We start from the raw sequence: 72,089 nt of genomic DNA, 5'->3' as shown, positions 1-72,089 counted from the left end.
ATCTTTTCCTTTAGACTATCAACACTGCAGAAAGAACAAGTGAAAGAAAAAAAGCAGGAAGGCAGTGATTCGTCTTCTCTCTCATCTTTGTATCTCTTTGAAGAACTCAAAAAGAGCATATAATGAGTGCTTAGTGTATTTGACTTGAACACAGATGTAGTTATTCTGGCTATAAAAAGTCATAATACATTGTCTATGAAAATTAAGCACAAACAATCAGTCTAACAGCAATTTCTGATTTCTACGCAGGAAAAAAATCACAAACAATAAATTATTAACGCAGACATTTGAAAAATGATACTGTAATTCTATTCTTATTTATTATTTCATATGTATACTAAGTATTTTACAATGTGGATAGCATTACACTAATGGTGTAACAAAGATAAAGAAAATAAGATACTTGATCCTATTAATAAGCATCTTATGAACTCTGGTTTTAAATTTCTTTATTTCTTCAATAATTTACTATGTGTTTACCACTTGGAGAGCACTTTGCTAATGTTACTGGGAATGCAGAAATAGATAAAAATAGACCCAATCACAGAGGAGCTTATAATCTATTGGTGGAGACATCCATGTTAATAACTGTAAACCAAAGTAGAATTAAATATATACGATATACATGCAATTAATTGCTATAGGAAGGCAGAGGAAAAAAAATGATTTAATCTTAACTTCCTCTTACTATTTATCCAGCAAGGGTTTACTACCAGTATGGGAGCTACAGATTTGCCTATCTTTCAGGACACAACCAACCTACTTCAACAAGTTGGAACCCAATAGAAGGGTTCGAAATCTATTGTCAGCCTTGTCTCCTGGTATGAAGAATATGCTAGGAGAATAGACCTAATTCAGTGAAAAGCCATCTTGGCTTTCAAAGTAAAAAATGTAAGAGGTAAGGCAGCAGACAAAAAGTAGTAGACCTACACTAAGCACAAGATAATGGCATGTCCTAAAGAAATCCAGAACCAGCTGGAAAATCCAGAACAGGGTCACAAAATCAAAGCTGAGGTTAAGGAGCCAGGCTTCAATTCCTGGATAAAATAATGCAACTTGCTGTCTGTCCATACCTTAGGAAAATTGGGCTATGGATGCCTAGACTCAGGCACAGAGCCTAGGCAGAACCAGCAGTTGCTAGAACTGAAGCCCATAGCAGCCGACAGCACTGGCTAGGTGTGGAGGCCCAGGTTAAGGCCAGATTTCTCCCTCGATTTAAAGTCAGGATCAGTTTTAGAGACGAGCGGGATTGAATTTGCGTCAGGTGGGCCAGAAGACCCAGCTCTGATGAAAAGACAGATATAAGAAGCATGAATAAAAAGGGACCTTTAAAGAGAGAGATAAAAACAACACAATCCCCATTGTCAGCGACTGTCCAATTTCCAAATTTTCAAGCTATATTTGTTATAAATGTGTCCCCAATCAGTTTGGAAAGGTTACCCGAAGTCAAATAAAGCACAACTAAACAAGTCATTTTAGGTTCAACTTGATTTAGAAATAAATGAGTCAGCACTTTAAAGAACAAAGGGAACATTCTGTAAAGTTACAGTCTACTCAGAAAACTCAAGCATTCCAAATGTTTCCCACTGGGCAAAGTAAACACAGAATCTCACCAAAGTTAACTGAAGGGCAGTGTGGTATATACAGAAAACTTGTTTATGAGCAATATACATTATAACCCAACCGTTTATGACCTGATGCACCTGTGAGGTGAACTTCTTTGATTCAAGGAGATGGAAGCCAAGAAACTGCTCCTATTGGAAATGAACAGAGTTGTGTAACAGTATCAGACCAGTTTCACTGAGAACTTCTTGGTATGTCTATCTTTGGTATCAATCTTTCTTTGGTAAGAATGTACCCACTTTGTAATTCAAAGTATTAAAACAATATATTCAAATTAATTCACAGGTAAACAAAGGCATGTGATAGTGTAGTTAAAATGCTGGAGGCCCTGGAAACAGGAACACAATTCGCTTCAGCAAACATTTATTAAACAACGACAATGTTCTAGGTCCTCCTGTCCATCCAGCTCCTCGCCACATTCCCAATCCCTCTCAACATCTCTCATTTCCATTTCCACTACCCCAACTTTGTTAAGGTCAGCATTGTTTCTCCCTGGGATAATTGCTACCGTAATTGCTGAGTTCTTGCCCTTCTCCAAGTATGTTCCACATCAGGACTCAATCTAAACCAATTCCTTCCCTGTAAAAAACCCTTTAATGTTTTTCCTTGTTTCGGGATAAACACCAAATGGCTCTTAAGACCTGTGTGATGTGTCCCCACTTATCTCTCCTGCTTCACTCTCCACCTCTCCCCTCAAGCCTCCTGTGCTCTAGCCATGCAGATATATCTGCAGTTCACTGAGCAGGCTACACTACTAAGTGCCTCCGTGCCTTTGCATATGCTCTTAGCAACATGTCTGTCTCCTTCAAGACTCAACCAGATATCTGCCTCATATAAAAATTCCTTGGTCCTATAGCTAGTAGTTACACAGTATCACCCTAAGACCAAAGCAAAAAGGACCCTGCACTTTGGAGGGCCTCATACGTCAGAAACACAAAAATAAATTTATAAAAGAATATAAGGACACCTCCTTCTCTCAGGATCTGGTGTTCAGCACTGGCAGAGCAAGACTCATAACCCTAAACATTTATTCCATCACTAACATGATTTAGGCTCCAAAGAAATGCATCTCCATATCTCTAGCCGTATGTCCTTGAAACAAAAGGCAACTGCAGCTGGACCACATAAAGATTTGTGGGTCATGCCACTGCCAATTTTGGAGACAGACCCTGCTGCAGAGTGTGGGGAGAATTTGAGCAGTGATAGTGTTTAGGCAAGAGAAGGCCAACAATAATCATGCTTTTCAAATAGCATATGTGCAATAGATTCTTGCAAAACAACTGCTATTCCCAGTAGAGCCAAATACCCACTTTCTTGTTTGTCTTTGTGATCAAATTTATGGTTCCAGAGCTACTCACAAATTAGCAAGGATTCATAACAGCTACACATGGCCGCTGAGGAACATTCTGCAACCTTTAACAATTGACATTACTCTTACATTTGTATATAAATAGATGTAACATGTGTGATTCACCAATCCAATTAGCAACCACATGGACATTGGTTACTAGAATTGGGAATCATTTTATTTGTATAAGAACATTTAGCACACTTTAGGATGGACCTAAAGGGTATTTTGCTAAGTGAAATAAGTCAGACAGAGAAAGACAAATACCATATGATTTCACTTTAAGTGGAATCTAAAAAACAAAACAAATGAATAAACAAACAAAAAGTAGAATCAGGGGCATCTGGGTGGCTCAGTCGTTGGGCATCTGCCTTCGGCTCAGGTCATGATCCCGGGGTCCTGGGATCGAGCCCTGCATTGGGCTCCCCGCTCCGCGGGAGGCCTACTTCTCCCTCCCCCACTCCCCCTGCTTGTGTTCCCTCTCCTGCTATATCTCACTGTCAAATAAATAAAATCTTAAAAAAAAAAAAAAGTAGAATCAGACCTGTAAGTACAGAGGACAAACTGATGGTTGCTAGAGGGGAGGGAGTTGGGGGGATGGGCAAAATGGGTGAAGGGGAGTGGGAGATTCAGGCTTCTAGTTTTGGAATAAGTAAGTCATGGAAATAAAAAGTACAGCACAGGGAATATGGTCAATGGCATTATAATAGGGTTGCATGGTGACAGATGGTAGCTACGCTTCTGGTGAGCATCGCGTAACATGTAAAGTTGTTGAATCACTATGTTGTATACCTGAAACTAACGTAACATTGTGTGTCAAATATATTCAAATAAAAAATATACATTTAATACAGTTTAATTAAATATTCAAAAAATGAATTATAAATTTCAGCTTTAGTTCATTTTTTAAATTTTTTAATGTTTTATTTTATATTTTATTTTAATAGACAACTGAATATTTTACATAAAGGGAAATTTCTGAAAAAATATAAAAATGATTTAACTTTGGTACATTTGTTTTCATTTACAATTTGATGAAAATATGTTCAAATTTTATACACTTTGAACAGGTATATATTTAGACACTTAGGTTACTACTATTAATAGTATACAAGTTAGATGAAAATCTTGATTATAAAGTCACAATTAGTTATTTTGATAAAACTAAGGTCAGAAAAATGTATTTGTAGGTAAATCAATTTTATTTATGAATTATGCTTATTGTTATTTTATTACTCACCCAAACATTGCCAGCCCTTCAACGGAATACACAGACATGCCCACTAATATTTAAATTCAGTTGTTGCTGATATCGTGCCAGCTTTTAGTAATAAAAAATTCACATACTTTCAATTTTGTCATTATAAAAGCAGATGAAACTTGATTTATAATGTTTAAATATTTGAATATATGGGATGTGGATCTTCATTTGTACCTCTTCCCAAGTCCTTCAAATGTTAGTAATGGGCCAGTGGTTCCCACAGCCACTGAACCTATGTCTTCTCTAGAGGTACAACATTGTATTGTAATTATCTGTTCACAATTTTTTTTTTTAACCACTAAACGATCTTCTCAAGGGCAGAGATTTCATCTTTGTAACCCATGTGCCTAGGACAATTCCTAACACACACTAGGAGTTAAGTAAATTGGTTGAATTAATACATAAATAAAATAGAACGACGTTGTTTAAGAGCATAAATTTTTTTTTGCTTAATTGCCCAGATTGCAATCCTGGCCCTCATATTGACTTTTAACCCGAATAGTTACCTTAACCTCTCAGCCTTTGGTTTCCTCATCTATAAAATAGAAATAATAAGAGTGCCCACCTCATACAGTTGCTATTAGGACTGAAGGATTAAATGAAGTAATGAATGAGGTCATATTTGCAAAGACTTAGAACTGTGGCTGCACATTAAGTAGTATTTACTAAATAAAGCCCCAAATGAAATTAGAGAACACTTCTTAGGTTTCACTAAACACCATCTCATTCATCACAACAGCCCTATGAATTACATATAGTTATTAGCCTCATTTTACATATGAGAAAGTTGAAGCTTCAAGGACTTTAGGGGAAAAAGTGCATGTGGGTGAGAACCTGGCTTGATAAGTGTGTCAGTGACGTGAGTAGGGAAATTTTAAAAAGTGCATGTGGGTAAATACAGTATTCTTTCTTTTTTTTTAAAAGATTTTATTTATTTATTTGAGAGAGATAGTGAGCGAGAGAGAGCATGAGTGGGAGAAGGGACCCTGGGATCATGACCTGAGCTTGAAGGCAGACACTTAACTGACTGAGCTACCCACGCGTCCCTACAGTACTCTTTCTTAATGCTAAATTTTATTTACTTTTTCTGAAACTGTCATAATGCTCTAAAAAGATTTCAAGGGAAAAAGTATTATAAATCTAAACAAAAAAAAATAGATGTTTGGCAGGCAATAAATCAAAAAAAGTAAAATATTTTATAGCTAAATATGAATAAAAGCAATGAGCTCAAATATAAGTCATTAGCCCTTAAAAATACAACATGCCCCTAAATGACCTCAGATATTGAAGTATTTTATGAGCACTACAGTATTTATTCTATGGTACAGGAAGTACATGAGAGTTATTCCTGGTGAAAAAAGAAATAAAATTATTTCTGTCAGGCTGTTTTTGGAGCTGAGACAATGGCTTTAATGCTCCTTCCAAGAACAAAATTGGAATTATTCTAGCACCATAAACATGTATTACTAAGTGACTTCATAGCATTTGAGGGGGTTACCACTGTGTTTTATACTATTGAGTTTATAAACTTTTCTTGTGACATCATCTCCCCCCAAGGATTATATAATCTCATAGGAAAGCAAAACAGACAGGCACAGGTTTTATAAAATGTACCTGTTAACATGGCCAGAAATGGGAGGGATTTAAGTTGATTAACCTGGGGATTTTGCACAAGGCTCGTTTTCACCCTCACAGGTTGAACTAGACAGTATAGTCTGAAAAATGTACTAAGAAATACAGCAAATGTCTGTGGAGGAATCGTACATAGAGGAAGATGATAAGCCACTTGCCCTATTGAAGCAAGAACAGTACACAGAAGTCAATCTGATTGAGATGGTGATGTCATTCTAGAAATGCTATTGATTTATACTAAGATAGAGTGATAATTTACCAACAGAAAAGTTGAGGAGGTATGCTAGAATTGAAAGAAGCGTAGATTAAAGGGTCAGAGAGCCCCTCCTCCCCCCAAGATCACAGTGCCTGAAACGGAATGTATTCCTCCTGCCTCAGGCCATTGCTTTTATATTCTCTGAGCACACTTCATACTGTTTATATATTCACTGTTATACTCTTCAAGAATGCGTTTGCTGCATATATTCAGTGTAGGTCCTAGATCACAGAGGCATAAGTGACAACATTAATTTTTTAAGGGAAGTTATTAAAAGAACAAAGAGAATGCAATAGAGCTCCCATATTGCCCTTCTTCCTAGTGCACATCACACTTATAATTACTGATTAATGTCGGAGATTCCCATGAGGTCAGGCTCTTTGTTTATCATTTCACTGCCATATTCCAACTGCTTGACATGTAGTAGGTACTTGATGAATATTTGTTTATTGATAACAGACAATTCATTTGTCAATAAGGCAAGTGTGTTTTGTTTCTATTCTGAGTGAGATTTTGTTGTTCTTGAGGGAAGAAGAAAAGCAGATTTATGGAAACATACAGAAAATGTCTGCCAGAATTCTAATATCACAGTAGCAAGACTTGCATAGACAATACACTGCTTTTCTTTTTTAATTTCCAAAATTTTCAAATTCCCAAATTTTTATATGGAACAAGTCCACTTGAAGTAACATGACCAGCAAGAAAAGGATTGGATTGTTGTTAGACAAGACGGGAAGAGGAAAACCCAACTTGCTGGCTGGCTAAAGCAGCCCTCTGGACCTTTTTCTTTCTTTCTTTCTCCCTTCCTTCCTTCCTTCCTTTCTTTCTTTTTCTTTCTTTCTTTCATTCTTTCTTTCTTTCTTTCTTTCTTTCTCTCTCTCTTTTTTTATATTTTATTTATTTATTTGACAGAGAGAAACACAGCGAGAGAGGAAACACAAGCAGGGAGAGTGGGAGAGGGAGAAGCAGGCTTCCTGCAGAGCAGGGAGCCCGATGCAGGGCTTGATCCCAGGACCCTGGGACCATGACCTGAGCCGAAGGCAGTCGCTTAACCTACTGAGCCACCCAGGCGCCCTCTTTCTCTCTTGAGATTTTATTTATTTGAGAGAGAGAGTGTGGGGGAGGAGCAGAGGGAGAGGGAGAAGCAGGCTCTCCACTGAGCAGGGAGCCCATTGTGGGGCTTGATTCCAGGACCCCAGGATCATGACCTGAACTGAAGGCAGACGTTTAATTGACTGAGCCACCCAGGCACCCTGGACCTTTTCCTTATGTGCAAATTGGTGATTATTTTTTGAGATTCTTCTGAGACAACAATGATTTAAAAGAGTATCCTGAGGTACCCAATATTAAAGAACCATATGCGGAGTCCATATTCAATAACAAGAATGAACAATTCTTTTCACAAAGGGGGATGATTCTTCTGCACATCCACAGCATCATATCTCCCTGTCTCCACATATTCAGAAGAATAGTATGGCATTCTGGGCCTTCTTAATAAAAAAGAATTCTCAATTTTTCTTAGAGAAGACCAGCAAGATACAATTCTACAAGGCAGCAAATGCTGGTGGCAGGGAGTAGAAGTAGAGAAAGGTTCAGCAGCAATGATGAATATTGTCTTTTAGAAGTGAGATTTCTAGGAGAAAAAAAAAAAGAAAGTTGTCTCAAGTTTAAATAATTAACCAGGGTATAAAAAACTTTAAAAGATCTTGTTAATGAACTCCCCAAATCACTCTACCTGAGAAAAAGCTCTTCAATCATTTTCCAATTTACTAGGATGAAGATATTCTTCTTTTCTTGCACACTTTTAACTTGAATGAGTAAAGAATCTAACTCTTGTCTGTGTATAGTTTCAATTTTTAAACAGCTTTCTCAATCTGATGTTTTTAGATCTGTTATAATTCCCTTCATGACCTTGTTCGTGGAAGCCTCTGGAAAAAACAGACTTAGAGGCAAAATGCCTGCTCAACCCAGTATTTTTCAAGGGACTTTTCAGAAGTAACTTCAAAAATTAATTTTAAAAACTGACACATTTCACTCTATGTTGTGACATTTTGAAAACTCAGTTTTAATATTTTATTTAGACCTTAAAAATGAACAGACAGATGAACTAAGACATATTGAGCTCAGACCTTAGGACTCTTCATTATTGACAGCATACATGGTAATGAGATCATCTGGTCCTGTCAGTCTCCATGACGCCTATAGACTGTGCAAGCCAAGTATGTAAAGTGCCAATGTGGAAAAAGACTATTTGGACATTTTATTAGCAAAGCAACTGAAAGATGATCCTCTGCTGAAATTAACTCAGGGTGAATGCCTTTGTAGTGCATTAATGCCACCACAGCATTGTCTGCTTGCTTCCTGAACAAATAAGTCATCCATATGAAAATATTTTGTTGGCAGGAGCTAAATTCGTATCTAGCAAAGTTTTTAAAAGCTGGTAGTTAGCACACTGAGCTCTGACTTTGGGTGGGCAAGCCGTCTTGAATGCTCTGGCATGGAAACCCTGCCCTGATAATCCCTGAGCTAAAAAAAAGATGCAGAACACAAAAGGCATCCCGACAGCGGGAACTGGCAACACTTTCCTTTTCTGTGACCAAACCAGGAAGATGTGTCATTGCTGAACCATCTCCACTTCTCCTCTCCCATCAGCCTTTGCTGCCTTGTAGAATTGTATCTCGCTGGTCTTCTCCAAGAAGAATTTAGAACTCTTTTTTTTTTTTTTTTGAGAAGACCCAGAATGCCATGCTACTCTTCTGAATATGTGGAGACGGGGAGGTATGATGCTGGTTATGTGCAGGAGAAGCAACCCCCCTCATGAACAGAATTGTGAAGTTACCACCCTCTGGCATTTTCCAGGATGTGTGGGTAGAGGATGTGAGGTTGTAATACAGGTTTGTTGTATAAAATCTATAAAATACAAACGATCCCATTGAATGAATAAAACTTATCCATAATCTTACTACCCAAAGACCACTACTGTGGCATGTAATCTTCCAGATATATAACCCTGGAGGGGGAGGATAGATAGATGATTCTACAAACCAAGACTTTATTCTTTTGTGATTTGCTTGTTTTGACTGTCAATCATTTATTAATACTCTCCCATGTCAATTAATACATTGCTACAAAATAATATTTAGTAGAAAAATAGTATTTTAGTAGGAGGGTGAGCCAAATTTATTTAATAAAGCCCTTACAGTTACACATTTGATTGTTGTCAATAGATTTTTGACAGGCAAATTTGTGCTGATCATCTTGCACAACATGTGCATAAATATTTGTACACTGCTTTGATTTTTTTCTTGGTATGAATTTACAAAATACGGAAGAGTATGCATATCTTCAAGCTCCTGGTATATGATTTCCTCTGAAAGACAGATGCGGTATCATAGGGACAGTGAGGAGTGCTCTTCCATATGGGATCACATTTACCATTGCTCAGGGACAATCAACCAAATACGGGGTTTAATGTTTTGATAAATAAATATCTAATAGTTTAATAAAGAGAATCTGCTTAGGAAAAATAACACAAGTCTTTTGCTTTCTTTTGAGGGAAACTTCAGCTTTCCTAAACCTCACAGACTAACCTTAGCAAACACAGCCAATCCATTGGGACAATGTACTGTGTACTTGGGTCTGATCATCTGTGACAGTTGAAGGTGGCTTGGGGAAATGGGTTCCCCATCTTTAACAGGTTTCAAAAGCTACCTCCCTGTCCTAGGGGGAAAGGGGGGAGCATGATCATCCTTCCTCAAATGGAATGTAAGGAATCCAGATCCATGCTCTCTCTTTCTACACTGAAGCCTCATCATAGACATGACAACTTTGAACCATGGACCTTCCAGTTATGGCTTCTATTCACAGAGTACAACTGCTTTGCTCTTCAGCACTTTTCCATGAATACACCCATGTTATCTCTCTCCTACGTCATTTTTATAATCCTATATAAACTATATACCTCCTACATATATTCCTTCCTTGCCCTCTTTTACATTCCACACACGTTTCCTTATTACACAAAATTCCTCCATCTGTAGTTTATTCTCTGTCTGAGTCCCCTCCTAGATGACCTGGCTCTAAGAAAGGGCAAGAGCTAGAACACTCATGTTCTGGGAGTAACTTTGAGGATGGTAGGAAACACCTAAAAATGATTTAATATGCACAACACTGAGGAAAATTAAAGGATAGAAAGGATTCGACTTTTAATCCTTTTAAGTTTATTTTTTTAAGGTTATTTATTTATTTGAGAGAGAGAGAGAGAAAGAGCATGAGATGGGGAGGGACAGAGGGAGAGGGAGAAGCAGGCTCCCCGATGAGCAGGGAGCCTGATGTGGGGCTTGATCCCAGGACCCCAGGATCATGACTTGAGCCAAAGGCAGATGCTTAACTGACTGAGCCACCCAGGCACCCCTAATCCTTTTAAATTTAAAAGTTTATTTACATGAAACCATAATGATATATCACAGTACACCTACCAGGGTGGTACTGGTGAGGATGTAGAGAAATTGGGACCCACTGAACATTGCTGGTGGGAATGTAAAATGCTACAGCCACTATGGAAAATGGTTTGGCATCCCTCAAAAAGTTGAACATAAAACTACCATACGATCTAACAATTCCACAACTATGTATATACCCAAAGAATTGAAAGCAGGGACTCAACAGATACCTGTATGCCAATATTTATTGCAACATTAGTCACAATAACCAAAAGGTAGAAATAACCCAAGTATCCATCAACAGATAAGTGAATAAACCAAATGTGGAATATACCTGTAGTGAAATATTGTTCAGCCATAAAAGCAAATGAAGTTCTGATATGTGCTGCAACATGGATACACCTTGAAAATGTTATGCTAAGTAAATGTATCAGACACAAAAGTACACATATTGTATAACTTCACTATAGGAAATATCTGAATTATACAAATTCTTAAAAACAGAAAGTAGAATAGAGGTTACCACAGACTGAGAGGCGGGAGGAATGGGGAGTTATTGCTTAATGGTTACAAAGTTTCTATTTGGGGTGATGAAAATGTTTTGGAAATAGATAGTGGTGATGGTTGCATAACATTGTAAATGTAATTAATGCCACTGAATCATACACTTAAAAATGGTTTAAAATTTTATCATGATTTATATATACATGTGTGCCTTATCACAATTTTTGAAAAATCAATAATGTAATGTGCTAAAAACCATTGAACTGTACACTTTAAATGGGTAAATTGTATGGCATATGAATTATATCTCAATAAACTGGTTTTTTTTAACTTCTTTTCTAAAATGCTCCCTTTCTTCATCTGAATTACTATATTTAAGAGGAAGGCACAAATAAATTTGAAATATATTTTATAGTTTTTGGAATTATGTTTCAGGGGCTTATTTTCCTTTTCCCTAGGTACAGTTCCTGGTAGTATAGAAAAATGCCTTTCCTGCACTGTGCTATATGTTGACTATATTTATTTACAAGAGTGTGCATTCCTGTATATAGTTGCTAAACTTACATTATTTGAATGAAACAACAGCTGATACTAATGGTTTCCATCAGAGCTGGGCTTCCTGCCGTGACAAGGTGAAAGCCAATGTCAATGAAGCTAAGCAGAAATCAGCTAACCAGAGGCTGAGATGACAGCAGATCCTTCATTATTAAAATATATTCAGAAACAGTTGGGGGGAAATAATATATAGCCAGTTTTGCTCCATAGCGGAAAACAAGACCCAGCTTTTGGAGGAAATCTTTATTGTGCTTCAATATCAAGGATATGGAATAAGACCAGGAAAAAAGAATGACTCAGCCTTATGGTACAATTCATCTGTTTTGAGGATGAGTGAGAAGCTGCATGACCCTTCTTCCTGCATTTATTGGATAGATCATTTAACATCTGACCTCTAGTTTCTCTTAACTTCCTACCTGCAGTTTTTCTTAGTTGAAATAAGAATAAAGAAATCAGGGTAACTGTGAAGATCAAATGAAATATTTTGTCAAGAGAGCCATCAATGTTAGTTCTCAGCAATGAACTAGAAACATCAAGTGACATTCAGCCCATGAGAATTTGTACGATCTTCTCCAGATTCCCTAGGCAGGAGCTAAGATTTTATTTTCTCTTTCTCGCAACAAAGCCTTTAATTCCCTCCAACTGAGCCACACTACTGAATGGGAGCCGCGTGCCAAAAGATGGCCGCCATAAAGAACAGCTGCTCATTACATCCTTCTTCTGTGAGTCAGACTCAACTCTTCTTGTCAGATAGTCATATTTATTGTCACAATGTATTCCTGTAGTAGTTTTCTATTGCTTCCAAAACAAACTACCACAAACTTAGTGGTTTAACATAACACAAATTTATTGCCTTACAGTTCTCTAGGTCAGAAATTCTACATGGTTCTCATTGAGCTAAAATCAAATTATTAGCAGGATAAGTTCCTTTTTTGGTGGCTCTAGGAATAAATCTGTCTCTTTAACTTTTCTAGTTTCTAGAGGTCACCAGCACCCTTTGGCTCATGGCCCCTTCCCTCCATCTTTACAGCTCACAGACATACAAATGGCCAACAGACATATGAAAAGGTGCTCATCTTCAGGGAAATGCAAGTCAAAACTACAATGAGATATCACATTGCACCTGTTAGGATGACTATTACTGAGAAGACAAGGGTTCACAAGTGTTGCTGAGGTTATGGAGCATATTAATGGGAATGGGACTGTAAATTGGGCACTATTGGTGGGAAGGTAAAGTGGTGCAGCCACTATGGAAAACAGTAGAGAACTTTCCCAAAAAATTAAAAATAGAACCACTATTTGATCCAGCAATCCCTCTCCTGGGTATATATATCCAAAGGAAATGAAATCAGTATCTCAAAGAGATAGCTGCACTCCCATGTTCATTGCAGCATTAATCATAATAGTCAGGATAGTGGAAACACCCTAAACATTCATCAGTGGATGAATAGATAAAGAAAATGTGGTCTATAATTTATACAATGGAATATTATTCACCCGTAAAAAAGAAGGGAATCCTGTCTTTGTGACAGTGTGGATGAACCAGTGTGGGAGATATTATACTAACACAATGGAATATTATTCACCCATAAAAAAGAAGGGAATCCTGTCTTTGTGACAATGTGGATGAACCAATGTGGGAGACATTATACTAAGTGAAAGAGTCCAAGCAGAAAGATGATACTGTATGATCTCACTCATAGATGGAATCTAAAAAAGTTGAACTCATGGAAGCAGAGAGTGGAGTGGTTCTTTCCAAAGGCCGAGGGATGGAGGGAAATGGAGAAATGTTGGTCAAAGAGTACAAACTTTCAGTTATACGCTGAATAAATGCTGAGGATCTAATGTAAAGCATGCTTAATAATAATTATATGGTTAATATTACTGTATTATATTATTGAAATTTGCTAAAAGAATAAATCCTTAGTGTTCTTAATATAAAAAAAAGTGGTAACTGTGAAATGATGGATTTCATGTGTTACCTTCATTGTGGTAATCATTTCACAACACATATATTAAATCATCACATTGTAGATCTTAAAAATTCACATTGTATAACTTAAATATGTACAATTTTTGTCAATCATACTTCAATAAAGCTGGGGGAAAATAGAAAAAAATTTTTAATTAAAAAAAAATCAAGTGCATGATGGTACATCTCTCTGACCTTGCTTCTTCTGTCTTCTTTTGCTTTCTTCATCAGCTTTCTTTCTCAAACCACAGCCAGAAATGGTTATCTGCTTTTAAGGATTTATGTGGTTAGATTGGGCCCATCTGAATCCTCTGGGATCATTTCCCAGCTCAAAATCTGCTCCTTTATTCACATTTGTAGAGTCCCTGTTGCCATGGGAGGTACCATATTGCCAGCTTCTGAGGATTAGCTGTGGGCGCCTTCCACCTCTTTATGTCCCTTCCAGCCATATGATCCTGTGCATCTGGATTTTCCTCCTTGTATAGCAGAAAAACAATCGTTGTCTCCGCACAAGTCCTTTTATAGTAACCTCTGACCTTTATAAAATGCCAGTTGACTATCTCAGGTTGCCCCCTTTATATGTCATGGTTCATTAATAATGGGGACGCCTTGTCTCACTTGGCCAGACTAGAGGAAATCCACAGCAAATCCTCGCTCCAAGCCTGTGAGGCAGGCTTCTACTGAAATTAAAGATGGATGCAAGACTCTCTTCTGGTTATCTTGTTAAACTCTTTATCTTCTCACTTTACAGAAGGCTAAGGACATTTGTGGAGACCCCTTTGCTTTGTTGCTAGTACTATGGATTCCTGGGACAGCAGAGTCTCAGCAGGGTTCTGGCTGTGAAGGATGTAGCCTCTCTCTCTGTATTTCTAGCACCACAGCTCTTCTCCCTGGCAGGATGGTCTACTGTGGGAGTCAAGGAGAGAATCCAAACTCCCAGTACATCCAGCAGAAACACCCAGGATCGTACCTTTGCAGGCAAAGAAAGGAATTACTCCTAAACATACCTTTTCTGAGTAAGACAGACCGGAAATTAGATATAATTTATATAGTTTTGCTACTTACACTTTTTTTTTTTTTTTGCTACTTAACACTCTTAAAATGCCATTATCCACTCTAATTTCATGGAGGAAAACACATCCAAATGTAAGAACATTTTTCTATTTTACCAAATAAATAAATGAACATAATTCACACTTATGTGTCTATCTCCCTCACAAGACTGTGGGCCCCTTTGGATCAGGAACAATGTCTTATTCAATGGGTACTAGTTACCCACCACAATGCCAGGCACATAGTAGGGACCTGGTAAAAGATGGTTGAATAAATAAATAACATATGTTGGTAAACAACCATCACTTACTTTTTTTATTAATTTACCAGTGACTAAACCTATTTATAAATAGATGATTTTGTTCAAAAATATTAAACAAGCACCTATTATGTTTCTGACACTGTGGTAGTTCTGGGGATAGAAACATGAAATAGATACATTAAAAGAAAATAAGTCCTAGAGATCTAATGCACAGTCTAGCGAACACAGCAAACAATATTGTTTCATAATTGTACAACTTACAAAGAGGTTAGATCTTAAGTATCCCCACCATAGAAATGATAATTGTGTGAAACGATAGATGTGCAAATTATCACTACATCAGCAATCATATCACAATACTTAAATGTATCAAACTAACAGGTTTTACATCCTAAATTTACAGTGTTATATGTCAAATACCTTTTAATAAAACTTTAAAATTAAAAATACATGAAACAGAGCTGCAGTCTGCCAGGTGTGAAAGAGGCAAAGACAAAGAACTGTATTATAAGGTGAGCAGTGCTATGAACAAAATACATCACAGCAGAGTTGAAAAGCCCTTAGTCGTGCCCAGCAAAGAGAGAGATGGTCAAAGAAGGATTCAGAGAGGAGGCTACATTTGTGCTGGCTATTAAAGGACAAAGAGATAGAGCAAGGAGTTTAATGAAAATGAAGAAAGTGTAAGCAAGACCAAAGGTAGACAAGAACAGAGCTTGCTTAGAAAATGGCAAAGATGTGTGGAAAGACCAGAACATGGTGGGGCCAGCCAGTGAGCAGTAGGAAATGGTGCTGGAAAGGGGGTCAAGGCCAAGAGCACAACGTCTTGAATGCAAGAGCTCTTGAATGCTTGTGGCTCTACTCTGGCTGAATAACCCCCTTCAAGGCGTGTGTCCAGAAAAGAACACCACTGTATCTTGGAGAGATGATTAGTACAGGGGTGAGGCAGCTGGACTGAAGGCAAGAAAGCTGGGGGATTATGGCCTAAACTAGGACAATGGATACGAGGAAGGGTTCCTGCTTCCAGAGACTCTCATAGTGCACACACCACTTCCAGGGCTCATGGATCTGTGTGTGAATGTGTGAGCTCAGGTTATTCTATGGTCTCATTCATGCGATCCCTACTACATCTCATAAAGCCAAACTTAAAATGAACTTTTCTGTGCAAAAAAGCAAACACATGACTTTTCACAGTTAAAATCCTGGCATCTGCTTAGACATATACTTAATAAAGAAAGATTTTGTCCTTGTTTGCTCCAACCTTAATGTTGGCATCTGTGTGACACCATAAAATGAATTATCTCTGCTTTATGAGAAGAGAGATTAGCATCGTTGGGCAGAGTGTGACATTCTTCAACCATTTGCCACCACTCTGAAATGCCTGAGGTGATATGGAGGTAAGGACATGGTACATTTGCTCCTAGTCGTCTTTGCTGAGCTTACTGGCAGAAATGCCATTTGGAAGGTTTATGTGTTTGACCAAGGAAAATAAATGCTTGCTTTTGGATGGAAAATGAACTTTACCCTTCATATTATAAAGTACATTGTAAATTACTGCAACTCTGTGACACAGAGTGACACCCAGTTTATCTGATTCCTTCCATTTCCTGCCACATTACTCAATTTATAAAAAGTAAAACAAATTATCAAAACTTTACAAGACCAAGATACACTAGAGATTCCTTTTTGTCATCCCTAAAAAGCAAAATTGTGAGTTGTTATTGGTGTGGAAGAGAGAACATGAGTGATTTTTTTTCTTGTCTTTAATAAGTGGTATTCTAAAGCCACCCTTTGCATGTGTTAAATACATTATATTTTCATAAAAGAACCTTATGAATGAGCAGCACCAATTAAATTCTGCCCGATCTGACTTTCAGAGGTAAGATCTCTTCTGGGGAGGTCCAGTTCTTCAAGCCAGGGCCCCTCACATTCCAGAAGAACCAAGGCCTCTCACCTTTTCCATGGTCCCTGCATAATCCTTTGTGAATTCAGAGTAACACCGTTTTCTCAGTGAGCAGAAATTCCGTGCTGCCAGTCTGGCTCAGCGATACTTAACTCGCAGTTTGTTTTGGGTTTTGTTTGGTTTTTGTTGGTGTTGTTTTGTTTTTTCAAGCCATTACTTTTGGTTTGTGGGCAAAGGGCAAGTATGCTCACATTGCCCTTGGCCCTGGAAATCATTGCCTCCTACAGGGTCGCTTGGCAATGCTGTGTCAAATATTGATAAATGTCCATATCCTTTGGGTTTAAATCAACTCCAGGAAATTTAAAGTAAGGAAACAAAAGGGGGAAGAGTAGCGTATGTACAAAGATGTTCATATTAATATGACACTAACTAGCAATGGGACTAGCATGTTCAACAATAGAGGAGTTGTAAATTATGATATAATCCGTGATATTTAAACTTTGCTTAGACAAGACGGTGAGACCCTGAATTCATTGAAATGTTATACATAAGCTAAAAATGTCAATGGATTTAAAATATTTTAAAGAGCAACTACTCAAGGTGAGGCAAGAAATAGGAGTAGGACCGAGGCCTTCTTGTTTGTGCCCTCACCCCCAAACCACCTCTGAAAAATTCACAGGGCACCGTGACGCAACGTGAAAGCCACTGTGGCATCATTTCTGTTGTCACTAAAAATAAGTGCTTAGCCACAATGACAAAATGTTTGAGACAATGCGTATAAAGTAAGGTTGAATGGGAAGAGTGCAATACATACACGCTATACATACCTATATACATACAATTGTATAAACGTGGATAATTAAGAAGATTGGAAAGATGGTGGAGAGATTAATATAATTGGCCTTATTGCTCAAGGCTGTTTTAGAAACTTACACCTCTCCTTAGTGGAAATGCGTTTATCAAAGTCATGATTAGCACTAATGCTTTAGGCAATGAACTTGGCCCTTCCTCAGCATTCCCATCTGTGAAATGGGAATCATTGTGGTATTTGTGTTGTGGGGTTACAGTGAGCCTCAAATGAGTTGTGTAGAGTGCTCAGAACAGTGCCTCAAGAAATTTTAGCTGTCCGTGGTAGTATTGTCATTCCAGCATGCCCAGTCATAAAAATTTTTGAGGGAAAAAGAGAAAAATTCAGATTTAGCCACCTGTCCATCTGCTTGATTTTCTGCTCAGCACAGTAAACGCCCACCCACACTGGCTATAGAAGGCTGCCCCTGAGCTAAGATCCGGCGCAGCTATAGAAATATCCCAGAAAACAGTGCCCAAGAGTGCGTGTATGTCCCTATGCCCCTACTTCTTACATACTTGATAAAAATAGCACTTTCCTTCTGGAGCCTGTAATGTGATTAACAAAATCAGCACACCTAAAATGCCATTCTTCTTGCATATATACTGAATTCAGGAATTTTTACTTTAGGCTGTATATTTTCATTTAATCTGATGTTCTGTACACACACAGATCAGAGAACTTACTTTTAAAAGACTCCAACATTTAAGTACATTGACCAAATCTTTAACGGGAAGGAAAGATCCATATCTACACGGATGTTACCTGCCATATAAATATAGGATCAGGAGGATGCGGTTGGCTAACATCCCCTCTCCATCCCCTCATCCAAACCTCTGATTTCTGAGGCTGATTCTGGTGTTTCAGCCTTCCATCAACGTAGCAGCTTCTTAAATACAGAAGTAGTATTTATATTTGTATTAACTTCAATTGGTTAATCAGCAAACCCTACTGGGTTACTTGATGTCTAAATATGTTGATTAAAGCCTTACACTTTTAATATGGTATTTAAAAAATGCTTCCAAGCTTATGTTTTCAATAAAACAATCTCTGGACCCCTCCTACCCCCACTCCTTTTCTTCTTTAGAACTTCTTAAACTTTCATTTGGAGAGTACCATACATTAGCAGCAACATCTAGTGTCTGAATTGAAGAGGAATTTGGCACTACTAGATTGTTCTTACTTATATCTCCCACATTGATAGATTGTACTCAAACAATAAAATGTATTGAGTATGCAAGGACCTGTCATAATTCCTTTAAGTACCCAATCTCATTTAAGATGCACAAAAATTTCTATGTTGATACTATTTTTGTGTGTGTATGCATGTGTGTACATGTGCATGTGTGTGTGCACGTGTGTGTGTGTGTGCGCGTGCACGCGTGTGGATTAGGAAAGTAAGACCTGGAGAAGTGAAGACACTTGCCCATGCTCACTTGCCCAATGGCTCCCAAGCCATTGCACTTCATCCTCCTTCCTTCCTTCATGGCCACTGCCCTTAACCTCCAGTCTAAAAATATGCAGGAAAAAAGTGCTCAGATTTGACCTCAGTGATTCAGTTGCAAGAGGGTAGGACCAGAAACCCCAAAAGCTTCTCAAAAAGTAAAAGACATATCTTTGAGAAAAGACAAAGAAAAAATTACTTTTTAAAATTTTTTTAAAGATTTTATTTATTTATTTGACACAAAGAGAGAGAGAGAACACAAGCAGGGGGAGTGCAGAGGGAGAAACAGTCTCCCTGATGAGCAAGGAACCCAATATGAGACTCCATCCCAGAACTGCGGGACTTAATCCCAGCACCCTGGGATCATGACCTGAGCCTAAGGCAGACACTTAACCAACTGAGCCACCCAAGTGCCTCTACTTTTTTCTTATATGAGAAAGCAGTAACCTAATTTCTCTAGAATCCTAAATCCAGAAAAATCCTGTTCATGCTACCATAACTTTTTTAAATAAAATATGTTTTTGGATTCCCCTAATTGTAGGAATAGTCTCTGAGAAGTGGAGCCATGTAGGTGATGGATGGTCGTATAGGCGATCTAAGGGAAGAAAGCCGGACTGAGCAAGGCAGTAGATTGTCTTTAATGAAATCTCCCATCCTTGAAGGCAGCAGTGTAGTCTTGACCCAATAGAAAACCTAGAATTTAATGAGGATTGAAGAAAGAATACCAGCTAGTTTCCTAATGCCACTGTGAATCTCAACAAGAATGAGACATGCCAAAGAGGAGAGTGTGGTAAAAATGACAGCAACATTTGTAAGTTTCGATAAGAAAGCTTTTAATAAATAAGGCCTCGATATCCACTGATAGAGCGTAAGCATTGCTTGAAGACCTCAATCTAGTCCATTCCCTTTGCAAAGAAGGAGAACAACATTCACAAATGAGACTCTATGCCATTTGAAAACATAGAAAAGGACGACATATTTATAGAAGTGAAGAGTGACCCAGGATTAAAGCAGGCTTGACTCCAGGAAATTTACATCCAAACTTGCTTCCCCCTGGGGCCACTTCCCCTGATTCTGTGCTTCACAGAGGTAGACAACAGAGAGTAGGTTACAAAAATGTTTACTATTAATGAACGCTTCCTCAGCCTTCTCTCCCCTGGCAGGGGCACAGACAGGGACAGTGGAATCTCTATGGTGCCCAGAGGATTAAGCAATAACCAGAGCAGGTGGCAGAGATGCTCCCAGAGGGAATGGTGGCCAGAAGATGCACCTGGGGGGAGGAGAGAAAAGTGTAGGAACAAAATAGAAGAAAGGACACCGTGGGTTGACCTGTCTTACTCATGAGCACCAATGAAACACTCCCAGCAAATACTTAGAAGTAAAGGAGGAGTGGGAGTCTTTGGAAGGTACTGGAATCTGACACTAGCAGAGGGGAGTAAAGCATGATTTCGCGTTTTAAAGACCGGTGGTGTCCAATCTGGCTGGCACTGGCCAGTCCGTGCCCTGGAAGGCAAATCGGCTTTTCTTTTCCAACAGCACCACCAGGTGGTCAACAGGAGGAACAACTCCCTGCTGTCTAAATCCCTTTTTCACCCTTTACGGAGATTATGCTCACATAAATTTTTCCTCTTAGATTTTCTTTAATGCCTGTAAAAATACTCCTTTTCTTCCTCTGTGTATTCTCCCTTTAGAACACCATTTTCTGCAAGAACTCCTTCTCACCATCCTCTCCTGTGCTTCTTTTCTCTTAGTGTGTGTCTCACTCCAGCAGTGTTCTGGAAGATACAGAGTCCAGGGCAAAGTGACCACCTGAGTTTGGAAATATGGCATCTATTAAATTGTGAGTGAGAGTCTTTGAGTGAATCAACTATTTGACAGTAAATTTATACCTTTGAACACTGCATGAAAACTTTTAGAAGACTTTTGAAGTACTAAAGCCCTATTGAAAATAGTCTGGGAACATACATGCATATGTGTTGCTGCATCAGCTCAACACCTTAAAGGCTGCAGTATCTTTTAAAAGTTTTCGGGCACGCCTGGGCGGCTCCGTCTGTTAAGCGGCTGCCTTCAGCTCAGCTCATGATCTCAGGGTCCTAGGATCAGGCTCCCCACTCAGTAGGGAGTCTGCTTGTCCCTCTCCCTCTGCCCCTTCCCCAGCTCATGCTCTCTTGTGCACGGGCTCTCTCTCAAATAACTAAGTAAAATCTTTAAAAAAACCTTTAAGAAACAATGCACACTGTATAGAGTACCAAAGCTGACATATAATTTTACACCCAGTTTTCTACAGAAGCACAAAACTAATCCAGAAAATCAGAGATTATATTGTGAATCTCTATGCTATTTTATTTATTTTTCTTATTGAGATATAACTGATATAACATTGTATAAATTTTAGGTGCACAATGTGTTGATTTGATACATTTATATATTGCAATACAATTCCCGCCTTAGGTTTGCTAACACCTCTCTCACATTACATAATTATCATTTCTTTTTCTGTGGTGAGAACGTTTCAAGTCTAATCTTTCAGCCACTTTGAGATGTAGAGAGCAGGTGTGAGCGGCATTGTTGACTCTCATCACTAGACTGTGTATTAGCTCTCCAGAATGTATTCATCTTCTAGCTGCAAGTTTGGAAACTTTGACCAGCTATGCTATTTTATCTTTAAATTTTTTAAATCCTTAATTTTTTTAAACTGTGTTATTTTAAATATGCATGAAAATATATTCATTTGTTCATTGAATAAATATTTATTGATGTCTAGCATGTGCCGATCACTATTTAGGTTTTAGAAACACTGGCTCACAAAATAAAAACCCTGTTCTTAGGAAGGTTACATTCTAGTAGGAGTGGCAGACAGATGACATTAGAAATAAATACTATTAGGTTAAGTACTGTGACAAAAACAGCCAAGCAAGGTAAGGAGAAAGAGAGTAACAGGGCGCTACTTCAGAGAGTAAGGTCAGGGAAAGCCTCTTTAAGGAGGTGACACTGGAATGAATGAGGGAGGGATCTGTGGAAAGATCCGGGGAAGGGCATTCCAGGTGAAAAAAATATCAAATGTAAAGGCTTGAAAAGGCCTGTTGGCGAAAGAGTGAGTATCTGCACCAGAGTGCAGTGGGTGGGACAGTGGTAGGGACTGGGGACAAAGGCAGGCGGCTCGGATTACATAGAGCCCATCGTCAGGACTTTGGCTGTTATCCAGAGTGAGAGGAAGTCGCTGAAGCATGGAGCTCAAGGCAATGAAGCCCTTTGAGCACTCTGGCCGCTATGTGGGGGAGTCTGCGGGGACAAGACTGGAGCCAGGAGACCAGCTGGGAGCCATAGTCGAAGAGCAGAGCCCGTAGGACTTGCTAACAGATTAACATGGCTTACAGAGAGGGGTGAGAGATGAGTGTGTTTTGAGTAGCTGGTGGTGCCATTTAAGGGATTAGATGAGAGCCCTGGAGAGTAGGGGTTGCCGGGAAGAACACAGGATGGCACGTGGACTCGAGGGATCTGTTTGGACATGTCCATTGTTAGATGCCGGTCAGAAATCCCATGGAGTTGTCGTCTAAGCCATTGAATAAATTAGAATTTCAGGGGAAAGCTGAGGCTGGAGATACAAATATGGGTATCATCAGTATATTTAAATGTTGTTTATAAAGTCATAGGACTAGAAAAAAATCATCCAGAGAGAGAGTGAAATAAAGAGAGAACAGACTAGAAAAAAAGTCCCTGGGGAGGAGGGAAGAAACCAGGAGGTGTGTCTCAGAAGCAAAGTGAGGAGATAGAAGCACACATACACATACATACTTGTGGGTGTTTATGTGCAGGTGTGAACGTGTGTATGTATCTTTGTGTGTATGTTTGTGTGTGTGTGTATCCAGTGTATCCACATCTAGTAAATAATTAAATTCATAATTGAGCACTTAGCATTTCTCTGATTCCATGCCAAGACTAAAGGAGAATAAAGGAAAGGCGGAGAGAAGAAGATATTTTTTGACTTTGATTTATGACTTAATTAGAGAATATTCACATGTAAGCTTTCCTAAATGACGTTATTACAGAACAACAGCATGTGATTAAATTTTGCCAAGTCTTTTGGAAGATACTGTCTGACCTGGTGATAAAATGACACGTTTATAATAAACATCAGTTATAGGGACTAATTAGAGAATTAACCTGTAATTGGACATCAGCAATTAATAGATATATCTGAGAGAGTTCCTTTATTAAAAATATTTAAATACTTAAACCTTCTCAATCTTACTGATTTTTAAGAAAGACACATTTTCATTGTATATGACAAGGAGTTTTTGCTTGGATAGGAATGAAGTGTATCCTCATAATAAAGAAAATAAGTACAGCTCTCTTTTCCTTTCTTCCTTAATATTGGCTAAAAAGCCAGATTTGGCTCTCTATTTTCTTAATAGAATTAAGTAAAAGAATAATTGGGGCTCAAATTTCACACTCCTGTGATGAGTGAGCAAATTCAGCTTAAAGTGTGTCTCTGTGTAGTTGCAAATCACACAGAACCTTCCATTGTTTAAGGCAGGAGCACTTCAAGCTTGTGTTTGTCCAGGCTCCAGTTTCTAAAGGGAAAAACACAGAAAGTGTATCAACTACACAACAACAACAAAAAAGGAGCAAATAGATGTGGATTTAGGAACTGTTGTTTCACTGCTTGATCTCAGGATGTCCGAGTGACAGATGGAGAAACCCAACACAGATTAGTCCCTATGCCAAGAGAAAAGGGCCCTGTTAGGGAAATGATATTCCAGAGACCCTTGGGGATCAGGGCTGCAGGAGTTTTATGGATCCCAAAGATTTTCATTATATAACAACCCTGAAATTGTCTTCAAAAGTTTTTATAACTGCACGACCTCTACTTAGTCATGGACTTGTGATTAGTCTGACTCATATTTCTCACAGCCAATGCCTGCCATCTGCATTCCTGATTTTATTCTTTTGCTTCTCGTCCCAGCTGGCTGAGAAAATGCTGCATCTACCTATATCAAAAGCTAACTTTCCCTAAAAGAAAATTCCCATGAAAAGAAACAGGATGAAACAAAGAAACAGGCTACATTGAATTCTTTTAGATATGTTGTCTCATTCTCTTTGTATTCTTTTTTATCCATTCAATGAGTAGTTTAAACAATACCATTTTCAATCCTTGGGAAGTTTTACGGAGACTTTCCCAACAAAAACTTGAGAAAAAGGAAAGTAAATTTAAAATTCTATATATCAGCTAAATAGCTCTAAGAGTTGGGCTTTGTAATCTGTACATTATGGATAAGAACAGATATTTAAAGACTCTTCTTAAGGGGCAGAATGGCCCTCAGATCTGAAACTCTCACTTGGTGAATGTTGACATGTTGAAAGAAAGGATGTACCAAGTAGGGAAAAGGTTGATTTGTCACAAAAAAATAGGAAAATCAATACAACAGAGGTATATAATAATAGAGTTTATCCAAACACGATACATTGTTAAGAAAACAGTAGCCAACAGATCAAGTATTTTAGTTCTCCTGGCCAAATTATCCATATTTGGGAGATAATGGCAGGGAGGTACAGCCAACAAAATTCTATTCTTATCGTCTAATTTTGAAAATCACCCCTTTTAGTGAGCTGGATGTGTTAAACTATTCCAGGTCTACTGATATAACGCTTGTACTTCTTCTATTTATCTTCTTTGTCCTGAATTCCATACTCACTGAGCAAACTTCTGATTTGGTTTCCTATGTGTGGTGACCTTCCTAGTGGAATTCAATAGATACTCTTTGAATGTAGTCAAGGTGATCCGAGCTCATATCAGATGCATACTACTCTTCATAAATTAATAACTTGACTTTTTTGCTTTATATAATCAAACTTGTGACCTCACTTATTATGAGTCTGCCCTTGAAAAGGGAATTCACTGCAGTGACAAAGTAGGCTTCTAACCTTGCAGACTTGAGGGCTTGGCTCTAGACCTGGAGAACTTTATTAAGGTGTATCAACCTAGGAGACTCCTTAGAAAGTAGCCATCTGGCCTACACGTGGCCACACATACCCTTCTGCATTGCTATGACCTGGCAAGAAAGCTGAATTGTAACTAATCTGCCAAGATAGGTTATTACTCTTTTCCAAGAGAAGTAGCAAGAACTGGAAGGCAGGGCCCTGGGGAGGTAACTCCCTAAGGGTAGAAGGAGGGATCAGGGGAAGGGGAAGGTCAATCAATGTAAAAAATGAGATTGGGAAAAGATAAAGAATCCTGGAGTTCATGGTCAGGACCATCCATAATACACAATAAGAAAAAGACAAAGGACTGAGAAGAAATTTTTCAAAACTGAGGGCTTGCAGCAGAAGTGACAGCTTGCTAAGAGCAAGAGGAGGTGGGAAATTTCTGTTGGCAGAACCCAGGGAACTATGAGGCCGGGACTTCAGGTGACTACAGTAAGTCATTTGGACTTGAATTCAAGGAGTGAACCCACACTTAGAGGAAATTATATTGTTCCTTCAGCACCTAAACAGAAATAAGTGCAAGTTGCTGGGCCTTAGATCTGATGTTGGGAAGTAAAGAGTACATCCAGAAGTGCCTGAAGTAGCATGAGTAATCCCATGTCAAATAATGTGAGACTAGAATTTACCTTTTTACAGCTCGGTAATATGTGTGCATATCCATATCTGTTTTGTTTTTTTTTTTTTGCAGCATTAATAGAACTTAATCACTGTTCACTAGACCTGATCACAACTTATTTATTTGTTTGTTTGTTTGTTTATTTAGATCACAACTCTTTTAGAGCAGAGACGTGCTGAGAAGAATGAAGGATGGGACACCGGATCAAGGCATGGTCCACAGGGGCGGCACTTAATCCTTTTGGTCTCAGGACCCTTTACTCTTGAAAGTAACTGAAGACCCCAAACAACTTTTGTTACTGTGGATTATATCTATTGATAGTCACTGTATTAGAAGTCAAAGCTGAGAAATTATTAAGGATTTATAAATGGACATAACAGAGTTTATGAAAATAATATTTTATAAAACAAAAACTGTAGTGAGTGCCACTTGCAGTTTTGTAAATCTCTTTAATGTGTGGCTAAAGAGAAGACAGCTGGATTCTTATATCTGCTTCTACAATTAATCTGTCAACTGTTTGGTTTGAACCACTTGAAGGAAATCCAGCTTCACACCAATACGTAGCTGGAAAATGGAGGAGTTGAAGCACCTGGGTGGCTCAGTCAGTTAAGCATTTGCCTTTGGCTCAGGTCATGATCCCGGGGTCCTGGGTTCGAGTCCCACATTGGGCTCCCTGCTCAACAGAGAGCCTGCTTCTCCCTCTGCCCCCCATTCCACTTGTTCTCTCTCTCTCTCTCAAATAAATAAATAGATCTTAAAAAAAAAAAAGAAAGAAAATGGAGGAGTATATTAATAGCCTTTTTGGATAATTGTGGATATTCTTCTTTAGTAAAACACCAAATTTAACAATGTTTTCTTAAATATTTTCTTAAAAGTTACATAAAAGTAAACTGTATGAATAAACTTTTCATACTTTGTTCTACTAAAATTTATTGGTCTATCTTGCATTGTAAAGAGATATTTTATCTGTGCATGAATTTGTAACATCATGCACTGTTTATTTAGAAAATATTCGTTCACCAAGTTATGCATATCTTCAAAATGTTGGCACAATTTGTTATACAATATCAAAAAAACACATTTTTAAAAAAATTACCACTGGTCTCATCAAAAACGTCTTTGAGAAGCTGGCATGCTTACAGACCAGATATGTTTTTCAAAATCCTAATTTTCTCTTTAAAGTTCTAATTTTATCATTGCCAACAAATTTTAGTTGTTTTTCTTGAAATGAGAAGCTCACTTTGCTCATTTCCAAGAAAATATTTGTCAGTTATCCAAGTCTGAATATCCAGTTTGTCAGTTGCTCTTTTAAATAAAAATGATTCTCAATGAAAAAAGTGTCAGGGCACTTGGCTGGTTCAGTCAGTAGAGCATGTGACTCTTGATCTTCTGGTTGTGAGTTCAAGCCCCACTTTAGGCATAAAGTTTACTTTAAAAAAAAAAAAAAGGTGTCTAATTCAGTTTGCAACTCAAACCATTGCATAAATGCTTTCCCGAAAGAAAACTACAGCAGAAGTTCTTGCAAATTTTCCATTATGTTACACCAAATAGTAAAAGAATGTGTACTCAGGAATTGAGAGTAACTATTAATCTCAACCTAATTTTCAATAATATGAGTACAATTATTAATTTTTACTTAACAACAAGGACATTCTTAAGAAAAATCGGCATTTTAAAACTATGTATGGTGGTAAAGAAAAAAATGACTACTATCACCATTTACTGCCACAGCCTTGATTTATGCCAAGAAACCAGCGATTTTACTCATCAGTGCAAATGTCAAAGCAGTGAAAAAGGCAAGGGCAGAGAGGCACAGAATGAGAGAGAACCCCAAGCAGGCTCCACACCCATCAAGAGCCCGACACAGGGCTCCATCCCACACCCCAAGATCCCGACTGAGCCACCCGGTTGCCCCATTATATTTTGGTACTATTATAAAATAATTTTGAGTGCACCGACCCCTTGAAGTGTCTTAGGGGTCCCGGGGTTCTGCAAACCACTTCAAGCATTGCTGGTCCACGGCACAGGTTGTGGAAGAAAGTTATCTGGTTGTCCAGATGATGGCAGTAGAGGGTTTTAGTCAGAGGGAAGAGAGGAGGACTGCGGCGCTAACAAGGAAGGGCATGATGTGTTCGGAGACCATCCTGGGAGAGGGTATACCCATTTAATCACAATGCAACAACTATAATATACCCCTCCACCCCCATTTATCTTGGATTCATTTCATAACTGATAAACTAACATTTCCTTAGGGAACAAATTGCTTGAGTTTTTAGGTCAGTAACCTGTGGGCCCTTGTTATTTCACTGAAGAAGAATGGATTTCAAGATGCGCTAATTTTACGTGTAATCAGAGCACTTATTATTCATTCATGTGTATATTTATGTACGTTTGTATTTATTTATTTTTGAGGATTTATTTATTTATTTTAGACGGGGCGGGGCAGAGGGGGAAGGAGAGAGAATCTCAAGCAGACTGCTCGCGGAGCGTGGAGCCCCTCTCAGGGCTTGATATCACGACCGGGAGCTCAAGACCTGAGCCGAAACCATAAGTTGGCTGCTTAACGGAATGAGCCACCCCGGCGCCCCTCATGTGTTCATTTATTAATGCTTTCAACAAATACTTCTTGAGCCACCTGTAAAGACAAAGGCACTGTGAATCGTAGGCACGATCAATCCACATAGGTTGCTAGACAAAGAAGCCTGAGAGAGATGAGGACGAAAGCGAACAGGGACATCTCTGCCTCCTTGGAACTGGAGAGAAGCCAGCAACAGACCACAATGATCAGAATCCAGTGTCTCTACCTGTGAGCCCTCTGTGGAACACCAACTGAATTGAGTCAACAAGTAGCTCCTCCTCACTGAAACTGCCAGGTTTGCCAATCCCAGGTTGGGTCCCTAGCTCTGACGATCCCCATCCTTCCTCATTCCTGGGGGAAAGTATCGATTTATCACTGTATCAAAGCACTAGCAGGAAAAACGTTTTAAAAATCTTGTGTCCTTATTGAAATGCTGACCTTGCATTTGGCTTGAGAAACTTCATTCTCTTTTAGGTGGATGATGGTTATTTCCTAAAAGGTCTGAATTAGCTCATGAGTTTTTTTCTTTTCAGACCTCTCTTCAGCCACTCGTTAAGTGCAGAGTAGACATTTATTGTTTTTGCCACCCAGAATCATCTCTCCCTTCCTCTGGTACTAGCTCCCCTTTCCTTTCGCTGTAGCCGCCCTCCTCTGTTCTTAGTCTGTGTGGCTTGGGAAGGGGCCGATGTCACCTGCTTCCCCAAACCAACGTTCTATCTGCTGGCCATGATGACTTGATTAAGGATGGGCTGTGACTTGATCTAGGCAAATGGGAGTCAAAGCCAGAAAATTTTTTGAAGTTTTTGAAGAAAGAAGCTCTCCTTTACTGTTGGTGTGGCTTACAGGACGTGGTTTAGGAATAGAGATGCAGGTTTCCAACCCTCCATTATGAAGGGAGGGTCTGACTGCTAACGGAGCCCACAGAGGTAGAGACAGCCAAGAAGGAGGGATACTGAGGCCTGATCTCAGCCCTGGCTTCACATTACTGCTTTAGCTATGTAGTGTTGGAGTTCCTATTATTCTCAAGCAGAAGAGTCCTCACTGATATATCTCCCCACCCCCTAGTACCAGATACAAATCTACATAGAGAACCAGAGAATCCAATTTCCAAAATATCACACTTGCAAATCTTCATGCCTTTGTTAATTTATCCAGAATTAATTTTTCCCCATCTTTTCCATGTTTCCTTAGCACTCTACAGATAGCTGAAATTAAAATACTTGATAACATTTCATATGCTGCAATTTATTTTTATACTTGTCTTAGATTTTGAGCTAAGAAAAGGGACCATGTCTTAATCATCCTTATATCTCTGGTACCCAACAAAACATTTACCACATATGTCTGACAAATTGTGGTCAAATTAAATTTCCAGAGTGGGAGAGAAGTTTAACAAAGGTCTTCCTTCTCTGGAGACTTCCAGCCCAACATCAGTCATTTGCTTGACGTGCATAATAGAGATTCCAGCCCTTGGTGCCTTGGCTGGTTTTAAGCCCATTTCTCCTTAGATCCATTCCTGGATCCATGGATCCATCCATTTCCACTAATCTGCTCTATATGGCAGAGGGGAGGATTTCTCATATTTTCACATTATGTGGCATCTGGCTAGGTTACACCAATGGGCATTAATGGAATTTGGAGGACAAAATAAAAGGAGAACCCAGAGTATTTCTCCCCTTCTCTCTGCCTCAAACCAGGTCTCAGGTAATGGCTGTGTTTCTAAAAACTAACTAGATCCTGCTAGTCAGACCTACTTTAGTGTCAACTTCATCTGGGTTGCCATGGCTCCTGAGCTCTAGGAATATTGCCTCCTTCTAAGGAAGGTGAGAGCAACCTGCTCTTGCTAATTTCTAGGTTGCCTCCTCACTGTCCTTTTGGTCTTTCACTATCATCCCTTGCCTGCATAACCAATTCCAAGCATTGGTTCATCTGATCTCATTGAGACACTATGAGATGACAGGAACTAGGGTTTCCCTGTTTGTTATAATTCCTCCCTAGGAAGGTAGAGGTGAGTTTCTAGCCACACCAGAAAAATCTCCAAGTAACTCAATTCAATAAACTGTTTAAGTCAAAGCTTAATTCACATAAAATTTAATCAGTCAAGTTAATAAAAATATCAAAAGTTTTGAGTTAGTGTATGGCAGCATACATTTAATTTCTATTGTAAATAATACAGTATTTGATGTTTCCAGTATGGACAAACTATGCTGCAGGAAGAGCAAACACATAGAACCTTAATTCATCGGGGTCAGGTTTTTAAAAAATATATGGAAATGGAGAACTAGAATGAACCCTGCAATGTTGGATTGAAATCAGACATATGAGTGTGATACAGATAAATAAAGAAGTATAGGTTGTTGAACCTGTATATACACATTATGTTTGTGTGTATGTGTTCATATGTGTGTGTACACATTCCCAACTTCTGTCCATGGAGAGGATCTAGGAGTATAACACTCCAATAGCAATGAGATCATCTAGTATCCAGACTGGTTTTCTCAATACTATTCTCCACTAAAAGAAGACAGGGTTCCTTGGAGAAATGGTAGATCTCAGGACTGGGGAAGGGAAAGACTGAGATGAGCCAGGAATATCAAACTGCTGTCAAAAAGTAAGGAAACAGGGACATGTCAAAAGGACACAGAAGTCATCCTGAAAGTGCTCCTACTGACCAAATCAAGAAAAAAATGTGAATGAGAATAGATAAATGAGATATTAGTGATAATAGCAACAATGATAATAACAGATTATAGCCCACTGAATAAATTAGGAATTGCTAAATCCATGCTAGAAATAAATTAATTAAAGATTTAAGGAGGAACTGGGTATTTACATGATCTCAGAGCACATCCTCACACAAATATTTGTTAATTTACAAAGGCTAAAGGAGTAATTTTGCAATGGAGAAGCCTAGCAGACACTGTCTTAATCAAGTGATGAAAGTGAATATTCTCCGGGCGCCTGGGTGGCTCAGTCATTAAGCGTCTGCCTTCGGCTCAGGTCATGATCCCAGGGTCCTGGGATGGAGTCCCACATCGGGCTCCCTGCTCAGCGGGAAGCCTGCTTCTCCCTCTCCCACTCCCCCTGCTTGTGTTCCTGCTCTCGCTGTCTCTCTCTGTCAGATAAATAAATAAAATCTTAAAAAAAAAAAAAAGAAAGTGAATATTCTCCATAAGAGGACAAATCAAAATTGGTTGCCTGATAGAATGGAATGAGAAAAGCCCAGCATCCAGCATTGCTTTTGTGATATTCCTGCCATTGGTATTTAACCTGAATCTACTCACAAGGAAACCTTGAACAAACCCAAATTGGAGGACATTCTATAAAATAACTGGCTTATAATCTTCAAAAATGTTAAGGTAGTGGAAATCAAAAGACTGAAGGATGGTGCCCAATTGAAGGAAACATGACAGCATGAACAAGCTATTCTCAAATGGATTAGGTGGTAATAATAAAGCAATGTTAATCTTATGGTTGGTGTTTTGTTTTGTTTTGTTTTTTCTTCAAGTTTTTATTTCAATTCCAGTTTGTTAACCTACAGAGTAATACTAGTTTCAAGTGTAGGATTTAGTGGTTCATCACTTACATACAACACTCAGTGCTCAGTACAAGTGCCCTCCTTAATACCTATCAGCCATTTAAAGATTTTATTTATTCATTTATTTGAGAGAGTGAGAGAGAGAGAGAGCACATGAGAGGGGGGAAGGTCAGAGGGAGAAGCAGACTCCCCGCCGAGCAGGGAGCCCGATGTGGGACTCGATCCCGGGACTCCAGGATCATGACCTGAGCCGAAGGCAGTCGCCCAACTAACTGAGCCACCCAGGCGCCCAAAAGATTATTTATTTGTTTGTTTAACACAGAGAGAGAGAGCACAAGTAGGCAGAGCAGCAGAGAGAGGGAGAGGGAGATGCAGGCTCTCCGCCGAGCAGGGAGCCTGGAGCCTGAGGCGGGGCTCGATCCCAGGACCCTGGGACCACGACCTGAGCCGAAGGCAGCCGCTTAACGACTGAGCCACCTGGGCGCCCCCCTATCAGCCATTTAACACATTCCCCCCACCTTCCTATCTTCCAGCAACCCTCAGTTTGTTCTCTATAGTTAAGTCTGTTTTATGGTTTGTCTCTTTTTCCCATATGCTCATCTGTTTTGTTCTTAAATTCCACATGAGTAAAATCATATAGTATTCGTCTTTCTCTGATTTATTTTGCTTAGCATAATACTCTCTAGCTCCATCCATGTTATTGCAAATGGCAAGATTTCATTCTTTTTCATGGCTAATATTCCATTGTGTATATATACCACCTCTTCTTTAACCATTCATCAGTCAGTGGACATTTGGGCTCTTTCCATCTTTGGCTATTGTTGATAATGCTGCTATAAACATCAGGGTGCACGTATCCTTTCGAATAAATATTTTTGTATCCTTTGGGTAAATACTTAGTAGTGCAATTGCTGTATCATAAGGTAGTTCTATTTTTAACGTTTTACAGAACCTCCATACTGTTTTCCAAAGTGGGCTGCACCAGTTTGCATTCCTACCAGCAGTGTAAGAGAGTTAAGCTTTCTCCAAGTCCTTGCTAACACCTCTTGTTTCCTGGTGTTAATTTTAGCCATTCTGACCAGTGTGAGATGATATCTCATCATGGTTTTGATTTGTATTTCCCTGATGATGAGTGATGCTGAGCATTTTTTCATGTGTCTGTTAGGCATCTGGGTGACTTCTTTGGAAAAATGTCTATTCATGTGTTCTGCCCATTTTTTAACTGGCTTGTTTTTGGGGTGTTGAGTTTGATAAGTTCTTTATAGATTTTGGATACTAACCCTTTATCAGATATACCATTTGCAAATATCTTCTCCCATTCTGTCGGTTGCCTTTTAGCTTTGTTGATTGTTTCCTTTGCTGTGCAGAAGCTTTTTGTCTTGATGAGGTCCCAATAGTTCATTTTTGCTTTTGTTTCCCTTGCCTCAGGAGATGTGTCTAGTAAGAAGTTGCTACAGGCCAGGTCAAAGAAGTTACTGCCTGTGTTCTCCTCTAGGATTTTGATGCTTCCCTGTCTCACATTTAGGTCTTTCATCCATTCTGAATTTATTTTTGTGTACGATGTAAAAATGTGGCCCAGTTTCGTTCTGCATGTTGCTGTCCAGTTTTCCCAACAGCATTTATTGAAGAGACTGTCTTTTTCCCATTGGTTATTTTTCCTGCTTTGTCAAAGACTAATTGACCATACAGATGTGGGTTCGTTTCTGGATTTTCTATTCTGTTTCTTTCATCTGTGTGTCTGTTTTTGTGTAAGTACCATACTGTCTTGATCACTACAGCTTTGTGATATAACTTGAAGTCTGCAACCGGGATGCCTCTAGCTTTGCTTTTCTCTTTCAAGATTGCTTTGGCTATTCAGGGTCTTTTGTGGTTCCATACAGATTCTAGGGTTATTTGTTCTAGCTCTGTGAAGAATGCTGGTGGTATTTCGATAGGGATTGCAGTAAGTGTGTAGATTGCTTTGGGTAGTATAGACATTTTAACAATATTTGTTCTTCCAATCTGTCATCTTCGATTTCTTCCATAAGTGTTTTATAGCTTTCAGAGTATAGCTCTTTTACCTCTTTGCTTGGGGTTATTCCTAGGTATCTTATGGTTTTTGGTGTGATTGTAAATGGGATCGATTCTTTCATTTCTCTTTCTGCTGGTCCATCACTGTTGTATAAAAATGCAACAGATTTCTGTACATTGATTTTGTTTCCTGTGACTTCACTGAGTTCGTGTATTAGCTGTAGGAATTTTTTGGTGGAGTCTTTTGGGTTTTCAGTATAGAGTATCATGTCATCTGCAAATAGTGAAAGTTTGACTTCTTCCTTGACAATTTGGATGCCTTTTATTTCTATGGTTGTTTTAGCTATATTGTAGTTATGTAGGACAATGTCCTCACTCATAGAAAATATATACTAAAGTTTGTGTGATGATGGAGCAGTAGGTTGGCAACTTACTCTCAAATAATTCAGGAAAAAAATGTACTGTGTGTGCATTTTTTCTGTGAGCTTGAGATTATTTTCTATATAAAAAGTGTAAAAATATAATCTCATTCTGTGTCTTGCATATACGAGTCCCTGATACAGTTCAAAGTTTGTCTCATTTTCTTTATTGTGATTGAATCCAACTTAAATTGAAATACAAAATGTTTAATGAACATAAATCCAATACATGTGGGAAAACAAAAGAGATCTGTACTAGTATTTACACTCTTTAATCTTTTTAAGAGATAACAACTTCAGCATACACTTAGACCTTTCACCCCTATGAGATAAATAAATTAACAGTCTTCAAGATAATCAGTGCTATGTAGACTTTTTTAGTCTACTAAAGTCCAATTTATAGCACAGAACTGATGCAATACTGTAGCAGAAACCATAAATTACAAAGTAATAACTCTCATGCAAAGTAATTAGAATCCTCATTACACATCCCTTCAAACAGAACGACATACTTTCCCTGAGGAAACAGACTTCTTTCTCCTACTAGGATACTTTACAACATGCCTTTCCAAACTAAATAAACACCTTTCCATCCAACACTGGTATTTTTAAAACCATTAAAACATCTGGTTACACAAGTAGATTTAACAATTATTCCTTTAAGAAGAAACCATTTTTAAGAGATAACTTATATTTTACTTGTTACATTAACTCATAGTGCATTTAATTACAAGCAGCAAGATAATCACCAAAGACATCAAACAAAAACATTTTAAAACGTTCAATTCATTAAATATTTCCTAGATGGCAATCTCCTGCAAGGCTTAAGCTAGATGCTGTAAGGGAAAACAAAAATGCCCAAGGTATCAGCATTAAACTTCAGGAGTTATCTTCTGCAACCAAGTACAGCATTATTACACAATTTACTGATACTCAGTTATCCTATCAAGAAGACTATGGCAGAATAATTTGAATTATCAAAATCTACATCCAGAGGAGGAATGGTGTCTGAAACAAACTAACAAAATCAAGGAAACTCAGCTAAACTTCCTTCAGATGACAGAAGTGTCCCATGTGTTCAAGTCTTAAATGTGGTTAATAGTGTCACCCCACTTGCACCAGAGAGAGCAAAAGGACCTTCACCATCCTCCTTCACCAAAAACAAACAAAAATATATAAGAGACAATAGGTTAAAATGAATTATCAAGAGCCAACTTAAAAAATTACTTGTGAGATTTAGGGACATGTATAAAAGGGGAGATGGCTTTGCCATGGAAATGGGTTGGAGGGTTTGTGGATGGATTGTGTATTTATATGAGACCCAAGTAAATATTTTCCACCACTTGACACAACAGTGACCTACACAGGATTGCTCCCTGCTCTGTTGCCAAAACACAGGGAAAAAGTAAGCAACCTATTCCTCATGCCCTTGGGCTGCTCCCCCGTTTGGTACCTTCCAATCTGTTAGTTTCAAACCATGTCAATAAACTGGCAAGAACTGCATCTAGTCAATTATTAACCTGTTTATCATTAACATTACTGCATGAGTGTGATATAGGGCATAATTCATTAAACAGTCATTGATATCCTGAGGAATTTCCAACAAAATTGGATGGCTTAATTTTGAGCTGTGGAGTAGACACAGTGAGTAGTTATATCCCACCCCTCCTTAATGCCCATATCGTTCATTTTATTAAAGGTACCGTGCAATGGGGATCAACAACATAATCAAAACAAAAATTCACTTTAAAAGGAATTAATTGGAATGATATCAAGACATTAAGCAGACTCACTCATCTGTAGAAAAAGATATCACAATCTTATCATTCTGGAAAAGATTTTAATTTTTTTGACCAAACATTACTGAGAGATATGACTGATTTAATTTCTAGGGCAAGGGATACTTTTTAATGCATTCGGAAGTTTCGCGATGCCTGTCATATTTTCACATAAGTTGAAGTAGATGCATTTTGTGGGTCTCAACACACGTCAAACAATTGTTTACTGCTTGAATACCCATGAGTGCAAATCTGAGATGGATGAGTTATGTTAGTTTGATTACAGAGATCTGATCTTCTTTGTGGTGCTGAAGCTGAGAGCAAAATGGTACCCGTAAATCAGAATTCTAGGAAAGAGCTGTTTGCAGGGATTTTTGTGTTTTGTTTTTTTCTCCACAGACATGTTTGGGGTGGTCCGCTGGTGACAACTTTTAATGGAAAGAGGCTCTCACTTTTCGGCCCTTCAGAGGCTGTGGCGGGCGGTGATTGCTCAACAAAAAAGCCGCTGCTTCGCCCTCCGCCGTGCAGAGGAGAGTGCGGAATGTGGCCAACTGTTGAAGAAAAGAGCAGAGTGGGCTTCAGCACAGAAAGTCACACCAGTGTTGGTGAACTGCCCTCCTAGAAAGTTATGAGACATACAGCCTTTCCTCTACCAGGAACTAAAATACTGCAGGAAAAGTGTTCTAAATTATGAGTCATATATATAATAAAACACCACTTCTGCTAAGTTCTCACCACTATACAAATACCTGTGGGTTCAAAAAATCAAGTACATAAGGATTCTTTATCTGAGGATCAAAGTAATATGAGGAAACAACATTTAGAATGTGGTTCAAAGAGGACATATCTAGGAATCAGAGAATGTCACATACAAAGGCACAATAGGACGGTGGAAAGGTCACTGTATTGGCTTTCAGAGACAGGTCCCAGTCCTGGGTCTGGCAGACCAGTTGGGTGACCTTGGGCGCTGCTCTTCAGTTACCCCATCTATAAAGTGAAGCATTGGATTATATGATCTCAATAGGTAATATTGGAATGTAACTCTCAGAATTACATTGAACACACACCAGTACTCCAGTACAACATGGCCTCAGTTTTCATGGCAACCTTGTGGTGCTCATCCTATAGAATTTTGATCTTTTAAGTACTGTTTTCCTTAAGCAATAATTTTGCTCTCACCATACTTGAGCCTTGCAAACAACTAACCATGGTAAACATGTGGGCCCTTCAACCTCTGATAATGTTTAAATACAACTTCAGTGATATAGGCATATTTCTCATCAAAAGGGCTTACTTTTTCTTATTACAGAAAAATGCTGTTACAAACTTCATACAACACACAAAGCACCAAGAAGAAAATAGAAATTACTAGTAATCACATCACAAGATATAATCACAGTTAACATTATGGAGTGTATCCTTCCAGATGTTTTTATATACATAAACACACGAACGCACACGCACACGCACAACATGTTTTATTATAAAAACAGGCTTAACTATCATGCTCCTTTGAAACCTTATTTTTGTACTTAATACATATCCTATATATCTTTGCATGTCAATAAACATAAATCTATGCCACTATTTTTAATTGCTGAAGTTTTCTACTCTAAGCATGTTGTATAAATTATTTAACAATTCCCTGGTGATTTAATACTATTTATCAAGATTTAGCACTGGTCTATAGTAGTAAAATGAAGACTGGGTAAACTAGCTGAATAATTCTACTTTCTTGAAAATGTTCACCAAAAATCTATTACCAATTAACTCAAGTAGGTTTCTGGTGTTTGTTTTCCTATTTCGTTTGAGCAAAGATAAATTATTAAATTATTGAGAATAAAAGCCTCCATTCTTGGGATGCCTGGGTGGCTCAGTTGAATAAGCGTCTGCCTTCAGCTCAGGTCATGATCCCAGGGTCCTGGGATCGAGTCCCACATCGGGCTCCTTGCTCAGTGGGGAGCCTGCTTCTCCCTCTGCCTGCTGCTCTCCCTGCTTGTTCTCTCTCTCTCTCTGACAAATTAAAAAAAAAAAAAAATCTTAAAAAAAAGCCTCCATTCTCTAAGCTGTGCTAGTCACCTAAATGCAGAATCAAGCAAATTCACACTAGGATAGGGGCACCTGGGTGGCTCAGTTGGTTAAGTGTCTGCTCTGCCTTCAGCTCAGATCATGATCCCAGGGTATGGGATAGAGCCCCACATCAGGCTCCCTACTCAGGGGGAGTCTGCTTCTCCCTCTGCCCCTCCCCTGCTTGTGCTCCCTCTCTCTCAAATAAATAAATAAAATCTTTTTTAAAAACTCATACTAGGACACATCTATTAAGTTTCTGTCATCATCATTTAGTTGAAGCCTAAAACATTTCTTGTATAGTACTAGCCAGGATGGGAGGCAGAGGTGATGGAGGTCCTCCATAGGCAAGAGTTTGTCACCGCACTCCACGGAGATAGGCTCATGCATCATATACAAGCAGCCATCTCTTTCTACAGGCGATACTTTGAGGGGTCTTTTAAAGGGTATCGATATGGGCAAGATAAGACAAATAGTTACAACTTACTATTACTCATATTTCATTAGACCAGATTATAGCTAGAGCCAGATGAGATTTGAATAATTCTCTGGTAAAGTCAAGCAGCAGAGGTAAATAAAATCTAACCTCTGGAGCCCCAGGGAAAACACTCAGCCTTCCACAGATCATGGGGACCAGGTCTGTCTGGAGTGGCCTTTCCAGCTGGCTGTGCAGGAATGCCAAGGCCTGAATCAGGGCACCAACTCGCTGGCCTCAGCAAGTACAACTTGCCTCCCATTGAAGCTGCCCATTCCTCTGAAGACCTTGGCTATTTTTTTTTAAGATTTTATTTATTTGAGAGAGAGACAGCAGGAGCAGGGAGAGGGACAGAGGGAGAAGCAGGCTCCTCACTGAGCAGGGAGCCCGATGGGGCTCAATCCTAGGACCCTGGGATCATGACCTGAGCCGCTTAACCGACTGAGCCACCCAGGCGCCCCCCCCGACCCTCCTTTGACTCCTCTGCAAGTTGGTCATGGCTCCCTACCTCTGTACACCTTAACCTCACTGAAATTTACTCTAGATCTTTCTCTGACCTGCCTGCACATTTTGGTGAAACTCACTGAACCTGCCCTGATGTCTCACCAAACCCCTTCCCATTCTGGCTCTGGGTCTCCCTCCCAATCACTCAGCCCAGCTAGGTAGACCCTGCATCTGCCAGTCCCTGCTCAGATTTGCTTCTCTTGGCTCTGGTGTCCTCCACCGCCGCACTAACCTCAAAATGCACACCCTGGCTGGCCCTTACCAGTCTCATCACTCTCTGGGCCCCTGGGCTTCCTGCAGACAGAAAATCTGCCGCTCTGTCACAAAGGCTGATACCATCTACACGAGTCCTGGCAGGAGTCTCCCCAGATCAGCCTGAAGGCTGAGGTGGGTATGACTTGTTTTGCTGTTTTTCTTGGCTCTGATACTGAAATGTCAACGTCCTTATAGAGCTACCCCAGTGAGCAGAAATACTCTTTTCTAATGTTTTGTAAATAGCTTTGCTTATGTCACTCTGGTGCTCAGATGTCTAATAGCACTCCACCGCCTGCCAAAGCTGGATGATAATAAAAGTAAAATCTCTCTTACAGAACACGGTGGGCCAGGTATTGCCCTAAGTCCTCTACATACATACCTCATTTAATCAATGATATCCTCTTATCCCCATTTTCAAGATGAGGAGCTTGAGGGACAGCTAGGAAGTTTCAGCAAATAAGCCATCTGGCAAATAAGTCATGCACTAACCACAGCACTATACGGCATCTCTAACTTTTTTTTTTTCTATTTTCCCCTAATCTCTTTTCATGAGCTTTTTATTATGGAAACTTCCAAACATACATAAAGCTAGAAAGAGCAGCAGCATAAATCACTACAAACTCAGCACCCAGCTTCATCCATCACTAACACACAGCCAATTTCATTTCATCTACACTCTCACTCATTCTCTCTTTCCACCTCCCATCCTGCCCAAACTGGATTATTTTGAAGCAAGTACTGAATATCATGTCATTTCAGGTGTAAACACTTCAAAATCGATCTCTAAAATATGTAACATTTCTAACTCTAATAAGGTCCCCAAAACAAACTGGTTAGCCTGGCTTTGGGACCACCGGGTCCCGACTAACTAGGTTGTCTCCGATTACTGCCACACACGGGGCCTACTCGAAGCCAGGTTTGTGAAGGGTGGCCCCAGAGCATCTGAATGAAGAGACTTTGGGGTGATTCTTAAAACTTCAGGTTACTGAACCCTACCCCAGACCTTCTGAATGAGAATTTCTGATAATGCCCAAGGATTCACAATTTGACAAGCTTCCCCAGGTGATTGTTGTATACACTAAAGTTTGAGAACCTTAGGTACAAAGGGGCCCACATTTTCTGCACCTCCTTTTCTTGCCTTTATTTATGGTGTTCCTTCTTGAAACTGCTCCCTTTCCTTTACTACCTCCAACCAGTCACCGCCCTTTTCCTGGCCCATATATCAGCTCTTTCATGAAGTCTTTTCCGGATTTCTCCAATAAAATAGTCTCTCCCCTTTTAAACTCCCTTTACACTTTATTTCTCTTACATACCAAGCACAGCCACTGTGTTACCATTTTTTATGCATTTATTTTATCTTGTCTATTAGATTATAAACTACTTGAGGACAAGGGACATTTTTAACACTTCTTTGTATCTTTTGCATTATGCCTTGCAAGAGTCAGCAATTATTAAACAATTCTAGAACTGACTTGCATTGTCTCCTATAATTTAGAACTTTAATGTCAAAGCTAATTATATGGAGTTTTTTGGCATAAGTCAAAATTAATGTTCAAGTGAATGAATTCTTTCCCCATTTCATATTTAGTCTAAAGATGCAGAAGAAGAGTATTCTTAGATCATTATCATTAATTACATAATATAGTATTTTACTATTTTAAAAGGACATTAGGTGTTGCTTCCAGATCTGTTGGGCTAAGACCCTACAGACAACCTCCCTGTGGAAAACAACTCTAAAACCCAGACACGAATACAAAAAGCAACACGTCACAGGTACTGGAGAGTGCACAGAAGCAGAGGGACTCAGGTGGATAGCCTGTGCTTCTCTCATGCGAGGGAGAGCTGGGAGCTCTACAAGTGAGTTCCTATCTCCCCAGCTTCTCACCTGAAGCTGAGTAGAGTCTGCAAGGTGCACAAAGCTGCAATGGAACACACCAGTCTTACAAGGACAGAGCCAGAGAGAGGATACTCAAACTCTATAGCTAAGAACCACACACGCTGTACTGAGACCACAGCTGCTGCACAAGAAAGAAAATTGAGAGCTCGAGCCCTGCCAGAAAAAATTACCTACTCACACAAGGGAAATAATATTCATCAGAAAAAAATAACTAAATCCAGAATCAGCACAACTTCATGTTCATCACATCTAGAATACAATAAAAAATTACTTAACATACAAAGAAGCAAGAAAATGGAACACATTCTCAAAAAAAGAAACATCAAGAGAGTCTGACCCAAGATGAACCAAATTAGGAACTTACAAGGTTTTTTTTTAACCAGGATTTTAAAATGACTATTTTAACTACCTGAGGGTTGTACATTTTTAAAAAAGCATCTTTAATGCAGAGTAGTGGGAAGTCTCAGCAGAAAAATAGATATAATAAAAGAGAACCAAACTGAAAATTTAGAACTAAAATATAGAACTGCTAAAACAAAAAATTACCTGGATAGACTTTACAGTCAAATTGACATGACAGAGGAAAGAGTGAATGAACTTGAATACAGATCAATAGAAATTATCCATGGTGAAGAACAGAGATTTAAAAAAATTATCTAAAAAAATAGTCTTGGTGAAATCAGAGAGGGAGACAAACCATAAGAGACTCTTAACTCTAGTAAACAAACTGAGGGTTGCTGGAGGGGAAGTGGGCAGGGGGATGAGGTAACTGGGTGATGGGCATTAAGGAGGACACAGGATGTGATAAGCACTGGGTGTTTTATGCAACTGATGAATCACTAAACTCCACCTCTGAAACTAATAATACACTGCATGTTAATTAAATTGATTTTAAATAAAAAAAATTTTTTTAAATAGCATCTTGGGGATCTGTTAGATGATATTAAAAGTTTAAATATATGTGTAATTGAAATATTAGAAGGAAAGGAAAGAGAAAATGGGGCACAGCATACATAAAAGTTAACTCATAAGTCATCAAAAACTTAAATGTGAGCGCTACAACCATTACTTAAAGTATGAAAAAAATATTTTGTGGCATATAGTTAGGCAAAGATTTCTTAAACAGGACACCAAAAGCACAAACCAGGAGTAAACTGATAAAAATGGACTACATCAAGGTTAAGAACTTTTGCTCTTCAAAAGACAGAGTTTAAAAAAAAAGGCAACCAACATGTTGACTGGGAGAAAAGTTCTGCAAAACATGTATTTTAAAAAGGGCTGATTGTATACAGAACCTTTGCAATTCAATAATAAAAAGACAAACACCCAAATTAAAAAGGAGCAAATGATTGGAACAGATATTCACAAAAGAAGATATACGCACAGCCAACAAGCACATGAAAAAACGTTCAACATTACTAGTCACCAGATAAATGCAAATTTTAAAAATCACAGATACCCATTAGAATGGCTAAAGTTCAAAAGACTGACAACACCAAGTGTTGACAAGGATGTGGAGGAAGTAGAAATCTCATATATTGCTGGTGAGAATGGAAGATGGAACAGTCACATTAAAAACCAATTTAGCAGTACCTTATACAATTAAACAAGAAGATACCGCATGACCTAGTAAATCTAGGTCATGTCTAACTTCACAAAACATGAAAATATGTGTCTACACAAAAATGTATATGCCAATTATTCCTAACTTCCAAATATGTACAGCTATTATCCATAATAGCCCAAAACTGGAAGCAACCCAAATATCCATCAATTGGTAAATAGATTTTAAAATAAGGTGGTATATCCATATCATAGAATATTACTCAGTAAAAAAAATTGTCAGTGAATCTCAAAAACATTATGCTAAGTAAAAGAAGTCAAACACAAAAATCTACATACTGTATGATTCCATTTAAATAAAATTCTAGAAAAGGCAGAATCCGGGGCACCTGGGTGGCTCAGTCGTTAAGCGTCTGCCTTCGGCTCAGGTCATGATCCCAGGGTCCTGGGATCGAGCCCCGCATCGGGCTCCCTGCTCCACGGGAAGCCTGCTTCTCCCTCTCCCACTCCCCCTGCTTGTGTTCTCTCTCTCACTGTGTCTCTCTCTGTCAAATAAATAAATAAAATCTTTAAAAAAAAAAAAAAAGGCAGAATCCGAGTGACAACATCTCAGTGACTGCCTAGGGCTATCGGTGAGGAAAGAGATGGAGTGCAAAGAAGCGTAAGGAAATTTTTTGGCTGAGGGATCTATTTTATATCTTGATTTAGTGGTTGCTGCATGGTAATATACAACAACAAAAATCATCAACTGCACACTAAAACTCATGAATTTTATTGTATGGAAATCTCATAACAAATGACAAAGAGAATTTTTTAAAAAAGAGTGTAGAATCAAAAGCAAATATCCTGCACATTGAATTCAGCAGATGAGCAAGCCAATTTAGATAATTCAGGATAACACAAAGAAACTTGGCAGAACAGTTAGCCTTCCAAAGAGAATGACAGATCTGCTATCAAAACTATCTGAAAACAGCATATCTGTTTACTGGTCTGGCAGTTAAGTTAAGCATTTCAATAAGTGACTCTGGGGACAAAAAATGGGCTTGAATCAAATAAAAGAAAATGAAAACCATCTGGTTTGCCCTTTTGGTCAAACAGTGACTGGGAAAGAAATAGCAGTAGAAAAACCTAGAAAAAAAATGGCACTAAAAAAAGAAGTTAATCTTCATAGCTAGTGACATTGTATGGTAGAATTGGAAAATCCATAAAACAATGTGTCCCAGGGACTTCAAAAATAAAGAGCTGCCAAAATTGAGATTAGAAATTATCTTTTGGAAAGTAACTCTTAAGTAAGTGGTATACACAAAAGACATGTTCATTTCACTTTATAGAAAAGAGGTAAGCAGGCGCCTGGGTGGCTCAGTTGGTTGGGCGGCTGCCTTCGGCTCAGGTCATGATCCTGGAGTCCCTGGATCGAGTCCTGCATCGGGCTCCCTGCTCAGCGGGGAGTCTGCTTCTCCCTCTGACCCTAACCCCTCTCATGTGCTCTCTCTCATTCTCTCTCTCTCAAATAAATAAATAAATTCTTAAAAAAAAAAAAAGAAAGAAAAGAGGTAAGCAACTGAATAATCATCTCAACCCTCTCATGTTTTGGATTTTCTTAACCTTTTTATTTTAGAACAGTTCTAGATTTACAGAATTATTGCAAAGATAGTACAAATAGTTCTCATAAGCCCCATACTCAATGTGCCCTATTATTAATATCTTACATTAGTATGGTACATTTTTCACAATTGGTGAACCAGTATTAATATGTTATCATTAACTGAAGTCCATCCTTTATTCAGGTTTCCTTTGTTTTTACCTAATGTCTTTTTCTGTTCCAGGATCCCACCAGGAAACAACTTAGTAGTCATATCTCCTTGAGCATTTCTGGATGATGACAATTTCTCAGATTTACCTTGCTTTTGATAACCTTGACAGTTTTGAGGAGTACTGATCAGCTATTTTGTAGAATATCCCTCAGCTGGGCTTTGTCTGATGTTTTTCTCATGGTTAGACTGGGATTGGCCTTCTGAAATACCTTTTGCTTCATTTTTTAACTCTTAAAGTCACCATAATATCATATTAGAATAATTTGGATTAATATTATTATTCAGATAATCATTTCCATCTGGTTAAAAATGAAAATGTCTGGGGCGCCTGGGTGCTCAGTCAGTTAAGCGTCTGCCTCTGGCTCAGGTCATGATTTTGGGGTCCTGAGATCAGCCGTGTCCAGCTCCCTGCTCAGCGGGGAGTCTGCTTCTCCCTCTCCCTCTGCCCCCCCTCCTGCTTGTGCTCTCTCGCTCTCTCTCTGTCTCAAATAAATAAATATTTTTAAAAAATGAAAATGTCTGAAAGTATTCATGCTAGAGTAGATGTAAGTGAATTTAAGTAGATCACAGTGAATTATCAATCATACTAAAGCTCTAAAATATAGTTATTATTTTATATATTCTATCTTATAAAAACCACATTAATAATTAATATTAATTAATTGAGCCTCAAATTAGATACAATAGTGAAAGCACAGCTAGGTAGGCATAATTCCTAAACTTACAGCGGGTCATTTTTGATTAAGAGCTTTATGTATTTTAAGGAACTAAATTATATATTTTGATATATTCTCTTCCAAATGGCAGGTGGATTTTAAAAAGTTATTTTCCAAGTGGCTTTAAGGGATTAAAAATATCCTTGAAATATGAGGGAAAACATGATCTCCTATTATTACTTACTACCTTGTTATAATTTATTAATTCTTACCCTTGTTCAAATTTAACAAAGGAATGTAAAAGTGAACAGTTTAGCACATGGAGGAAAGAAAAATGTACTCCGTTAGTAAGGTCACTGAATCAGTGACAGGTCCTTTTTCTCATGACACAATGCATCTTATTTATGATGGGAAAAGTCACAGGAATTTCCATGTCAGTCAAGCTCTGGACTTCAATCCAGACTTTTACAAAATATTTTGATTAGTATGTCCCAGATTATTATTTGGCTTTAATCCTAAAGATAAGGCCAACAGAAGTTGGATGTGTTCAACACCCCAAGGGAAAATGTTACCTGACATGACCTTGGTAAAGGTGAACCAGCTCTAGTCCTTGACTGGGGGTAAAAAATAAACAGCTAGGCAGGTGGGCAAGCCCAGAACAGAAGCGCTTGATTAGCTGCAAAAACTACTAGACTATGTTCTTGCTAAGATTGTGCAGCAAGTAATTCAAAAAGGAAAACAAAAAGCAAAGAAAACCCACCCAGTACAGCACCCACAGAAGACATCGCATCCACCTGTCAGATGGGTCAGTCACAGAGGTCGTAGACCCAAGCCGAGTTTCCGGGCATCAAAGAGAGCCTGAGCCTGCAGACGGCTTGCAGACTCAATACGTTAATCAGAAAAACAAGTGAGGAAATGTCTTCACTAAAACAGCACAGGTAGGTACCCAACAGCATCTCAGTAAATGCTTAAAGCCCCTCAAGCAGCCCCACAAAAGTTTTGTCGACAAAAGAGAAGAGACCCATTGCTGTTGTCACTGCTCACTTTCTGATGGCGACATCATCTGTAGGAGGAGCAGGTCTAAGGACTGAGGTCAAAAAGAAGAAAGTCCCCTCTAAGAGTAGCCCTTCTCCTGATTTTCCCGTTTATATACCAACCTGTTTATATCTCAGCCCAAAAAAGAAAACAATTATAGCCTTTAAAGTCACTTCCTTCAGTGTCTGTATGCACATTACGTTTCAAAGACTGGGGAGAGAAATCATCTAATCACAGAAGGTCAAATAAGAAAGGGACATAAGTTTTACTGGGTCCAACTACCTATCTGATAAATGAAGGGAAAACACAGGCTTCATCATGCCCCAGAAATTAAGGGCAGGACTTTTTTTTTTTTTTTTTTTTAAGTTTTGGTCCAGTTTCCTCTAGTAAATCAGGATCAACCTTGAAGAAGTGACATACCTGTTGAGAGCTGATATTTATAGGTTGTTTTAAAACGATCCATGTGACACTCTCAAGGAGAGGCGGGACTGTAAGGGAACCAGGATATGTCCAGTAGTCCCAGGACGGAGGAAGCAGAGATAATGGGTCAAAATTTGTGAATCGCGTTTGTTTACCCTGGTGGAGAAAACAGAATTCCCACAAATTACAACAGGAGAGCTTTACAGAGCCCTCAAAAAAACAAAAACAAAAACAAAAACAAAAACACATGCATCCAATGAAAGACTATCTTACTGAAATTCTTCAACTCATGGAATTATTTAGTATCTGCCTTTGTATCTTAAAAAAAAAAAGTTTCTACCTTAATCTAAAAATTTTAGATGAGGTAGCATATTAGATTTATTTATTTAAGAAGCACAAGATTTGTTTAAAATGTGTTGCAATTAGGGCGCCTGGGTGGCTCAGTTGGTTAAGCGACTGCCTTCTGCTCAGGTCATGATCCTGGAGTCCTCGAATCGAGTCCCACATCAGGCTCCCTGCTCAGCGGGGAGTCTTCTTCTCCCTCTGACCCTCCCCCCCTCATGCTCTCTCTCTCTCATTCTCTCTCTCTCTCAAATAAATAAAATCTTTAAAAAAAAAAGTTTAAAATGTGTTGCAATTAAACGCTGATTGTGCAACACTCCAATACCAAAAACTAATCATGCATAGATTTATTAGTAATGATTTTAGATAATTTAAGCCCCTTCATCATTTTCAAAAGACAAATGACAATAGGTTGATTCTGCTCTATTGGTCGAGTATGTTCCAAACCTGCTTCAAAGCAGATAGCATATGTTCTATCTAAAGCTGAAGTTATTAAAAGAAGGTAAGAAACTTCAGGAGAGAACAAGGAATACATTAGTCATTAGCAAATAATATTCCATTTTACCTTTTCTTTAATAGAATCCAAAATGTCAGTAATCTTTTGCAGCTGAGAATTATGTTCACCAATCTGAAAGCACGAAATTTCAAAAGAAATAGTTACTGTAGCAGAACAGGTCTGGTTCACTCCATTTCAGTCACTGGTTTTGAACTGTTTTTTTTTTTTTAAAAAAACCTACACCCAGCCCAGAACAAACAGAGATTGTTTTATAATGAAGCTGTCTTTTACCTGCTGGCTTTATCATGCCAGAAGAATCAGAACAAGGTAATGTTACAGGCTGCTTGGCTGAATTTTAAGCTTGATTCCAAAACTAGTAGTAACAGCTACATAGTTTTTCCATTTTATGAATGTTTAAGATACAGGTTAGCTTAAGAGAAAACTCCCTTAGGAAACTCTAACATAATACCTGCACTATTCAACCAGATGTGACCTTCAGACCCTAGATCCAAACTGGCGCTTGTGACGTCAAAGCATTAAAAGAAAGTACCTCCAGGGACACCTGGGTGGCTCAGCCGTTAAGCGTCTGCCTTCGGCTCAGGTCATGATCCCAGGGTCCTGGGATTGGGTCCCACATGGGGCTTCCTCCTCAGCGGGGAGCCTGCTTCTCCCTCTCCCTCTGCCCCTCCCCCTGCTTGTACTCACTCTCTCTCTCAAATAAATACAATCTTAAAACAAGAAAAAGAAAAGAAAATATCTCTCACTTTCAACCTAAAATGATTTGAGGTCCTGAACCAAAACAATATATTATCATGACTAGAAATCATCATCAGAAAAATATATGTACCTCTTTTCATTATTTGGGATGTCCTGACTCTACCTAAGGTTTTAAGTCCTTCAGGATTCAAGTATAATCTCTTGCCTCACTCACATTCCACGGCCACCAGCGGACTTGGCAGCCAAAGGGAAGGAGCCGCAACCATTCATCCCGCCCTCCATTCTGCCCTATACTCCCCCAGCCCCAGCCCCAACGAGTTCCAACATCGCACGCAGAGTCTGGTGGCAGAGCAAAAGCGCCCGCCCTACAAGAACGCGGTCACAGTGGGAGCTGAGCGGCCCAACCCACCCACGGGGATTTTAACAAGGATACTTACTTCACTACATGTGACTATGAGACAAAGGAAAAGACAACAACAATTTTTAAAAACTGGTCAGTGTGTTTGAGACAACAAACCACAGTGGTAAAACTAGTGCTTCAAGAATCAGGGACGTGAACTTCACTCTGTCCTGTATCTCTAAATACTGTTCAATCAGGAAGAGCCTATAATAAAGATTTTCTTCTCAGAATCTCAACTGTTACTCCAACTATTGTTGCGGCTCCCGCTGCCGTTTCTATTCACATAAAAATGATCAGTGGACAATAAGAGGAGATGTAAGACGATACTCCTACGATACTCCTAAGGTAGATCTGGGCTATTAGGTAAATCATCAACTAATACATAAATGTTTAATATTAATTTCAAAAGGAAAACATTACACTTAGAATGAGTTTACTATTAAAAATGGTAGACTATCCTTTCCACAACTGAAACTCTTTATCCAACATGGCTGATGAATTATTTAAAATGAAATCAGTGGATTCTCACCTGTAAAAATACTCCCAAGACAGCTAGTCCATCTGGCTCATGAGCTGCCTCAACAAAGCTGGGGTATTTGTCTGAATTCCAATGAACAACATGGAGCTGAAAGGGAGGTATGCAACATAATTCAAATGTTATCTTTTAAAAGTCCTTAAAAACATAAATGAAAATAAAATATTTATATAGATGTTCCTGGGCTGTGCACTCATGTGTATAATGTATTCTTCACAGAATCCACCTATTTGCTGTTGTCCAAAAGCCAAAGACATGGACCATGGCCACTGTAGTCTATGGTATACTATAGGAAAGTCTACAGCACTAGTTAGAATGTTCTGGAGCATCCTGCCAAGCCCCTCTGGCCCGAGCAATCTCCAACCATTGCTCCTGAGTGACTTAAGGCTTCTTCCTAGCCTTCCAAGGGTGGGACTGCAAGAGAGCAGCCTCAGGTCAGATCCCAGCTGGTAGCAGAGTCCAAGAAACAAGCTTAGGCTCACAGGAAGAGGGAGAAGTCAACCAAGGGTTTGCAGTGACGATTCTGCTGCTAAGGACAGTACCAACTGTTCCTGAAACTGCCTAGTCAGATGTTCACCACTATACTTGAAGGCTTTTTATGACTTGAAAGTTCAAATTCTCCTTAACAGAACTATTTTAGGCAGTATTCACACATGTATTACCAGCTATAATTATGTTTAGATCCTTTGCTGATAGCAAGTTTTAATAGGGACAAAGAGGCTTTGTCTAGGAACAGGAACTAGGAACCAGACATGTCTGAGGATGGAAATGAGAGGCAGCTGGTGCCGAGTTAAGGGAAAGGAAAGAAGGGGAGAGGGAAGGAGTTGGAGGACCTGGAACTCTAGAAAATAGAAAATACACCTACTTCACAACACTGCCCTCTTGCAAGTGGCCTCCTGCAAAAACCAAATGAGTCCTATATGTTCTGCCACTGTAAACAGTACAATAACCCAAACACACAAACAACTGTGAAAGACTATAGAATAACAGTAAGGCAGAAATCCACCTTGGAGAGATCTTCACTCCTGATTAAGGGGAAGAACACACTAAGATAGACGCCAAAGGGCAATATGCCATGCTCAAACAATTTGGCCAAGATCGTGAGGGCACCATGTTGTCCAAGAACCTCTGCATGAGGGACTGACTTCAGATTAAATCTCCTTTCAGTGAATCCTTTTGGCACCTCAGGGCGGAAACACATATGAAGGGTTTCATGCACAAATCACCTTTCTAGCTGTCCCTTAAAAGAGAGAATTGAGTATGTTCAAAGACATGGTTTTAATCCCATGCTTTAAATATAACTTCATATCTTATAGGCAACTAATATGGGGGAATTTCTGGATAAATAAGAATTATCACAACTATAAATACATGAGCTACAAAACCATAAAATAGTCCACCATCTATAAACAATCAAGGAAGGTTGTGGGATATGCAGACCGAAAATACAAAGGTGGATCCCTGTGGTGCCATGTTCTAAGTTGGTGTGAGATAGTTGGAGGAGGAACGAAACCTTCAAAACACTGGATGATGAAACAAAATTCATTTGGCTTACATGAGATAGAGACATTCCACTCTAAGGGAGGGGCTGAAAAGAACATTAAAGTTGCTTTCAATGGCTCTATGCCAATCCATCAGCTCACTTAGTAAGAGATGACACCAAAGATATAAAAAGATGTGAAATGATGTCTTTAGGTTCACAACAACAACTGATTAGAAAATGAATATGTAACTAAAGAGAGATGAATCTATATATCCTTTTGCTGATTAAAAAAACAGCAACTATTTAGGGGCGCATGGGTGGCTCAGTCAGTTAAACATCTGCCTTCAACTTGGGTCATGATCTCAGGGTCCTGGAATCGAGCCCAGCGTTGGGCTTCCTGCTCAGCAGAGAGTGTGCTTCTCCCTCTGCTCCTCCCCCACACTTGTGCTCCTACTCACTCTCTCAAATAAATAAAATTGTTAAAAAAATAAATAAAAAACAGCAACTATTTAGAATATTATGGGAAACTAGAGCAAGAAGTTTGTTTGTTTTTTTTTCAAACAAGTCTTTCTCCCACACATCTTGCCTAACTGGCACAAATAGCTTCAGAGGGAATGATATCACTTGTATTAGCGTTTGTATTTGGTTTTTTGGAGTTTGGGTTTTTTGTTTTTTTTGTTTTTTTTAAATTTTATTATGTTATGTTAGTCACCATACAATACATCACTGGTTTTTGATGTGGTGATCCACGATCCATTGTTTTCCTATAACACTCAGCACTCCATGCAGTACGTGCCCTCCTTAATACCCATCACCAGGCTAACCCATCCCCCCTCCCCCCTCCCCTCTAAAACCCTGTTTGTTTCTCAGGTCCATAGTCTCTCATGGTTCATCTCTCCCTCCACTTCCTCCCCCCCCATTTTTCCCTTCCTTTTCCTAATATCCTCCATGCTATTCCTTATGTTCCACAAATAAGTGAAACCATATGATAATTGACTTTCTCTGCTTGGCTTATTTCACTTAGCATAATCTCCTCCAGTCCCATCCATGTTGATGTAAAAGTTGGGTATTCATCCTTTCTGATGGCTGAGTAATATTCCATTGTACATATGGACCACATCTTCTTTATCCATTCATCTGTTGAAGGGCATCTCGGCTCTTTCCACAGTTTGGCTATTGCGGACATTGCTGCTATGAACATTGGGGTGCATATGGCCCTTCTTTTCACCACATCTGTGTCTTTGGGGTAAATACCCAGTAGTGCAATTGCTGGGTCATAGGGTAGCTCTACTTTTATTTTTTGAGGAACCTCCACACAAAAGCGGCTGTACCAACTTGCATTCCCACCAACAGTGTAAGAGGGTTTCTTTCTCCACAACCTCTCCAACATTTGTTGTTTCTTTCCCTGTCCATTTTTGCCATTCTAACTGGTGTAAGGTGGTATCTCAGTGTGGTTTTGATTTGGATTTCCCTGATGGCTAATGATGATGAACATTTTTTCATGTGTCTGTTAGCCATTTGTATGTCTTCTTCAGAGAAGTGTCTGTTCATCTCTTCTGCCCACTTTTTGACTTGATTATTTGTTTTTTGGGTGTTGAGTTTGAGAAGTTCTTTATAGATCTTGGATACCAGCCCTTTATCTGTAGTGTCATTTGCAAATATCTTCTCCCATTCTGTGGGTTGCCTCTTTGTTTTGTTGACTGTTTCCTTTGCTGTGCAGAAGCTTTTTATCTTGATGAAGTCCCAAAAGTTCATTTTTGCTTTTGTTTCACTAGCTTTTGGAGATGTATCTTGAAAGAAGTTGCTGTGGCCGATGTCAAAGAGGTTACTGCCTATGTTCTCCTCTAGGATTTGGATGGATTCCTGTCTCACATTGAGGTCTTTCATCCACTTTGAGTTTATCTTTGTGAATGGTGTTAGAGAATGGTCGAGTTTCATTCTTCTGCATGTGGCTGTCCAATTTTCCCAGCACCATTTATTGAAGAGACTGTCTTTTTTCCGTTGCATGTTTTTTCCTGCCTTGTCAAAGATTATTTGACCATAGAGTTGAGGGTCCATTTCTGGGTTTTCTATTCTATTCCATTGGTCTATATGTCTGTTTTTGTGCCAGTACCATGCTGTCTTGGTGATCACAGTTGGGGTTTTTTAAAAGATTTTATTTATTTATTTGACACAGAGAGAGAGCACAAGGAGGGGGAGTGGTAGGCAGAGAGAGAGGGAGAAGCGGGCTCCCCACTGAGCAGAGAGCCCGCTGTGGGACTCGATCCTAGGACCGAGGGATCATGACCTGAGCTGAAGGCAGCCGCTTAACCAACTGAGCTACCCAGGTGCCCCAGCATTTGTATTTGAATTAAAACTCAAACAAATAACAAACTCACATTTCCTGACTAACAATGACAGCCTCATTGATTTAAGCAAATGACAAGAAGTCATAGCCACAACAAAAATGGAAATGAGAAGTTTCTTCCCTGTTGGAAAATAATTTCTTTTTTTTTTTTTAAGATTTTATTTATTTATTTATTTATTTGAGAGAGAGAGAGAGAGCATGAGCACAGGGAGGGGCATAGGGAGAGGGAGAGAGAATCTCGAGGAGACTTCGTGCTGAGGGCAGAGCCCGATGGAGGCCTCGATCCCAGGACCCTGAGATCATGCCCTGAGCCAAAATCAAGAGTCTGACCCTCAATCACTGAGCCACCCAGGTACCCCAATAATTTCTAAATAATAGTATTATTCAACTCCAGCATTTTTAACTGCATACTATTGATATGTAAATTATGTTTAGCATGCCAAAAATCACCATTAATGTTAAAATTATAGTTTTACTATCAACTACATATTTAATATGCTTATTATATAATCTGTACAAACTGTAATCAGATGAAGTGTTAAATATGGAGTGGATTATTAGCTACTTTTTATAGATGCATACCTCTTAGGATAAGGTTTTCCATGATTTACATCAGTTTAATCTCTCTATATAATGTTACAAATCATCAGATTAGACCCAAAGTTAAGTTTTTACATGGTACACTTTAAATGGTTTTTTCCTTTCATTTCTTTTCTTCTTCTTCTTATTTTCTAAGCGGGTACAACTCGATGATAGTCATGAAGTTAGGTATAAAAGTGGCTGGAAAAACGAATCTAAGAATCATTTCTACAGCTGAGCACAAAGGGATTTTTTTGAACCTGAAACCAAATGTCAGTGATTCCCAAATACCTCCAGCTCCAGCCTGGACGTCTTCCTTAAACTCCAGGTCTGTATACCTAACAGCCTTCTTGAGCGTGAGCTAGACTATCTAATAGGCACCTCAAACTTAATGTGTGCACAACAGAAAGTCAACTTCTCTCGGCAACCTGCTCCCCCCTGGAATTGCCCATCTGAGTAAATGGCAGAACGAGCCTCCTGTTTGCACAAGCCAAAGTCTTAGGAGTGTTTCTAGACTCCTCTTTCTTCTTTCACTCGTGACACCTGTTTCACTGGCAAGTCCCACTGACTTTCTTTCCCAAACATATCCTGGACTCATCTACTCTCTTCATCTCCACCACCCCCATAGCCCAAACCACCATCCTTGCTCATTTGAAATACTTCCATAACCTTCTAATTTGTCTCCCTGTTTCCACATTTGCCCAACCTCTTTTCCACACAGCAGCTAGTTATATTTTATAAAATATAAAGTAGAACATGATATTCCCCTGCTCAAAATCTTCCGTTGTCTTTGTCTCAATACATTAAGGATAAATTCCAAACTTCTCACCTTGCTCTACAAAGCCCGACAAGGCATGGTCCTTGCCTGCCTTCCTAGGACACAGCCTATAACCTCTCCCTCATTAATTCCAATCCCAGAAGCAACGTCTTAGGGTTTTTAAACATGCCAATGTCATTTCTGCCCGAGGTCATCTGTATTTGTTGTGCCCACTGGCTGAGAAGCTATCTAGATTTTCTCATGGTGAGTTTTCCTAACTATTCAATCATACTACCAGATCCCATGGTATTGTTCCTATCAAAGAACTTACCATATACCATTTATTTATGTGTTTATTGTCTACCTCTAACATCCCACCAAACCCTGAGGTCTGACCCAGACTTCCTCATTCTCCATCAGCACAATGACGCCCCCCCGCAAACCAAATCAATCAACAAATCCCACCGAAGATGTAATGGCCACCAGCACTCCAATTAACTGCACTATCATCTATTACCTGGAACTTCCCTCCTCCTCACTGACTCACTTATCCACTCCTGCTTCAACCCAATTTATTCTCAAACTGTAGCATGAATATTTTTAAAATGCAAATATGATCACTTCACGATTCAAAGCCACTTAATGGCTTCCCACCACACTCAGAATTAAGTTCACAAGCCTTACCATGATTGATCTTCATAAAATCAGGCCCTCCAGCCTTTCCAACTTTACCTCTGGCATCTCTCCTCTTTGTTCTTCATGCACTAATCCCACTGGCCACTCTGTTCTTCGAGTATGTGATGTGCTTTTCCACCCCAAGTCCTCACACATGAGTCTATGCAGGGCCCCTGCTATATCCTTTGCCTGGCTCACTCCTGCTCATCCTTCAGGTTTAGGGTTGGACCCTTCACAGGGAAACATTCCCTGGCCCATCCTTACTTCCTTCCAGCACTCCCTTCAGGACGAGCAAGAGTAAGCTGGACAAAGATGGGCAACATAGTGGGGTCACAGTGAATTCTTAAAGAGTGAATGAATTCATGAACAAATAAAGAAATAAAATAAGAAAAAGCCTTAAACACATATTAAAGAATATGTGTTTCATAAGTTGACTGAAGTATGAAACTTCAGTCAAAGTTTAATCTACTTCAAAAAGGAAAGTCTATAAAGATGTCTCTTGCTCTGCAGGTCAGAACTCTGAGCCTCCGGAAAATTTCAGGATAGGAGTGCCCTTTTCAAGAAACAACTTGCCAGCTCAGATAAAACTTCTCTGAAAGTATACTTTCAAGTTTATGACACTAGAAAGTATCACCATAAAGCATTGTAACTAATTTTTCTTAGTTGCTTAGGAAAATTATAAAGCCATAATCCAAAACCAGCTCAATCCCCATAAAACCTTCCAGATTTAGAACAATGTGTTCAATTCAGAACACAAAACTTTAGAAAGCAACATGAAAACTATTCAGCAGATGATATAAACTGAGGCACCATACAGATTCAGGAGTCCCACTTTCTAATTCTTGGCATCTTTTATCCTGTGCCATGGAACACTTTGGATATACATTTTATTCCCCCATCCTGAAAACAGAGCAGGTCCCATACCCTAAGCACTTGGCTTCAAACAAAAGTGTTTTAAGTAGACAAATAGATGATTTGGTTGATAGGCTCAAAGAATAGATGTACATGTTAATGGAAGAGCAAAACTGGAAAATTCTCTTGGTTGGATTTCTCTGAACAGCAGAACTATAAAGGAGTGTCTAAATTCCACAGCTCAGTAACCATGAGAAAATGAAAAAGAACTTTACTTGCCTGGTAATGCTCTGTTTCACCTAGAAAACTCACAAGCCAAATTACTGTCACTTAAAAAGCTTTGGCTGCATCATACAATAATTCACTTTCATCTCATGGAAAAGTTGGGGTATTAAAATTTGAAGTATATTATGCTTTGTTATTTAACAGAGGATTAGAAAAAGTAGGGTTTTATTAATGAATATAGTTATAAAGGAGTAACTTCCCAATTAAAAAAATGTCAATGAATGCTTTATTGTGTTATGACTTCAATAATTAACAGAGATTCCCTTTTAGACCTGTAAATATAGAGGTAATGTAGAGTTTAGGAGAGTCTGTCTTCATTTCTTTTCCCTATAAGGAACTTTACCATTTACTATCACTTCTACAAAATATGATATTAGTATTCACCTGTGTCTGGACCACAGCTGTGCCCAAATCAAATGTCTCTTTCTCTGCCTTCTTCCTGGACTTTCAGGAAACACAACAGATATTCTAGAAAGAGTTTGTAATTTGGTATCAGACAGATCTGAGTTTAAATCCATCTCAACTGCTTCCTAATTGGATAAGTTACTTACTCTCTCCAAACCTTCAGTTTACTCATTTCTAGAAGGAGCACGATAACCCTAAGCTCTCAGAGTTGGTGTAAGGCTCAGAAGGACCACATTTATAGCTCTCATACTGATAAACTCTCTTATTGATGGAATAAAGCAATCTTAGACACTGATTCCTAATTTGCTCAGGATTAATTTGGAGTCAAGAGTCAAATCCCACCACCTAGGAAACCACTGAATCACGAATATATGTCCGATGGCTTACCTCTGCAGCATATCTCACTCCATCCACCACGTGTTCAGAGCCGTGATCATCAGAAGACCCCCAATGAAGGTGAAACTGTCGCAAGCGGTAGCTTCCAAAGAGAGGACCCCCACGCAGAACTAAACACCAACATATTTTAAATTGTTAGCAAGAAAAAAATATTTACACATGCTGCTACGATTCATATCATCTCCCCGAATTATTCAACATGCCCATGTCCTCTGAGGAATTTTTTACAAATGTGTCATTCAGTTTGCAAAAAGGCATACAATTTTTAGGTATATGAGGAATGAAAACAAACATTTTAAAAGGTTGGAGAGTCCACAATACAGATTTTTATGGGACATCTGGGAAATCACAACAGACACAGGGGTTAGAAAGTAGAAGAAATTAGGAGTTCCTAAAAGCAAAGAATTGGTCTGTTTATTGGAGGATGTCAGCCTCTCTGAATAAGGATGTGGTATGTAAAGAGGGCCACTTTGAACTTGGTAGAGCAGCCCAGCACTATGCTTAGAAAACAGCCTCCAGCATTGAGAAGATGTAGGCTCATGCTCTTACTGTGTGATCTTGCGTCAACTCTAACTTCAAATCTTTAGCTTTTATGTCTGTCACCTCAAGACAGTAATACTCCCTCCTCCTAATACTGTTTTGAAAATAGAAGAAAAGTTGAATACAAGGAACTTATCACTGCCTGGCACACAATCAGCATGTTGGACATGTTAGCTTTTATTACTATTTCATTGTTAGGATTACTACAAAAATTGGCCAAGTAAGCATATCTTTTGTACTTGAATTCTATCTTTCCAGGGAAACCTGGAATACAGGACAAAATTAACTCTTTTTTGGCAACAGAATCATATCTTAAGTATATGGAAGAGCTTCTTAAGAGAAAACATAGCTCTAAACTATCTCCTAATTAATTTTTATTGGGCATGTTTAAAGGATATGGTGGGGGGGATAAGAAAGCACTGAATGTTCAATACACCCTATGCATTACTAATCTCCCATCAACATCCAATGGAAGTGTTAGATTGTGAGATGCAGCCTTAATAATAGTTTGATTTAAATGACCCTACTCTTCAGAGATTTCAGATAGGTAGAGATGCAGAGATAGGGATATCTCAAAATTTGTCAGGAATGATCTGTCTTATATAAGAAGCAAAAGATGTTATGGGGTGCCTGGCTGGCTCAGTCAGTAGAGTATGTGACTCTTGATCTCAGGGTCGTGAGTTCAAGTCCCATGTTCCACAGGGAGCCTACAGAAGCAAAAGATGTTAAGGCATATCCCATGCAGTCTTCTAGACACAGCAAGGGAAAGAATGGAAAATACATTTGCCTAAAGCACACCCCTCGTTGAGCTATACTGAGGGAGAGAAATGGTCTGGTTGTATTAACCAGTACAACTGAATTCATTCCTTCCTTACTCAGGTGGACTCAGCTAAAGTTGAACATCAATGATTAAGAGTTAGTGTGGTTGGGATCAACAAAACTGGGGATAGTCCCAGCTCAGCTAATGAATTATGTAATCTTCCAAAACTCACTTAAGCCTCTGTGGGCATCAGCTTTCTTGTCTATATTTGTGTTCGTTTGTCTGTCTATTTTTAATTAGGAGATTAGACTGGATGCTCTTTAACTTCTACAGTTATCAAAACTACCAAGGAAAAAAACTGAGCATTTGCAATAAAAATTTTTTGGGAGGTCGAATGGTTGGAGGTTTCTTTAGATTCATTTGGATCCAGATTTCTTTACAATAAATAAAGATAGCTATTTCCAAAGCCCTCTGAAAAATAAAAGAGAAGAAGCATTTACATCAGATTCTAGGGCTTGCTCTTCTGTTAGTTACACTGTTAGAAACAGAGTAGTTTTGGGGTTTCGAGTCTCCCACTGAACAGTGTTCACGAGAGCAGACTCTGATTCGGTCCCTACTGGACGCATCACCTAAGCACAGTAACTATCACAGAGCAGATACATGATAAATATTTGATGAATGAATGAATAAAACATTTGATCTGTCTTTAAACAAGCAGTTGCAAAGATGATTCACAGATAAATTTATTTATTTATTTTTAAAGATTTTATTTATTTATTTGAGAGAGAGAGAATGAGAGACAGAGAGCACGAGAGGGAAGGGGATCAGAGGGAGAAGCAGACCCCCCGCTGAGCAGGGAGCCCGATGCGGGACTCCATCCCGGGACTCCAGGATCATGACCTGAGCTGAAGGCAGTCGCTTAACCAACTGAGCCACCCAGGCGCCCTGGATAAATTAATTTAAAAAGCACATTTCCCTAAGTGACTCCATACAGCATGGATGCAATGGCATTCCAAATAAAAAGAAATCAGTATTGGTTTCAGGAGTGGAATTTGGTGATTCACCACTTATATATAAGTTACATATAACACCCAGTGCTCATTACGGCAAGTGCCCTCCTTAATGCCCATCATCCATTTAGCACATTCCCCCCCCTCCTTCCCTCCAGCAACCCTCAGTTTGTTCTCTATAGTTAAGAGTCTTTTATGGTTTGCCCCCTCTCTGTTTTCATCTTATTTTTCTTTCCCTTCCCCTATGTTCATCCGTTTTGTTTCTTAAATTCCACTATGAATAACATCATATGATAATTGCCAAAGAAACCAACAATTCTATTGTCCTTTTTTTTTCTTACTGTAGCATAATAAGACCTGAGCTGAAACATAAAGTCATTCCCTATATAAACATAAAAAGCAGATTAGAGAGCTTGAGTAATCAATGTGGAATTAACTTTGGGAGAAGATGCAAACAAGCTGACTCAAGAGAAAGAAAGTGATACCAAAAACACACATGGTTAGGGAAACATCCAAGAATAATGGTTGATCTCTGGAAAGCCTACTCAGAATCCAGGGTTTAAAGCCAGATTAGCATAGCTCTGCTAGTTAAGCAACAAAGACTGCCTTACACTCTACATATTTGGACTCCACATCTGAGTGTTTCCACTAAAATACCCAAACTGGGACCATGATCAGCAAATGTCTACTTGTGAAGAAAACATTCTCTTGGAGCAGAGCTCTTCTGAAGAAACGCAAGGTGGGGAAAAGTGAGTCAAAATAGTACGGTTAATTTTTTTTTAAAGATTTTATTTTTATTATTTATTTGACAGAGAGACACAGCGAGAGAGGGAACACAAGCAGGGGGAGTGGGAGAGGGAGAAGCAGGCTCCCCGCAGAGCAGGAGCCCGATGTGGGACTCGATCCCAGGACCCTGGGATCATGACCTGAGCCGAAGGCAGTCGCTTAACCGACTGAGCCACCCAGGCGCCCAGTATTACAGTTAATTTATCATTGACTTTGAAATAGTCTATAATAAAATAATGAAACTATAACATAAAATGAATAATGGTGACAAAAGTTATTTTTAAGGAGAATGACTTAGTGTTTTCATGTGTCAAATCATTCATCTTCCTCTGCAACCTAGATGAGTAAATAAATATTATTGTCTCCATCTTTTTTTTTTTTTTTTAAAGATTTTATTTATTTTTCAACAGAGAGAGAGAGACAGTGAGAGAGGGAACACAAGCAGGGGGAGGGGGAGAGGGAAAAGCAGGCCTCCCGCGGAGCAGGCAGCCCGATGCGGGGCTCGATCCCAGGACCCTGGGATCATGACCTGAGCCGAAGGCAGACGCTTAACGACTGAGCCACCCAGGCGCCCCTATTGTCTCCATCTTATATCTGAAAATGAATAATCATTTCTCCAAAATCACAGCTGGTATACAAGCATAGTCCATTTATCCTTTCATTCAGAATTTTTCTAAAATCTTTTCCGAATAAAACACTCATATAAGAGGTCTACAGAGATTAATAAACCAGAGTTAAATGCCATAAAAGTTTGGGAAATTTTTTTTTAAAGGTTTTATCCATTTATTTGCGAGAGAGAGAATGAGAGACAGAGAGCACGAGAGGGAGGAGGGTCAGAGGGAGAAGCAGACTCCCCGCCGAGCAGGGAGCCTGATGCGGGACTTGATCCCGGGACCCCAGGATCAGGACCTGAGCCGAAGGCAGTCGCTTAACCAACTGAGCCACCCAGGTGCCCTCTTTATTTTTTTTAAAGATTTATTTATTTTAGAGAGAGAGAGAGAGAGCATGAGAGGGGGAGGGTCAGAGGGAGAAGCAGACTCCCCACTGAGCAGGGAGCCCGATGCGGGACTCGATCCCGGGACTCCAGGATCATGACCTGAGCCGAAGGCAGTCGCTTAACCAACTGAGCCACCCAGGCGCCCCCTGGGAAATCTTTAATATCTTAGTAAAAGGGTCCTTGTCATTTGTTATACACTACAAAGACCAACAATGTTGTGAAACTAGAAATGTTTCTAGATTGTTAGAAATTTGCTAATCCAACTCATTTTCTGAAACTACACCATCGTCAGTGGCCTTAAATGATAAGCAGGGTTGCAACAAAATCAGAAAAAAAAATCTAAAAATTAACACACTTATCTTTGCATGTATTTACTGTCTATCCCACCAGCACACAAACTCTTTTGAGGCAGAATCTGTCTTGTTCTCTTGTATCTCTAGTGCCTAGGACAGTGTCTGCATCGATAAATACCACGAACATAAAATAGGAAAAAGACCTCATCTATAGAAGCACTTCTCCATAAACTTTGGTTTATAAGGTGGCTACTGAGTAAGTGACCTAGGAATCGCTACAGAACATGTTCTTATGACTGTGAATCTAACAAAAGTCATAGCCTAATCACTGTGTGGTAAACATTTCTGTGAAGTAAAGCTAAGTGAATAGCACATCTGTATTCTGCTTGGAATCTAGGAAAAGAGGAACCAAACAGCACAAATCTGCCAGGATTATACTATGAGAGAGAGACCAAGGCCATCGATGTTTCTGGTCACTGGGGCCTGAATTCTTTATGGAGCCAGGAAAGTCTTCATTAAGTCTGGCTTCTTTTGTTCTGAGCATATGCACACCATGTTACTCTCCCATTGCTCATTCATTCAAAGATTCTGAGGAGCTTACTATGGGCCTGCAACTGTGTTCAATACTAAGTATGGGATGCTGAGTAAGATCATCCCTATCCTCAAGGAACTTACAGTCTAATGAGGGAAACATCATTACACTAAAGCTTTGTAATATCTACATTGTCACAGATCATCAATTCAGTTTCCTGCAGATCTTGGCTTCTGGGAGGGATCACACAACTAAGGTATCTTTCCCCCATATCTTTTTCTGTTTTTTTTTTTTTTCTTTTCTAATGTATAACTTCAGATCTTGTGAATTTGGTTGATTTCAGGTAGTTACCTAGAACCACATAACTAGAACTTGATAACTAGATTGTAACTGAGAAATTAATAATTTCTAGAGATGAAAATTAAAGAATAAGCACTGAAACCATCAAGTCACTGGTGTTCCAAGGAGGCCTTTCTTAACGAGAAACCAGCTTCCTTTTGACATCTTTAAAAAATTTCAGCACAACATACCTCATATATGGTAAGGATACAGGCCTGTTATGTATTATGCTTTATTATTATTAGTTATTAATATTTATTAAGCACTTACTCTATGCCAGGAACTCTCATTTATTAAAATATAAAAATTAGGACAACAGCCTTTAAAAATTAAACATTCAAACAATGAATAATCCACTAATACTTAGGTGTCAAATGGTAAATATTAATTGATTTCTGGTGGTTTGTAATTTTATTGGGATTTCACCTATGTAGACTAATGTATCAATTTTATTGGGATTTCGCCTATGTACACTAATGTATCAATTTTATTGGGATTTCGCCTATGTAGACTAATGTATCCTGTACCATAATGCCATATCAATTTTCTAGGTCCTCCAGGAAACATCATACCAAAAAAAATGTTTTTAACTGGAACACACATTTACTGAGTACCTATTGTGTGCAAGGCACCATGCTAGATAGATGAGTAAGACATAGCTGTTGCCCACAGGGAGTCTTGAGCTGAGTGGAAAGAGAACCAACTGGCAGTTACAATGCAGTGTGGGAAGTTCTGTGATAGGACAAGCCTGGAGTGCCACAGGAAGAGTTGTGGGGCCAGTCGGGTGAGATTCCCAGAGCTGAGATCCTGTCTGAGTACAAAAAGACCAGGAGCTAAGGTGAGAATGCCCTTGTCTTTCCTTATCAGATTATTTCTCCCCTACCATGGCCAAGAGGACTTCTTCCCCCAAAATTTCATATCCTCCTGCCCCCTTTTTACTTTATTTATTTTTAAAAAGACTTTATTTATTTATCTGACAGGGAGAGAGAGCACGAAAGCAGGCAGAGCGGCAGGCAGAGGGAGAGGAAGAAGCAGCCTCCCCGCTGAGCAGGGAGCCCGATGCAGGACCCTGGGATCAGGACCTGAGCCAAAGGCAGATGCTTAATCGACTGAGCCACCCAGGCTCCCCTGCCACCTTTTTAAAGGTTTATTAAAATTCCTATGGGTGACGCACCAGAGGTTAATCACACAGAATGCAACTTCCCAGACAAAGAAGGCCTGCAAGGACCATGAGGAAGGTTTCATGCCTGTGGTTTCTTGATTGGTGGGATTCAGAGTTAATTTTGGTCAAGAATGGCTTCTTTACAAAATGGAAACTGTCTTCTTCAAATCAAAGTGGTTTGCTCCAGAAAGTATCTTTGTGTTTTTTATAGTTTACCAAAGAAAAAGAAAAGCCAACAATTTAGTAGTGGTTTCTACTATTTCACTGATTTAATACCCAGAATCACCATGAAACATTCTATTTTAATTTATCTTGAGAAAAAAGAATGAGAATCATGACCCATATTTATGTAGTTTCTGTCTCAGAGGGTACAAAGTACTTTACAGACATTTCCAATTAACCCTGGTAATTTCACTGTGATCTAGATAGGATAGAGGCCTTCACATGGGGGAGAGAGCACACATTACCAATCATAGACACAGTGTCAAATCTGGAAACACAAACAAACTGATTCCCCTGGGTTAACCCAAAGTAGAGGGAAAATGAGAGGAAGAGGGAAAGAGACAGGGAGAAAGAGGAAGAAAGAAAGAGAGGAAGGAAAAAGGGAGAGGGAGAGAGGAAACCTAGATCATCATCAAGCAAATTAGAGTAGGAATTTTTTATGACTAAGGCTGCCCACATTTATAAATAAAAATGTTTTGGGGCGTTTGGGTGGCTCAATCAGTTAAGTGTCTGACTCTTGGTTTCAGCTGAGGTCATGATCTCAGGGTCATGAGATCAAGCTCCATGCTCAGCAGGGAGTCTGCTTGAGATTCTCTCCTTCTCCCTCTGCCCTTCTCCTCATTCATGTGTTCTTTTTCTTTCTCCCTCTCTCTAAAATAAATAAATCTTAAAAAAAAAAATTAAAGTTTTAGGTGAAGTGCATTTAATCACTTCTTATTCTAAAACTAGGAGTGGGTAGCCTCAAGTTTTTATGTTTGAGATATAAACTGTACCAAACTATGATTATGGGTGGTATAAACTTTATACTCAGAAGCCTTGGACTATTTACAATGTACCCACCAATCATATCTATTAATACAGATTCATAAAACTGAGGGCTTGAAGAAAAGACAACTGAATATAGTATATAAAAAGCAATGTCCCCCCTTCTCCCAAAAGTTAAAAATACCATGTATTAATCTTTCTTTGTGCATTTTTCCTCAATGCTCTGATGAAAATACATCTTTTATGAATTTGACAAATATGAGAAGTTTTGTGGGCTTATAATTTTTGCTAACAATATAGTGTCACATAAATACAGTATATTATTACTAACCTAAATCTGAGCTTAATGAATAAGTGAAAACCTTCTTCCAATTTAGGATTTTTATAATTTAACTATATTTTTCATTAATAGAGCAAATATAGCAACATCCTAATATTAGACTAAAAATAAAAATAATTTGTCAGAAGCCTTAAGAGGTATTCCAAAATTCAGGCGCCTGGGTGGCTCAGTTGGTTAAGCATCTGCCTTCAGCTCAGGTCATGATCCCAGGATCCTGGGATCGAGTCCCGCATGGGGCTCCTTGCTTAGCGGGGAGCCTGCTTCTCCCACTGCCTGCTTCTCCCCCTGCTCCCCCTTGTGCTCTCTCTCTTTCTCTCTTCTGTCAAATAAATAAATAAAATCTTTAAAAAAAAGTATTCCAAAATTCAATTCTCTCTAATCTTCTCTCTCAACTTAACTTTAAACTGGATATCATCCATTCCTTGGGTAGTAGATATGCTTGAAGAAGGATTAAATGTTCATCTTAAGGAAATTCTCTTTTTCTACTTCATTTAGTTATCAAATTAACAAATAAACTAAAGTTTTATTTGGTTGGTCCATGACATTCACAGTGTGAGAGACATTATCTCATGAAATAGTCAAATAAAACTTTTATTACAAGTTCTAGCAAAGTATTGATAAGGAACACACAATGCATAGGTATTTTAAATATGAAAGATAAGAAATCACAGTCTAATCATCCAAGACCCTCATCCCCCACCAAAAAAAAGAACCAACCTGATTTGTCCTCTGTGTCATCAAAGTCAACGCTGAAGGAATGGCCACTATTACTGATGATTTTGGCTGAGTTTGCATCATACTTGATACTAAGAGGTCGCAGGGAAGAGTCATATTTCACTTCTTTGGTTTTAATCTCAATCGGAGATTGCTGATCCCCGTCAGCAATAGGGAAAAATTTATTCCAATGAATAGGACCTTAAATATATAGGACCAAAAGAAAAGGACTAAATAAGTTATTTCCTTTACCAAACAAATGCACTGTGCTTGAGTTGAAGGAAAAACAAGTGAGATCTTCATCTTCAGGACTTTTACATCTAATTTTTTTTACAAGACTAGTTGTTTTTATTATGGGTATGAAAACCTCCTGTTTGCCTTAATTCATTTGCAGCATTCAACTAACCCTTATGGACAAAAAGCATGTAAGTTTTATTTTTTTTTAAAGATTTTATTTATTTATTTGACAGAGAGAGACACAGCGAGAGAGGGAACACAAGCAGGGGGAGTGGGAGAGGGAGAAGCAGGCTTCCTGCGAAGCAGGGAGCCCAATGTGGGGCTCGATCCCAGGACCCTGGGACCATGACCTGCACTGAAGGCAGACGCTTAACCGATTGAGCCACCCAGGGGCCCCCAAAAGCATGTAAGTTTTAAAAAGTACTTTCTAGGGGTGCCTGGGTGGCTCAGTTGGTTAAGCGTCCGACTCCTGGTTTTGGCTCAGGTCATGATCTCATTGGTCATGATCTCATGGCTCATGAGATTGAGCCCCATGTCTGCCGGGCTCCCTGCTCAGCGGGGAGTCTGCTTGAGATTCTCTCCCTCTGCTGCTCCCCCACCCCCACGCACATGTGCTCTCTTTTGATCTCTCTCTCTCTAAAATAAATACATCTTTAGAGGGAAAAAAAGTACTTTCCAGAGGTACCTTTCTACCAAGCTACAAACAACAGCACAATTCATCACTGAAAACAATGAGATTTAGTCTCAGCTCCAAGAATGATCTGTGGTAGCTCCAGCAGTCAACCAGTTCATGGGATGAAAGAATTAATGGAACTGAGAAAGCTGTGTAGCAAAAAAAGGGTGCAGTTCTTAAAAATGCTATCCCTATTTCTTTCTTCTATCGCTCACTGGTGTCTTCAGGTGTCACCCAGGCCTCAACTCAGTTACCTCTGATGTGCAACAGGCATACTAAGGAAATACATAAATTTTTCACACAGCATAATCCAAATAAAATGGCTGCACCATGTCAGGAAATGTAATATTGTTGATTATCTTCAGGGGAGTCAGGTAACAGTTTCTTTCTTTCTTTCTACATTTCAGAAGGTCCTTCTGCGGTTATTTTGCCAGTGTCACACTTGAATTCCAACACAAGAGACAATTGTCATCCTGATCCTCTATTCAAAAAGTCAAAATTGCATCTAGTTCCCAAGTAGGACACACGTTTGGTAAATTGACATGAACCAATAAGCGGGCAATTCCCTTGTCTAGACTTTTCATTTCTCTGGGAGACTTGATTCAAGTTCTGCCTCCCAAAACCAAGAGCAAGACTGCAGCTTCAAGGAACCTCTAACCTATAGTGACTACTCAATTATGTCTACTATGCCTGCAATTTACACAGCTACCACCAAGGCGGTAGAGCACAGGGCTACTGACTAAGCTTTTCCCTCTTTCACTAATTGGATTTCTCTAACATTCAAGTACTTATTAAAATGACACAGCATGACAATTAAACATTTGTTACTGACAACAACAAATACTTTTAAGGATAAGATTTAGAATGACATTTCAAAAATGCAAATACATTGCAATTACCAACAGCTTCAATCTCTAAATTTAATGCTCCTTATTAGTCTCCAATTTTGCAAAGGAGAAAGCTTAAGCTCTTTCCTTCACATATGCTTCAGGTACAAAAAGTCAGAGCATGAATATATAACAACCATACACACAACTTAAAAGCTCTTCTCTTGCGAATCTGACACTTTGGACTTCAAAGCAACTTGAACATCAAAAGTCCTTGCCTACAACTTATTACAAAAAAGGCATTACATTTCCTGGTTTATTAAGAACTCCAGTTTACCTTTCTAGTACTCTTTCTCTGCACAATCTAGTCCTTGCTTTAAGTGAAAAAAGTTTCCTATCTCACTGTCACCAAGCATGACTTAACCTGATGAGAATTAGAGTTTGAATATGTGATGCATACATCACAAAATGGTGTTGACATTTTTCTTTCTCTTCCTAATTCCTTTACTCTCCTATTTCCAGTCCTTTATAACAAGAATAATTTTTAAAAGTAGAGGCAACCCAAAATAAAATAAAAATAATCCCACTTTGCATAAATTATTCAATATCATTTATTAATCACCATAGTGGGTTCATTTCCCTGCCTCTTAAAGAGGCCCCTTTTAAAAAATTTTTCCAAAACATCCAACTTTAAACCCATTTAAACCTAGTTCTTAAGTAGAGATATCTAGTGAATCTTCCACTGATTCAAGAACTGTTGAGTATCTATAGAGACATGTAGTTTTCAGTAAGTGTCACATTCCCTAAACTGAACCAATGAAACTATCACAGGTTAGTGCAAGAACTTACATGTTTTTGGTGAAGGTGGTCCCCCAGTCCAATGCCTCAACTCTTGGTGTTCCATTTTGTCATTGCTACTATACCCAGTTTAAGTTTCCTTTTATCTGCTCACTCACTGCTTCTGTCAGTCTCAACAGAAAACAAGCAACCAAACTTGCCCAGTCAGGATTCAACATATTTCCAGTAGGATTTTGGCACAGTTGATCTACTTACAGGCACGGTCCTCAGAAAGCTATCTAAAAGCAGGAAATGGCCCTATAAATTCTTAGCAGAAATACAGAATCTCTCTTTGGTAGTGACTTTTCAGGGATAGATTTTTTAAATTTCTGAAGATGAGCTCCATTGGAGCCACTATTTTCTAACATATAAACGTAGTAAAGAGGAATCAGTACTCATTGACTGAAAATACCCTTCTTCTTCCTAACTATAATGAGGACACTGTTGCTACCCAGGAACTATTAAATAACAAAAATTAAAATTATTCCAGCAGAGAGGAAAATTAAAAGAAATTTGTTTTGTGTTTTTTTCCCAAACATAAATTGGAAAGTAGCAAAAGTGTGAGATTATAATTATAGTTTCAGTCAGAAAGAAATTCACCTAAATTATACCTTTTATTATTAAAGTTCTAAATTTCACCTGCTGCCATTTTTAAACTGGCAAGTTAATCATAACTTCAAAAAGGCTACAATTAGAAAAGAAGATTTTCTGTTTCTTTGTGAAAATAAACTTTCTATAAAATTTGACTGTAGGGTACTGTTCAATAATATATATGTTAATCCAAGGAAAGTATTATTATTATTGTTATTATTCACAGATCTAATTTTGACAGTGAGTCATTGTCAGGCTTTCTTGGTTTTATCTTGCAGTTATTTCAAATAATGGTTATTTTGATGATTTAGTATATAGAAGAAGTATACATCTTATTATTACTAACACTCCCATCAATAAATACATGTTCACCAACGTGCTAAAATTTGAATAATCCTCTGTCTCTGCAAGGATGAGTGTGGGAAAGGGAGAAAGAGTGAAGAAGTAGCCCGAAGTATAACTTCATTTTTTTTTTAGAAAGAACTTAAATCTTCCTAAAGCTAACAGTACCAAACTGCCATGGCAATATTTTATAGTAACAGCTATTAAGAAAATTGCAGTATTTTGGTTGCCAAGAATGCAACTTAAACCATCAGGGTTGCAATTCAATTATTAAAATTTCTTAAGTATAGCTTCAAATGTTTTCCATGACTTGTTTCCTCCAAGTGAATAGTGAACTTGTCAATTCATTGAAGTATGTCATCAGACTTCTAATCTCCGTGCCTTTAACTGATAAGTAGTTGTTACTAGGGAAAGTCCTCGGCTTTTCAAAGGAAAGTGAATGGACATGTAACGAAGATTTCGGGGTCTGGGAGTCTTCACGGGGCTAACGCACACCAACTCTCACCCCCACGATCAACACCCTCCAAATAACGCTTTTCCCCGTCTACAGAAGACTAAGCCTTCCCTCCACTTCCTGCATTCAGCTCTGGGGAAAGCTGCCCAATTTAAAGAGGAACCAAAAAGTTTCTCGCAAGTGCGTGATCAGCAGTGTGTGGATCTGTCCCCTACAACCGCCCCCTGAGCAAAACCCTCCCTCGGATCTGCAGAAAGCGCTCACCGTTGTGTTCGCCGTAACCCCAGCTGAGACGCGACATGGTCCCTCGGGTGGGAGGCAGAGGAAGATGTGGCAGGGCAGCGAGAAAAGCGAGCGAGCGGGGCAGGCGCGCGAGCTGGCGAAGGCGGTGGCCAGCCTACGGAGGGTCCGCCCGCAGCCGCCTGGCAGAAAGGGAGCGCAGCCACCTGGCAGAAAGGGAGCGCTGAAACCCCGGGGCCAGGGCGCTAACGACCTCGTCCGCCAGGGGGCAGCGGCGTGCAGGAAGGCGCCCGCGCGCGTGAGGGCGACCCGGGGCGGTGGAGCTGAGCTGGGTCCAGGGGCGCGAGTTTGAACTCCAGAGAACCAGAGCGGGCGTGATAGAGAGGCAGAGGGGGAAGGGCGGAAGGAGGGAAAGAAAGAGAGAAGGGTTTCCAGAGCGGATTTTCTGCCTTCTGAGAAGTAGTCACCCCGGAAAGTGTTGCTCTGAGGCCTATCCTGGGAATAAATGAATCACCTGGGCCTGAAGCTGTCAGGCTGGAAGGTGGGGCTGCTGGTGGCGATGAAGTGGTTGATGGTAGTGGTGGTGGTAATTCCAAGTACAAAACAATAATGACAATGGCAACGGCCACAAAAATAATGTAGCTGCTATTCATTAAAGGCTTCCCATGGGCCAGTGTCTGAACCAAGACGTTTACCCACATTTTGCCATTAGATCCTCAACATTCCTTTGAGATTGCCCCAGAGGCTTAAGAGAAGCTAAGTAACCTGCCCCAGGTCTCCCAGCCAATAGGGGCTGAGAGTTCCTACTAAAAAGGGACAGATGTCCCTTCCCTTCCCCAGCCTGGCGACCCCGCCCATTCATCCTGTCCCCTTCCTGACTCTCACCTCTACAGGCTGTGGCTTGAGGAGTGAGGGAACCAACCTGATTATTGATTCTTGGTCCAGAAGTTCTGCTGCCCTTTTGTCCCTGCAGAGAGGAAGACGTTCAGTCCATCTTGTCTTGGATGCATGGTAGGCTTGCTGTCCTCGGGCTGAAAGCTGAGCTGAACTGACTGCAGAGCCTTGAATTTCTGTCCTGGAGTAGTGGGTGTTCTGGGCTCAGAGTGAAAAATAAAGAGAACTCTGAGACCTGCCAGGATTATAATTACTGTTCCAGATGCGGAAGGGTGTGAGTTGGGTCAATTTGAAATTTCAAATTGAACTGTGCAGTGTTATTTATGGGCAAACTAATGCAAAGAGCTTCTTAATGGTCATGAGCCTTCCATAAAAGATGTAAGGGTGGCTCTTCAACTATTATCTTCCACTTTCTCTTGCCATCCACACAGCAGCTGTATAATGTGGTAATTGTAAGTCCCAGGAGGGTACCTCTTTTGGTAACCACCGTATTGTTTAGGGACCACTAAATAAAGATCAATTTGAATGATTCTTCTGACCTAAATACCCCATAGTGCAGCCTGCACCTCCTTCTGCTTTTGTAATTTTTAATGAGGTTAGAATGCAATGGAAAAAAATTTTTATACAGCCTGGGCGCCTGGGTGGCTCAGCTGGTTAAGCGACTGCCTTCGGCTCAGGTCATGATCCTGGAGTCCCAGGATCGAGTCCCGCATCGGGCTCCCTGTTTGGCAGGGAGTCTGCTTCTCCCTCTGACCCTCCTCCCTCTCATGCTCTCTGTCTCTCATTCTCTCTCTCTCAAATAAATAAATAAAATCTTAAAAAAAAAACTTAAAAAAAATTTTTATACAGCCATAAGTACAATAAACTTTATGCTCCTCTTACACCTAAGGGAAAGCACAAGTTTTCTCTTCCATATTCTCTGGCACAATTGGATTCATTTATGCTGGCGTAATAGTGGCCAAACTTATTTTTTAGATTTTATTTATTTATTTGACAGAGAGAGACACAGCGAGAGAGAGAACACAAGCGGGGGAGTGGGAGAGGAAGAAGCAGGCTTCCCGCCAAGTAGGGAGCCCCACACGGGGCTTGATCCCAGGACCCGGGGACCATGACCGGAGCCGAAGGCAGATGCCCAAAGACTGAGCCACCCAGGCACCCCAGTGGTCAAACTTTTAATAAAAGTTTTATCTATATTCACTTTCACTACAAAGGACAAAATACATATATGTATATATTTATATGCGAACACATATTGAAGTACTCTTCTCCAAAATATACAAAAAATTCTTGAAACTCAACAATAAGAAAACAACCTGATGAAAAAATGTCCTGAAGACCTTAACAGACATCTTACCAAAGAAAATATACAGATTGTAAATAAGCACATGAAAGATGCTCCACATCATATGTCATCAGGAAAATACAAATTAAGACAATAGGGAGATACCACTACATACCTATGAGAATGGTGAAAATCCAGAACACTGACAACACCAAATGTTGGCAAGGTTGTGGAACAACAAGAACTTTCATTCATTCATGATGGGAATGCAAAA

The 72,089-nt window shown here is 39.2% G+C and overlaps 1 protein-coding gene across 2 annotated transcripts; it reads right to left on the bottom strand.

Annotated features, from left to right (window-relative positions):
• Positions 1-34,410: 34,410 nt before the first annotated feature.
• On the bottom strand, positions 34,411-69,709 carry CA13 (carbonic anhydrase 13). Of its 2 annotated transcripts, XM_021688204.1 has the most exons (7): positions 69,664-69,709; positions 65,442-65,639; positions 56,970-57,088; positions 49,194-49,289; positions 47,617-47,679; positions 46,710-46,865; positions 34,411-36,574 (listed from the first exon to the last, which is right to left on the bottom strand). In XM_021688204.1, exons 1-7 carry the CDS (start codon positions 69,698-69,700, stop codon positions 36,455-36,457), a joined length of 789 nt encoding a protein of 262 aa, XP_021543879.1. In that variant the 5' UTR covers positions 69,701-69,709; the 3' UTR covers positions 34,411-36,454. The 2 variants fall into 2 exon arrangements, with proteins under 2 accessions (XP_021543879.1, XP_021543880.1); XM_021688205.1 differs by lacking the exon at positions 49,194-49,289.
• Positions 69,710-72,089: the final 2,380 nt, after the last annotated feature.

The sequence above is a fragment of the Neomonachus schauinslandi genome, chromosome 4, assembly GCF_002201575.2.
Source record: "Neomonachus schauinslandi chromosome 4, ASM220157v2, whole genome shotgun sequence".
Classification (NCBI taxonomy): Eukaryota; Metazoa; Chordata; class Mammalia; order Carnivora; family Phocidae; genus Neomonachus; species Neomonachus schauinslandi.
Note: the sequence above shows the minus strand (reverse complement) of the source record. Positions and strands in the feature narration are given on the sequence as shown.

Bases quoted from the DNA above. Each gene is read 5' to 3' on its own strand.
- CA13 (XM_021688204.1), bottom strand. From the start codon at position 69,700: ATGTCGCGTCTCAGCTGGGGTTACGGCGAACACAACG. The intron at 65,640-69,663 runs GTGAGCGCTTTC...TATATATTTAAG, and splicing joins GGGTTACGGCGAACACAACG to GTCCTATTCATTGGAATAAA. The intron at 49,290-56,969 runs GTAAGCCATCGG...CCTCCCTTTCAG, and splicing joins GAGTGAGATATGCTGCAGAG to CTCCATGTTGTTCATTGGAA.